This window comes from Athene noctua, chromosome 3, assembly GCF_965140245.1.
Source record: "Athene noctua chromosome 3, bAthNoc1.hap1.1, whole genome shotgun sequence".
In the NCBI taxonomy this organism is placed as follows: Eukaryota; Metazoa; Chordata; class Aves; order Strigiformes; family Strigidae; genus Athene; species Athene noctua.
The window spans coordinates 26,821,482-26,892,824 of record NC_134039.1 but is presented as its reverse complement, the minus strand read 5'-3'; the positions used below and the strand labels follow the sequence as shown (position 1 = coordinate 26,892,824).

General features: G+C 42.5%; 3 protein-coding genes across 5 annotated transcripts; 1 reads left to right on the top strand and 2 right to left on the bottom strand.

Moving 5' to 3' along the window:
• Positions 1-8,191: 8,191 nt before the first annotated feature.
• ASCL4 (achaete-scute family bHLH transcription factor 4) lies at positions 8,192-8,758 on the bottom strand. The gene has a single exon (XM_074901325.1). It carries the CDS (start codon positions 8,756-8,758, stop codon positions 8,192-8,194), a length of 567 nt encoding a protein of 188 aa, XP_074757426.1.
• Positions 8,759-15,798: 7,040 nt separating this feature from the next.
• On the top strand, positions 15,799-34,321 carry PRDM4 (PR/SET domain 4). Of its 2 annotated transcripts, XM_074902378.1 has the most exons (11): positions 15,799-16,077; positions 17,704-17,837; positions 18,508-18,693; positions 20,781-21,575; positions 24,629-24,778; positions 26,015-26,133; positions 26,873-26,958; positions 28,144-28,271; positions 28,818-29,132; positions 31,632-31,800; positions 33,184-34,321. In XM_074902378.1, the coding sequence occupies exons 1-11, from the start codon at positions 16,067-16,069 to the stop codon at positions 33,491-33,493; spliced, it is 2,403 nt and encodes an 800-aa protein (XP_074758479.1). In that variant the 5' UTR covers positions 15,799-16,066; the 3' UTR covers positions 33,494-34,321. The 2 variants fall into 2 exon arrangements, with proteins under 2 accessions (XP_074758479.1, XP_074758480.1); XM_074902379.1 differs by lacking the exon at positions 15,799-16,077 and having other exon boundaries at positions 17,699-17,837.
• Positions 34,322-34,843: 522 nt separating this feature from the next.
• On the bottom strand, positions 34,844-58,898 carry PWP1 (PWP1 homolog, endonuclein). 2 transcript variants are annotated; one of them, XM_074902375.1, is made up of 15 exons: positions 58,782-58,898; positions 58,646-58,704; positions 57,849-58,003; positions 57,333-57,418; positions 54,950-55,046; positions 53,256-53,366; positions 52,391-52,521; positions 50,954-51,027; positions 48,785-48,881; positions 47,869-47,930; positions 39,915-40,026; positions 38,799-38,889; positions 37,829-37,950; positions 37,274-37,379; positions 34,844-36,562 (listed from the first exon to the last, which is right to left on the bottom strand). In XM_074902375.1, exons 1-15 carry the CDS (start codon positions 58,845-58,847, stop codon positions 36,447-36,449), a joined length of 1,485 nt encoding a protein of 494 aa, XP_074758476.1. In that variant the 5' UTR covers positions 58,848-58,898; the 3' UTR covers positions 34,844-36,446. The 2 variants fall into 2 exon arrangements, with proteins under 2 accessions (XP_074758476.1, XP_074758478.1); XM_074902377.1 differs by having other exon boundaries at positions 58,646-58,698; positions 58,782-58,877.
• Positions 58,899-71,343: the final 12,445 nt, after the last annotated feature.

The window sequence follows — 71,343 nt, the reverse complement described above, 5'->3', positions numbered from 1 at the left end:
TTTGTTAACCAGGTCAATGCAAGTATGGGTTGTGTAACACCCTGCAGCACAGTGGCCCCTGTCAAAAATCCATAGTGATTTTCACTCCCCACTGTGACAAGTAGTCCCTTCCCCACAGACTCAGGGGGGCCATCATCACATACGGTTTAACAGTCGCTTGTTGACCCTCAGGTTGGTGATCAGAATTGACGTAGTTGCTACTCCTGCTTGTGTCGACCTTCCCAGTCCTATCACTCCCATTCCCATATTTTCTGTTGGCCAAGGGGATGGCCAGGCATAATGTGATATAATAGTTACATCAGCTCCCGTGTCCAGAAGTCCAGTTAAGTGTTACTGTCGCTGGCGATTGGTCCTCTGTTGGATAGTGTACAGGTCATCTGCGGTCTTGATGATGAAACAGCCTGTGAACAAAAGACTTGCGGAGGTCCTGTAGAGCTGAATTCTCCATTATGTCGCAACTTGTTCTGTCTTAGGAACACAGCTCAGAAAAACGTGCCAGTTGAGCAATGCGAGTGCCTTTGGGAATGGTTACTGGTGGGTAAGGAGTAGAAATCATAGCACAAATTTGTCCAGTAAAATCGGCATCAATAATTCCCACGTGCACAATTAGTCCATCCAAAGTGCTGCTAGATCTCTTGATGAGTAGCGTGCTCAATCCTCGTCCTATAGGTCCTTTTGCATCAAGTGGGACCGTAATAATGTCTTTTTATTTATACTTGTGCTTGGAGGTCCCTTTCTTCCAGTGTTCTAAAATACAGCCTAGGGGACTCTTTTTGACTATTCTCCCACTCTGGCTGCTTCCTTTTTCATCTACTTTACCTTAAAATGCTACTTAAGTAAGTTGACAATATTCCCCTCAGGCAGATGGTACAGAGGTGCACTCTCGGCACTGAGTACGCACCTAAATTCAAGACAACAATTAACACAGAATTACTGCCTCCTGCTAGAGGAGATATTTCACCTGTGACACTTAAAACACCAAGCACGAACAAACAGCAGCACTGATGACCCAGAGGGCGGGCACTAGGGCTCTTCACTAAGGAATGTTCACTCGTCCTGCACTACCACCCCCCAGCACAGAGTCTGCCCTGTGCTTTGTTCCTCCCCCGCCGCTTCCCTGGCGGGTCAGAGAACTCCACACTGCGCAGCTGCAGCTGGGCTGCGTCTCACACACACAAAACAATCACACAACCACACAAAGAAGCCCCTTACACTTATTACTGACACAACATAAAATGACAAATGCTACAAACATTAAAACACCATTAAGAATATATAAAGCCATTGCCAGTTGGTTATGTGGTGTTGACAGACAAGGGACGCCGCATCACAGTGTCAGCACCTGATGTAAAAAACTGCTGCTTTTGGTGTTCGGGCGGGGTGGGGGTGGCGCGGGCCGAGAGCGTGGTGCCAGACCCGGCCGCAGGTGGTCACCCCATGACGGGGGGGGGGGGGGGGGGGGGGCTCAGGGAGGGCTGGGGCCGCTGCTGCCAACTCCACACTTGCAGGTGGGGGGCGCGAATGCCGAGTACAGCCATGAGTGATTGCCTCCAGTATACATGTTGTAAATGAGTTTTTAAGTCCGTACTCATTAATGCTTTTCTGTAGTTTTTAATAACAGAAAAATGCAGTCCTTATCAGCAGGTAGTGAACATGTGGAAGGGGCTCACGGCTTTTCTGGAGGTGTTTCAGCAACAGCTGTAGGATCCGTCTGAGAATCGGATCCACTAGGTGAGGTGGCATCAGCTGCAGCTGCCGCGGCAGTCCCATCACTTTTTAACTGTTTCAGAGGTTGATGTACCAGTTGCCATGTAGTTAAAGATGACGCAGAGATGGCATTCTTCCATGTGGCCACCTTGAATAAGGTGTTCCCTGCCTTTTTCCATGTTTTGAGATCAAAAGCAGACAGTAATATCTGAAGTGAGCCAAGGGGTGTCCAAAATTTTTGAGGGGGAGACTGGCAGAGAGATGTATGGGCTCCTAAGCTTCTTTTAGCCTGGCTAAAAAATATGATCCATACCAACAGATCTTTACATTGCCTTCACCTGAAAAAACATGATCAATTAAAACTGAGGTCCATAGTAACATAGACTTTACTCTTGGTGTTTCAGCAAATGCAGGATCATTCCCAAATGACAGTGAGTCCCACAAGACTGGCTTCAGAGATTTTGAAAAAGAGTGAGAGAACTCAGAGTGAAATACAGGCTTGGCTGCTCCCCACCCCTGTAACCCACAGTTTTGGGAGTATTCGCTCTTTCAGACATATCTAAAGACAGTGGTAGTAATAAGTCAGAGTCTTCATCCACCCAGCTTCACAGATGGGTGTTTTGACCTTGACAAAAACCCTCAGCTTACATGAATACTCCAAGTTATGACTGTAGGTGTCTTGAGAGCAGATGTACTGCCTAATTTCTGAGTCTGCTCCAGGGGTTGTGGCCTCCAGCAGTTGAGTGGCACAGGAATCTAACTCATCACGAAGCACCACAGTTTATCACCCGGAGCCATAAACCCTAAGCTGGGGTCCCCACCTCTGCCCAACCCTTATTTTTGAAAAAAAAAAAAAAAAAAAAAAAAAAAAAAAAGAGAAATCTAGTTTGTATTTTGAGACACTCTTCCCATGGGGATCAGCTAAAAATCAGATGGAGGTTCAGCACTTTTGGAGATGGGATGTCTCACACACAGAGCATAGTCTCAACTTTGTTTCTATTGGAAAGCAGACCAGAAAAAGGTTAATGGGCTTTGTCTTGGATTTGCAAGGTGTGAAACTTCATTAAGTTCCTGGTCCCCCCAGGAAAAGCACAGTGGCAGAGCTCTGCTCCGGGGCTAGGCTGTGTGTACCCCAGCCTTTCCAGATTGTACACACACAGCTACCATGTTTCTTAAAGAATGGTTCTCATGTAAGCCATGACAAATAAAGGGAACACAATTAAACCAACCTTTTCTTGTGCTTTTCCTCTGAAGTGTATCCAATAAACCCAGGCTCTGCCCATACCCGTACTATCCATTCCTGAACTGGGTTTTAGCTGTTGTTCACTTCATTTTTCAACTCTCTTTGCAACTTGACAAAGGTTTTTTCTTCCAAGAGCTGTATCTCACTGCTAGGCTAGAGCTCTGAATCTTTATTCTCACCCTCAGCCCAGGCCTGGTGGAGGCAACTATCTACACCCTTCATATACTCAAATAGCTGCCGTGGTGCTGGTTGTACCCTGTGTGCGTGCTGCATGCTCAGGCCATGGAGGGACAAGTTCTAACAAGGGTGTTAACCAAGCACGGGTGTGACACCAGATGACTTTCACACAGGGCTGTATTCCGTGAGAAAAGCTCATTTGACTTCAGTGACAGACTTTCTCCTTTAAAACCCTTGTGGTAAGCTCCTCTGTCTTTTCCCAGTCCAGCTTTTTGATTTGGCTTTTTAAATGAGAATTTTTTGAGTGATACAAGAGGTCAAGGCTATTGAAGTGTGAATGCTAAAACAGGACCTGTTTAATCCCACTCTTAGAGAGCAGTAGCTCCCATTTTACCCTCCATGTCCTTCCCAGAGTGAAGCAACAGCCCTTCTCTCAACCTGCCATCATCTACTTTTCAGGAACCCCCCTACCACCCATGCACAGCTGGGTGCTGGGTCCTTGATCCACTAGCTGGCCGTGTCTGCTGCTCTGATCAGACCTCAGGGGCAGAGAAATAATCTGGCGATGTGGATATAAGTGGGTAGGGGAAAGGACACTCTGACAAAAAAAGGTGGCCCTTTCACTCCTGAAAAACTCTACCAGCCTCTTGCACAGAACACTAAATGAACATGCTGGTTCCTATTGAGTTACCAGGGTCTTGGCTCATGGTAGCTGAGTCATAACATTTTCAGCTAGATCTGGGGCATCTTCTGAGCAGTTCCACCTTACCAGACTGCTGTAAATTCCAAACAAACGTTCTTGTCAGTCTGTGCTCATTTCACCAACATCCTAGCCTGACCCCTCTCTGTATTTGATCCACCACTGACTCCATGGAGATCCACTGAGATATGGAGAGAGACATCTACCTTTAGAAACACTTTCACTCCTCTAGTTTGTTCTCCTAGCAAGGGCAACTTGGAGAACTTTTCCAGTGCTCTGTCAGTACACACATTTACAGTGAGATAGAAAAAAATTGTAAAAATCATGTGGGAAATGAGTGAGCATTTATAGCAGATTTTTACCTACAAGCACACCTTCAGGTTGATGGAGAATGTTGCTTACCTCATGTTTACAGAAATTCCAGATCTACAACTGGACAGCCTTGAGGAAGAACTAGGTCTTACCATTTTCCTGCTCCCCATTTGCCTAGAACAAATATACCTCTTATTCTGTAGTCATTTATCTATATGCTGAGAGTTACTAGTGAGGAACAGCTGCTGAAGTTATATTCGCTTAGACTCTATTTTGGAGACACTTACTAAGACCTTGCTCAGCTATAGTGATTGATCTCAGATAAGTTCAGCCAGACTCTCCTGCTGGTATCACTGGAGAGACTCTCTCTTTAAAGTGTTTTGGATCTTGTTTTGCCTCCTTCCAAGTATGCTGGTGACAAATGTTTTCAAAGAGTCTTTACTTCTGTGTGGACGTTGCCTGTTCATTTATTCCAGTGAGATAAATTGGCCCTAATTACTCTGCTGTCTGAACATGAGTTTTCTATAGTGCCTTCTGGTTTTCTTTGGCTATGTTTTTGACACTGGTAACACAAGATGAAAGGAGTGTGGATGGGCTTTTACAAAGAAATCAGCTAAACAGCTATTAGAGGATTAAAAGCAATCCCATGGCCAGGATTACAGATCCTTAAAATGCTGATAATATAAATAAGCAAATGGGTTTGTAATTTAATGGCACAAGAAGGAAGACTTCGGATGTGTGGGGTTTTTTTACATTTGATAGATTAAAGTGTCTGCATTTGGTGTGCAGGAGTTTGATAAAGATGTAGCACAGTTGCCTGCACATATCAGTGTTCACCTTTCTTGTAAATAGTAATTGTGCCACATGGAGAGAATTCTTCTGGTCAACATTTTTATTAAACCTTTAATTGTCATAGTGACAAATTGGATCATTGCTTTCAAAGTCTGATAGTTATAGACTTTAGAAGCTTTGAAGAAAACCTTTGTCTAGACAGAAACAGCTTAAGAAATCTTTTGAAATGTAGCATTCACTTTAAACCTTTGTCAATGCCTGTAGAAAGCACTGATCCATATTTAGGAAATCTTGAGCTGTTTTCTGATTTCTTGTGCTAAAAGTGTGTAAGAGGTTTGCATGACAACAGGAACAATGAGAAATAAAAATGTATAACCTTCCTAAGGAGAGTCGTTCAACCTGTGACGGTTTTTCCCACAAAAAGAATTTCTTTTTTATCCAGAAATTAATTTTCCTTTAAAATTAAATTAAGCTACATGTGACATTCTGGATTTTGCATCTTCATCACTGAGGTTAGATTTGGGAAGTATTTTAGAGCCATCTCCAGAGCTGTTAAAGATGTATAATCTAAAAAAAAGTAGCTACAGTTTTATTGAAATGTAGACTTTTAACCAGTCTCCCTGACTTGAGGTCCAGAGGCCTTTTCTAGAATATTATTTCACAAAATTCAGGTTTGGTTCTGACTGTAGAGTATTAAGGATATGCAACAAATAAACCAGTTCCATCTAAATGCACAGCAGATCAGCCTACGTCTCACATGGGAAGAGACACCCTACAGTGGTGATGGCCAAGCACAGGCCAAGGGTGTGATGCCTTCCACTCGGTTAGACTCCCGTTGAGGAATATCCCCTGTGAGATGAAGCTGAAAGGGGGCAGAGCCATGACCTAGTCCACTTCGCTGGACAGCCTAACTAGCTGATCATGGAGAAGGTGGCATGCTGAACCATGTCTCTAGGATTTGGAAATCAGATGATTATGGCTCCTGGATATATCTCTGTAGAGGTCAAACCTCTGTGATAACCATCTGACCTAAAAATTTATTTGGGGTGTTATCTGGTATGTCCTGCCAGGAAGTAACAGTCATTCTGGTAAATTTTATTTTTAGTGGTTCGGTTTGATCTGGCTATTTATTATTGTCCTATTAAATGCTTTTCATCTTCAGAGTGCTTTACAAATAATTACATGTTTCACAGAATTTGTCTCAGGTCCTCTGAGGAAGTGTACATTTGTCATAAATAACAAAGATTTAATCTCTGCTTTGAGGGAGAAATGCAATTCAGGCTTACTGACAGAGTTACCAGCAGCACTACCATATTTCCAGAAATCTCAAAACTGAAGCAGAGAGAGGCTGAATCTCTTGTCAGAGACCACAAAGGAAAGAAAAAAAGCCAAAAAAAAATGAATCCCATTCAGACCACTACTTTGTCCTCCTCTCCTTTCTAGGATAACAAATACAGACACTTACATACCCAGAAATGAGTGCTTTGGTCTCGATCTGAACTGTCCAAGTAACTAAAACTCTACTCTTTCTGTCTAGGAAACAGAGCCTGCAAAAGTAACAGCCCTTAGAAAAACAAAACAGTAATTTGAAAAGGAAGCTGGCCACCACGTAAAGAATAAAGAAAGAAGCCCATGACTATCATGGGCATGATAGTGTACAAATGTTCATAGTAGTCTGCTAGAAATTGCAGACCATTGTTATACCAAACAATTTTGATTAGATGCCCATGGCACAAACCTGATCCTTATGTAGATTTAAAAATCTAGATTAAAAAATTAGTTTCATAGCTAGAAGTTCATATTTACTTCCTATCCATTTTCTTTATTCTTTCCTGAAAATTACTTTGCGATTTTGTAATTTTGCAAATTGTTTTACAAATTTGTTGTCAATTGAAAGTGAAAAAAAAACACAGCCAGGATTAATTCAAAGTTTTATTTAAATGAAATTTATGGACATGCTTTGAGGTATTTGATCAGTATTTGTTCTCACTTATACACGAGTATTTTTTCAGGTGTTCAGTCAGCATGACATGAAGGAAAGACAAAAAGATACAAAATCATTTCACCAACATGAGGCCAAAAAGGAAAAAATTTGAAAGGTATGTGGAAAGTGTATGGATAAGGAGTTTACCTCATATTCAGAACAGGATTTAAGCACATAGCTAAATGTTATTTAAATCTGTCCTTGGAGAAAGGAAGATTTTAGAACAATTTAAAGACAAATTCTCATGGTCCAAATTCAAGGTATTCCATGAATTTTGAGATATTAATTTTAAAAAATACAATAATCTAAACAAAAGGAGAAATACCTGCATTTTCATGCAGATGTAAACTGATATATTCAGTGTTACCCTTTTTGTACACACCAGCATCTAACCACTACAGGAACATATTTCTAAGCATATCATCTCTGACCTGCCAAAAAGACACAATCAAGATTATTTTGTCCACAAACTCAATTTTCAGAAAAGAAGGAAAAAAGCTGGCAACATTTTTTCAGTATCATGTGTGGAGCTTTGCTTTGAAGGTATAATTTTACAGAACTCTCTATCCCTCTTCCTAGTGTTGATTAGAAGGAAAGTTTCAGATTTTATTTTCCTGAAAATTATCCTGTGAATAATCACCAAATAGCTAGTGTCCAATGTACAAGTTGCTTCTTTTACTTTAGAAGATGCCGTAAAGGAAATTAAATCCCAAATATAGCCTTATTTCTAGATTAAAAATTGTCTTTTCAGAAATAGAAGTATTTCTGTGGTTTTCTAAAAATTTTAGGGAATGACATTTTATCTAAATCTTACCCTTCCCAGTCCAAGGGTTTGCAACCCAGTGCATCTCAGGTTAGAAGTCAGGAAAAACAGACAGAAAACTTACATGAGGAAGCAGGAGAAAGGGGAGGGGGAATTTCCTGCAATGAATTTATCTGCTTTTTCAGTCTCATTGAATGAAAGGCAAAAGAAAATAGATGAACAGAATAAAAGCTGAATGAAAAGTAGAATGCAAACGTTGCTTCAGTTTCAACAATCCAAAGGAAATTTTGTAACACAGCTGAAGCAACCTGAGATATCTCTGTTTACAAATCATCTTCAGGTTTTGTACAGACAACACTTAAAGTAATTTGACAGACTGAAAATACTTCTTTTTTTTTTCCTAGCTGTTTTTCCTTTTCCTGGTATTCATTTTCACCTGCAGAAAAATCCCCAGGGTTTTAGATTTGGTTTTCAGCAGAGCTTGAAACTTTCTGTCTTCAGAGGGGCCATTACCTAGCTGCCTGTCTCCTCAGATTCACTGTAGGGGGATGAAGCTGAAGAGGGTTTAGACTCCCCATCACTGCTGCACTCCCGTGGGGGACCAGGACTGGGAGCTACTGGGAGCTCCTTGGCAGAGAACGTTTCCTTACTGTTAGACACTAAGGGATGGCAGTCCAGCAAGCTCTGCAGGTGTTTGATGTAGCTTATTGCAGCTCTCAGGGTCTCCACTTTGCTGAGGCGCTTGTCAGCAAATTCCTCAGGCAGGTGCTCTCTCAGGCGTGTGTAGCCCTCATTGACGCAGCGCACCCGCTGCCTTTCCCTCTCATTCCTCTTTCGAATGAAGGCAGGCTCAAATGAATAGTCATAGATGCTCACGTAGCCAGGGAATGGGATGTAGGAAATGCAACCTGCATGCCCGCCGTAGGCTTGCTTCCAGTAAGATGGGTCCAGATGGAAGGGAACCCCAAAGGGCTCTCTCAGGGGGACCCCATGGGGATGTACATGGCTGTTAGCCAGGGACACAGCTCCTGGAAATACAATCCTGTTCAAAAGTCCATCACCATCTTTATTGCTGTCCATGCTTATTTTTTTCTCACCAGTGGAATGTCAGTTCCTGAAATTGTCTTCCAAATCTTGTATCAGTCGAAGCAAGGAGGAAACATTTGTATACACAGTCTGCCCTGCAGACTGCAATTTTATACACCACTCCTGTGGTATATAAAAACGTATATCTCAAAGCACTGCTAACGACTCATGAGGTCCACTCTGCGCCTGGAAATCAGCTCTAAGCCTTGTTGTTTTTATAGATGTAGGATGCCAGCTAATTTACAGACAAGTTTGGAGAACCATCACTCCACACTTTAAACCCTCTTTTCCTCTGATCTTCATATTTCAAAAGATAATTAGAGGGTTCCTGTGTATTCCTTTTCTCTCTGCTTGAAATTATGACCGTAAGAGTTAATGCCAAACATAAATAATCTTCCAGGCTCTAAACACTTCTCATGTATTGTAATCCATGATATCATTTGATATAATTGTCTCCAAAACTGGGTAATTTGCAAAGTTTACAGGGATCTTCAAAGTTTTGGCAGAACTCCTCCTTTTCAGGAACCAAGGATCTTCTGTCATCTGAAAACTACCCAAAGGCTTTTCACAATGAAATCTAAAAGGCAACTGCAAGCTTTGTTGTTTCGGCTGCTCTGTTCTAACTGAAACAGCTCACAAGCAGTTTGCAAAACTTATACAGCATGTCTCTAGTTTTCGGGGAAGCTGAGAAATCTTCAAAGGAAAGAGTGCTCTCTTGTGGTTGCAAGACATGTCAGATCAAGAATACATACATGCAAGCATAAGAGGAAAACTGATTGATTTGCCTGAAGAGAGATTTTTTTAAAGAAATGTGAATTTCACAAATTGAACATGAGCATTTTCAAAAATGTTTTCATGTTTCTGCTCATTGCAGGAGTGTTCTGGTCATCACTCTGAGCACCTGCCTCAGATAAGCAAATAGAAAGGTGATGCCCTGATTGCCCCTTGTGTAGCTATTACTAGATGTTTACCTAGATATTGGCTTACCTGATGGACCCTACACACTGCTTTAATTGGGGAGCTGAAAATCCCTCATGACTGTGCCAGATTTGTGCTGCATCCTCCAGTTTGCCTGCAGCTTGCCAAGGTGAAGAGGTGGACAAAAGACAAGGACTTTTGGCAGTATAAGGGCATAATGTTGTAATCTATTCCTTCCCTCTAAGATACCCTGTTGTGTTAGGATCTTCTTCTGAAGCAACTGGAGGGTCTTTAACTTTTCCCACATTATTCAAAAGCTCCACATTTACAATTATTTTTGAAAACACATCTTCACATTTAACTGAATTTCCTCTTTGTTTTTTTTTTTGGGGGGGGGTTTTTTGGTTTTTTTGGTTTTTTTTTGGTTGTTTTTTTTTCTTTTTTTTTCCCACTGTCAGTTTGGGGAAGTTGAATGTTTGGTCTGGGAGAGCTGTGGGAAGGGACAGATGTGAAAAGGTACAGGCATAGGCTCTATTAAAACTGTTGTTTTGCTCAAAGTGAAAGTTTGCACTCTCATCAGTCTGTCACGCCGAACTATCTCAGAAGCACAATTAACTGAAACAACATCCTCTACTCTGAGAAACACCTCTATGTCTTTGCTGAGTCAGAAACCAGCAGCAATGACATCAGCATGCGTTTTTAAGTCAGCCTTTGTATCTTTGCTGGCCTATTCTGCAGCTTCAGAAACCAGTGGTAATCTTCAAAGCATGATGAATGTACGGGCAGCTGGTTTCAGACAGACATGAGTGAGGCCAATCCTGGACTCTTAATTTATGCCAGGGGCAGGATCAGCACCAAAATGGCTCAACAACCAGGGCAACTATCCATGTACTTTTGCCTCCATCACAAACATTGCCTAGCAAGAGCTGATGTTTGAACCTTAAGGTTTTGTAGCATTACCTGAGAGTTAGCTAATACATTTCATGAAGGTTTGAGATCTTTTCCAGTCACAACTAAATGTCTTTCTAAAATATGTGCCATGGCTCAGATGGAAGGTATGGGTGTGAAGCAAGAATTACTGGGGAACATTCCGGGTATGTACAACTCATTTCAGATCAATCAAGAAAGGCTTTCTGCCTTTTAAAAAAATCTTTGGAAACAGTTGAACAGTATCAACTTTTCATTATGACTTGCACTATAAACTCTGTTGTCCAGTAGATGTTTTCAGAAATGAATGCTTAAATGAAAATAGCTCATTCACTGTAGCACTAAGGTAGGTCAGGACTTAGCATTTTCTTCAAACAAAGAGGATGTTGGCCTCAAAGCAAATAGGAAGTAGGAAACGGACATTTGATTTGTGTTATCATTAGATTTAAAACGTTGCTCTCTGGCAGTATTCTTGTAAGGAAATGGAAACATTCCTCTCAGAGGGGGTGTTGCAGGTGCCAGAATGTTTCACATATCTCCATGACCTTGCCAGAACTCTAGCATGCTCAAAAGCCAGGGTTACGTTTCAGTTCTGTCATGCAAATGCACCATTCTCTCCTGCCAGACCTCTTTTCTGTGTTTATTGTAAATGCAGGTCACCAGCACTTCCCAGAGTGCACCTGTGCTAAACAGACATCCACTCTTCCTACAGAAAAATCCATATTGATAATCCTTCAGAGAAAAACATGAAGAAAATTACAGGTCAATGTTATTTGTTAATCTTAACGATTGAAGCCAATCTCATATCAAAGGGACTCTGCAGTCTTATTTTGTTTATGTGCAAGAGAAGTAAGAAAATATGCCACGGGCTTTTATTTAATATCGTATCTTGTTGACAATTTAATGTTACTTGCTGTGAGGGAGCCAGTGCAAGGCCAATGCACCTTATGTCCCACTGTAGGTCATTGCTGAGAGTGCAAGAACGATTAAAGCAATGCATCATTCCCATACTGACTTCTGCAGGAAACAGGCCCTTCTTAACGTGTCTGCACATGCAGACTTCCTCAAAGTAGCAGGACTGGCCCACCAAAGGGAAAGGCTAATATGCATTCTTTAAAATTTTAAGAGTAGGTTAAGGCCTACATGAATAATGTTCCTCTTTTAAGACAAGCCTTTGATCTTCTTTCTCGCACTGTGTCTCCAATTAACTTCCTTCACACCTTTACTTGGATGATGCTTTGATTTCAGAACATAATATGCTCCATGCTGATATGAAGCAGATGGCCTGGTTTGCTTTCCAGGTGGTACAAATCAGGTGTTATTTGCTGCTCTACAATGGCAGAAGTACTGTTTCTATTTATATTACATATTTTGTTTTGTTTGGGGTTTTTTTAAATACAAAGTTTAAATGGGGATGCTGGGAGATTTCTTACCCTATTGACTGTGGCATTTAAACAGTCTCCCTTCACAGAATCATAGAAACATAGGATGGTTTGGGTTGGAAGGGACCTTAAAGATCATCTAGTTCCAACACCCTGCCATGGGCAGGAACACCTTCAGCAGAAGGTTGCTCAAAGCCCCGTCCAGCCTGGCCTTGAACACTGCCAGGGAGGGGGTAGCCACAACCCCCTCCCTGGAAGTCTTGAAGGCCAGTTTGGATTGGGTCTCTGGTCCCTTCTAACCCAACCCATTATATGATACTACGATTCTATGATGCTATGCTGCTATGATTCTATGAAGGGAACCTGTTTGAATGCCACATTCAATGCACTTCCTTCTCTTCTTACTTTTACTTCATTATATGCACTTAATTACCCAGCCAAAATGAATAGAAAATATTTCCAACATACCTCAAAATAAAACATTGAGGCATCTTCCTTACAGATATAACTTAGTTGTGGTTTTAGTTGAATATATCCTAACACAATATCTACAAGAATGTAATCTTTGTACAGAAGAACCCTCAACTCACAATCCCACAAGAATCATGAATAATGCTAGTAACATTACACAGGGATTGCTTTGAATTTCTTTGAATTACTCAAAGCAACAGATTTTCCTTGACACCATGTCCCTCTATGTCTGAAAAGAAAGTAACTAGTAGAAATATTGTAGTAGAAACACAGGAGTCAGCTGAACACATGCAAGTCCACCTATTTCCCAACAGATGATGTCTCAACTATTTTATCTGTGAACACGTTACTGAGAAGGCAGAAGAAGAAAATACATCAGGAGTTTAAAAAAACCCCTCACAACACTGGGTATTTGTTATATTTTACTCTGCTGTAATTATACTAAATTCTAATATTTATTATGCATATCACAGTTTGTCTGGGCTGCTGCAATTTATTGACATATATAAAATTGTGAAACAGTTTCTCTTGTTAACGGCATACTACAGAATTACAGTAATAGCCACAATTTAGACTGAGATCCAGGAATACAAGAATAAACAGTTTTGTACCTCTCTAATCCTGTTTTATCCTTAAGCATGGGCCATTGCTTTCCAGCTCTATAGCTAGAAGTGAGAGCTGTGCCTAAACTACTCAGGCTTCATACTGTGACTATCACCAAAATATAGGCCTGCAAAGTGCTGAAAAGCCAATAAAAAGTGGTGAGAAATTTGGATTTTTGATGTTAAAACGTTTGGCTTCAACTACTGCTTTTTGTACAATCTTCATTCAGTGTAATTCTGCTCTCTCTGAGAAAGAACCCACGGGCAGGTTTGCAATAGCAGAAGAGAACTGATCATATTGAGGTGTGGGCGTGGTCCAGCAGGGACATCCACTCATGCTACAAAGGAGGACTGAAGTGTGCTTCCTGCCTCTATTTCCCCTGTGGTTTCATGAGTTTCCCTTATCTTTCAGTACATCTCCAGGATCAGAAGACAACTTGAAAAATAGATCTGCAATTTGTTCCTCATGTAGCAAGTATTGCTATAAATGTCAATAAACTATGCTTTCAGAGACATAGTGCAGTTGTCTTATCAAAACACGTCAGATATAATAAAAGTGTTTGGTATATACAAAAAAAAGTCTTCCTTTGCAGAAGAAATAGTTCTCAGATGTGTTTTATCACAATGCCTTGGGCATGCAAAGTACATCTCTGTAGATACAGATTAATTTCTCATTTGGTGACACTTCATATTATCACTGGCTTCCTTTGATACTTGTGCTTTAAACTGGTAGTGATCACTTGTTCAAGGGAGTAAAGTGACTACAAAAAAAGCTGGAATCTCAGAGGACTCATGTTTGACAGTGGGAAAAAACACTTTTACCTGCGTATGACTACATCCAATCTGGCTCATAAGCTCAAAGTGTTACTTTCAGCACAGCTAGTTGAAATAGCGCAAGGATTTCAGCACCAGGGCAGTTCTGTGGTAGAAATACACTATCATAATTGGCATTAAGATAAGCTGAAGACTTGGGATAACCTAGCATTTCAGGACAGAACTGAGATGTACTGAGTATAACTGCAAAGTTGTAAGGATGACATCTGAAAATGGAAGGTATCCAGTTATCTCCTATATATTAGGGAATGGAATGTCAAGAGAGAGACTTCTGGGCTTGTAGTTGTTTGCTGGAGTTTCTAAGGAAGATGTGAAGTATTAGCACCAACCATGTGAATATGTGGTACTACACATAAAAATGAAGCAAAAATCAGCACAAGCTTACTAGTCCCCAAAAACCTGAAGACTTGATGAGTTCTTTCTCGACTTGATGAAATAATATTTGTGGGCCAATTCAGATACACTCAGTCATAGTCAGAGTAAGGATTATCTGGTTTAGTGGAGAAAAGGAGAGGAGAGGTTGTGGGATATGTGGTAACGTAAATGAGGTCATTCTTTTTGTTTTGAGTGACAGACACCTGTATTTACTTTGCCTAAATGTAGTCCTCCAGAGGTTATATATTTCAGATAAACTGATTATGCAGGTCCCAGTTACAGGCCATAGACACAGAGAGGCACCTCCAAAGGGAATTCTTCTTACGCATCGCAGATACCTACCTCAGGATGGCAGGAAGAACTCTCTGCTGAAGCCTATTTCTCCCCTTCAGTTACAGAGAGAGCTTGAAGAACTAGTGTATACAAGGTGTCTATCTTTGTGACAGCTAAAGCCAAATGAGAACATGCTTCCACCTAGAAGAACCAATGGGTTTGTACTGAACTGGAATGATCCTTCCAGATCCTACATTTGGGCTCTCTAGGTCAAGAGGTAGCAGGAAGAAAAATACCATGTTTCCTCCTGTGCAGACATCCTATCAAGGGATGTCTCATTTAATGAGGCATCATTTAAGTGTCAGGCATGATCAAATTACAGAAACACATTACAGTGTTTCAGGAAACAGCTGTTCACCCCAGCAATTAAGGAACTTAGAAATTGATTTGAGCAACGCACGTGATGAATATCCACGTGTCACAGGCGAAAATGAGCTACAAAACTACTTGTACACATCAAGAGATTCCTTTGCAATGTAGCCTTAGCAAGAATTGTACATGAGCCACAAATGATAGATAACTGAACAACAGCTATGAGGACGTATTAAGAAAGTGGTAAGATAGCTGGCACTATTGTGTGAAAAACCAGAGTAAGCATCATACCCTTCTGAAAGAGGTGGCACGTCAAACCACAGGCAAGGGTTTTCAGTCAGCCGACCAAGGCAGGGATGATGCATTATGACTGGAGTGCCAGCCAAGATGATCCTCCGAAAAGGGAGAACTGCTGTGTACCCGGGCTGCTCCCAGGCCCGCTCTCCCGCCACGGTGGTGCCCACCGTGCTAGAAATAATCTGGAAATAAGGCGGGGAGTTGGCGGTGAAAACGGCTTAAGTGCCGCCGTGGTTCACCGAAGGCAGGCCGGCCCCGACCTCGAGCACGGTGGCTGGTGTCGAGTCCTGCGGCGGCTGCCGGGGGGTTGGCAGGGGCAGCGAGGCCGGGGACCCACCGCGGCGGGCAGGCGGCTGCCAGGAGGACAGGGTTGGCCCGGCCTGACACGGAACCGGGAAGGCCCCCCAGGCACCCCCGGGCGGACCCCTCCGCGCCAGCACGTCGGAGGCGGCCGGGCCCGGGCCAGCACCCAGAGCTGGACCCGTCACCGACCCCGGCGGCGGCAGCAGAAGGGAAGCGGTCGAGCCCGGGGGCGGTGGCGTCGCTTCCTGGATGTGGCGCACGGTGCCGGAAACGGCCCTCGTCCCCCTCCCGCCGCCGCCATCACCACCTCCCTCTCCCTCCTCCTCCGCGCTCCCCCGCCCGCGGCTAGGTCCGCGCCGCTAGGGGCCCCGCCCATGAGGCGGCGGCGGCGGCGGTGGTGGTGGTTGCGGCCGAGCCGGGGCTGGGGCCGGAGCCGGGGGCAGTCGCCTGCCCGAGGGGCGGCGGCGGGCCGGGGCTGAGGGCCCTAATGCGGCTGCGGCCGAGGCCGTTCTGCCGCCGGGAAAGGCCCCGCCCCGGTGCCGGGCCCTATGCACCCCAGGTGAGCGCCCTCGCGTCCGCCGGGGCTGGGGGACCTGGGCAGGCGGGCGGGACCGCGGCCGGGCGAGGCGGGGGACGGGCACCGCGGGCCTTGCGACGGCGGCGCGCACCTCGGCCCAGGGGACGAGGGGCGAGGAGGGGGGGGTGGTGTCCCTAAAGCGTTCAGCGCCTCCCGCAGGCCCCGAGGTTTGGCCCCGGTGCTTCGACACCCTTCGGCACCAGGCGGGTGTGGTGGATCCCCCCCTCGGGCATCGCCACCCTGAGCAGCCGTTTGGGCCGAGGACGGGGGTGGCCCCGCCGGGTAGATGGACCCTCGGCACTCTGCCTGCCAAGCCGTCCCTGGAGGCAGGCGGGGTGGTTGACAAGGCTGGGAGGCCGTGCGATGTGAAAATCGGGCAGAAGTGACATGAAAGTTGGCGGCTCCGCTTGTGTAGCTCAGACCTTCGGGTTAACTTCCTTGACTTTGATGTATTTGGCCGTTTTTCCAGGGTGAGCAGTACCTTTCCTTACTGGAGTGGCGATCCAAGCTCCAGCTCTTGGTTGATACTGCAGAGCTTGGGCCTGCAGCTTGCAAAGGGCATGTGAGAGGCTTGGGTCAGTGTGGAGGCTGTTCAGTCTTGGTGCAGGGGTTTGTGGCAGCTGTGGGATCAGCTGGTCTTTCTGACCCTACAAACCACTGACTAGAGCTGGTGTGTGGTCAGGAGTGCCAGGGTGGGCAGAGCTAAGGCCAGGCAGAGCTTGCAGAGTTGTTGACAGGTGGGAGGCAACCGTGTCTCCTTCATGTCCCCATCCCCATGGACTGGTTCAGGCTGCATGTGCAGCTTGAGATCCCAGAGGACAGATGTGCCTGGTTTCTCTGGCATGTTTTTTTCCAAGGCTGGGGATTTGAGTTGTTGGGCAGTCCAGTGGTTTCTGCAGCTCTACAGCCATTCATGTCGTGTGTGCCCACTTGTGTAGCTTGAGAGGTGCAGGTACTCAAGAGCCACTGGTTGATTGCTCTGATGTCATCCATGGTGCCAGTTTTTAATGTGGTAGGACCACATGCCATGTCTGCAGAACCAGCCTGAGGCAGCCTGTTAAAACTCTATGCAATACACACACACCTGCAGAGGTGACTCTTGTCTCTGTTGGCCTGGTTCAAACTGACACTTTGTGTCCATTACCAGTTTTAAGTGATCTTTCCCCCTCCTCTCCCCTGACTGTTTTTTGAACTTGAGTGCGGTGTGCAGTAGTCATAATATAAATCAGATGCCATTGTTCAAGTAATTGTGACATTCAGCCTGCAAGTTGATTAGTGTTCACAATACTTTAATCACAGTGGCTTTGATTACAAGGAATGAGATTCTTTTCTGGATGGTGAGGAAAAAGCTGTGGTCTGTCTTTTTGAACTGGCTTTTTAATCCTAGTTATTGCTATCTAATATGATCAATATGTATTGATCGTGATGTGATCACAGTGTAAGTGGTTGATGAGCTTTATGCTTAGCTTTCTAAGGCAGAGCTTTTATGTGTCAATATCTGGTTTTGAGTTTGTTTGCTCAGCCCTTCTTCACCACAGTACAGTCAGTAATCAGGAATGCTTACTCCTGTTTCTCTTTACCCTCCCCTTTCTGTTCTCTTCTCCCCAGAATGAATGAAATGAACTTGAGTCCTGTAGGGATGGACCAGCTAACCTCATCCTCTGTGAGCAATGCCCTGCCCATCTCAGGGAGTCACTTGGGATTGGCAGCATCACCCACACACAACACCATACCAGCACCAGGTAATGGGGAAAGTTCCCACAAAGGCTATTGCAGCTCATGCTTTGTGTTTTACTGTCACAGGAATGTTCATAACTGGGTAGCAGTGCTTGCTTTGATAGCAAGTCATGTCTTTAGCAGGTAATGAGGTGATGTAGAATTGGGGAAGGATAGACCATAAACCATTGCTTATGCGGGCAAAGCAGAAGGCATGTGTGCTTACCAGGCTTATGCGTTAATGGGAGTCCTATTTTGTTCTAATGGGGTTTTGTTCCACGGATTTGCAGTGGGTGGCAGCAGAATCCTTTGAAATAGGAACTTTAGCTGCAAGTCCACCTCCATCTATGTGTATCTTCTCTCAGGTGAAAATAATGGGTTTTTACCTGTAAAGCAAAATGGTTTTCCTAGGGTTTTTTTTTGTCAGGGAACTACACAGACAAAAGTCCATTACAATTGTAAAGTAGAAGCTGGCACTACATAACATCCAAAAAAAGATCTAGTCACATTTAGGCATGCCTCTCAGTGCTGCGATAACTGTGATCCTTTCTTTGAAGCTTGACATCTTACTCTGACAGTACAATACTGTACTTCCATAGGGAGCTCCCAAGGAATTATTAACCTCTTTGTTTTGTGTGTTCATAGGTATGTTCTCAGGTAGCTCCATTGAATTTAAATGGGCATTTTCTTTTGCAGGTTTGCCTGTTGCAATTCCAAACTTGGGCCCCTCCTTGAGTTCCTTGCCCTCTGCTCTGTCTCTGATGCTCCCAATGGGTATTGGGGATCGAGGAGTGATGTGTGGTATACCAGAGAGAAACTACACCCTACCTCCGCCACCATACCCTCACCTGGAGAGCAGCTATTTCAGACACATTCTACCTGGTAAGTGGTCTGGTGCTGATGGATGGGAACAGAGAGAGAAATTGTTTTAAGGGCCACCTGTTTCTGTCCTGAAGCAGGCAAAACTGACTGTTTTGCAGAGCTGTAAATTCCCTGAGTTTGTCTGGAGTCTGTTGTGTTATTTACACACTTTTATTTTCAGATCTCTGTTGCTATATATGTCTACTAAGAGAACTGCAGGGCATTTTCTACTTAAACCGAGCCTCTGATCCCTCCTCCTGTTTTTAAGATTAACAGAAAACAAAGCATGCCTGGTTTCTATGTCAAATGGCTTGTAGTTTGAAAACTGCTGCTTTTTTTTTTTCCTCCTGTAGTCTGAAGCAGTACTTAATATATACATAATTGTAGGTTACAGTAGTTCAAAGCTCAAAAAAAAGTAAGCCATCAGCTGAGGAGTTTGGGCTCTTTCCCACCCATTGAGCCCATGGCATAGTGTTTCATCAGTTTTGTTCAAGGTTGATTTCCAAAGGCCTAAAATACCGATTTCTATCTTGATTCCTCTCTTGCATGTGTGTTAGAATATAAATGTAGAATTTGACATGTTAGTATATGATGACATAGAAATCTGAGCTTTAAATATAGTCCTTGTTTTGTTTTGTAGCTAAGATTAACAGGGTAGAAGTGGGTAGATAAACTTCTTCAAGGTCAGCCAGTGAGTGTTGCTGGTTCAGCCTAGGTTAGGAGAAGAATCAGCTCTCATCCAACTACATTTTGACTACTGGCTGAACTTTCCAACTGCTTAGGAGTAACCTTTCCAACTGCATTACATGTCTGCCCATTTTGAGGGCAAAGAGTAGAGGAGGAGACAGTGCATTTGAGGACCAAAAGTATTTGCCATTCTTCTGAGCTGTAATAATTTATGCAGAAATGTATTTTTCTATTTCTAGTTTGCATGATGTTTAGTCTGATGTTTCATAGGGTTCTTCTGTCAGTCATCTTACTGCCTTCAAGGATCCTCCTTGTACAAGCCACAAGGCAGGTTTGCATGCAGAAATGTGATGTAAGCTGGTTAAATTTAACTGTCCATTTCTTGGCTTAGGCATTTTTAATAGGGTGATGCTGCAAAAAGAGCGTCTGTATTTGCATCTGTGTAATTACAGACATGTTTGAATGGAAAACTTTTACAGAACAAATGGCTCTTAGGGTTCAAGGTCAAAAAGAAACATGCTGACTCAGATCTCGCAGAATCTGCAAAAATCTGTCTCTGTCTCTGCTGGAAGTACTCTTTACTAGAATGTGCAATGTATTTCCTCCAAAGATTTTTCTTAGCTTTGTCCAACAAGAGAAGTTGATAGTATGTAAATACAGGTTAGTGTTTCTTTGTATCTTAAGTTCCAAGGTTGTTTGATGTTGAGAAGCTTCCCAGAACTACCAGAAAAGATGTTGAGACTTTCTGATTTAAATTTAACTGGGCTCTTGTTTTAGGAGAAACAACATACTTTTCATGTAAGGAAAGACATCAGATGATTCATGATACTTTAGAGAGACCTTATCTTTGTTCTTCAGAATAGCAGTTGGTGATCTTGGAGATGGACAGTTGTGTCACTTAGTCTTAGATGAAGGAAGTAGTCATTGTTAAAACTTAAATACCTAAGCAAAAAGGATGTATCCTTGAGAACCATTTCTACTTCTTCTAGCAAAGATGAACCAGGGATTATCAACTACTAGATTCCACTAGCAGTCCCTCATCCTTTGTCAGCTATTTCTTGAGAATGAAAAATTATGCCTAACGTGAAAAACTTCTTTCTGATTTAGTCTTTGTACTGAGGAGCCTAGCTTAAATGCCGCTGGAAATTTGACTGTTCAGAGTTTGACAAGTAACTAGAGACCTGCTCAGTTGAATGGAAACTCTGTATTTGCTGTCAAATGATAGTTTCACAAGAGTGTTGCGTTGGCATATGTTTGTGAGCTGTGTTTCAGAATTAGTGGGTTTTTATTGGACATAATGTAAAGAACGTATCTTCAAGGATTTACATCTTTACTGTGCTGCCATGATGGGGTATTTTTGTTCAAGATTTGAAAACTGATGCCATCTCACTCTCTTTTCTTTCTCCCTCTCATTCTGTCAGGTATCTTATCTTACTTGGCTGACAGACCTCCACCTCAGTACATTCATCCCAACACTATAAATGTTGATAGCAATCCAACATTGTCAGTCTCCAGCAATCCTTCAGCCCTAGATACCTATCAGCCCAGTGGAACCGTGGGACTGGAACCAGGGATTGTCTCCATGGACTCCCGCACAGTGAACACCCATGGTGCCCAAAACCTGCATCCTAGTGACAGCCACGAGGTAGCACTGGATACTACAATCACTATGGAGAGCGTTTCAAGGGTAACCAGCCCTATCTCTGCAGATGGTATGACAGAGGAGCTTACAATGGATGATGTAGCCGGGGATCATTCACAGATTCCAAATGGCTCCCAGAGCCATGAACCTTTAGCCGTAGACACGGTGGGGAGTAACTTGACATCGGACGCTGTGGGACACAGCAGTGTCATTCCCATTCATGGTAGCACTTTGGAACTCCCTGTTGTCATGGAGCCCAACCACATCGCTGAGCGGGTGACAGGAATATCGGACAGCACACTAAATGACTCCATTCATACTGTGGCCATGAGCACAAGCTCTGTGAGTGTGGCGCTCTCTACCTCACACAACCTAGCTTCCCTGGACTCGGTAGCCTTGCACGAAGTGGGCCTCAGCCTCGAGCCTGTGGCGGTGTCTTCCATAAATCAGGAAGTAGCCATGGGGCCAAGTCACGTGGATGTGTCTGCAGACAATCTTGCCTTCGTACCATCCTCTCTGCAAATGGAAGACTCCAACTCGAACAAGGAGAACATGGCAACCTTGTTTACTATATGTGAGTGGGCTTTTCCTGCTTTCTTGGGGTAGGGTTTGTTATGTAGCTGTTGTCTGGTGGGATGACAGAACTCTTGTTGCTAGTCTTACAGATTTCTGCTGAAAGAAATTTAGTTATTTAACAAGTCCACAAAAGTTGAAACATCTGCAGTGGCAGATTAACTCTGCTGAAATGACACTAGTTGGAAGTAGTCATAATAGGAGACATTTTAGCATCATTCTCTTTGTATCCATCTCCCACGTTGCCTTGAGGTTGGAAGCTGAGTTCTTTATGAACCTCTTGCCTTTTGGATATGCTGATATTATCCTTTGCAATGAGACTTTTGTTTTTTAAAGTCACATCACAAATGACTCTTCTTGCTCTGTTAAAAAGCCCACAACAAACACCACCACAAGCCATATATTTCATCAAGTGGGTATAGTTGTTGAGTATGATGTTATGTGATTTTGCAAAATTTTTATTAAACCATGAACAATCATCATGAAAATGTTCTCAACAAGATCTGCTGGAAAAAAGAGCAGAGAGGGAAAGTTTTTAATATTTGTAATTATTCTCAAAAAAGGACTTCAGTCCAGAGATTAGTTGATCTCCTAGGAGGAGAGGAGCACTGCTCTCTCAATTCTGTCATCATTCAAGGAGTGGTGTTTGAGAACTGTGAAGTTCTCTTTTGCTGGAACAGAGATTTGAACTTCCCACCCCTGAAGCGTAAGGCCAGCTTTTATATTCGCATTTTATTAGTTGTGGTAGCATTGCTGAGCACTGCTTTTGCATGCAATCAGGACCTACAATTGCCAGAGCCTTATGACAAGCCTTGCCTGCAGAACATTTTTTAAGAAATGGAAAGAAATAGTACCTTGGTTAGCAGTGATAGAGGGGCTGTTTAATGCAAAGTCTATAGTCAGACATTTGAATTAGAACTTTTATTCTGTGGGATAAAATATAACTTAAAATTAGGTGAGTGTAGAACAGTGATGAATTTACAGCTCCTAGAGGAAAAGTTTTACAGCTCATGCACAGCATCTATTGCATGTTGGAAGAAATAATGATCAAAATACTATGATATCCAGCATGCTGGTGGTGAGATCGCATGTCTTATTCACCTGAGTGAGATCTGATGTGCCAGTTTATTGTCACTACACTTAAAATAGACCTAAGGGGTTTCCCAGATGATGCTCCCCATTGGTAGTATGCTGCAACGGCTGTTGCATGCCCAGTGCTTTCATGTGATTTGCAAAATACATCTTTGACTTGGGAAGGTTTAAATTTTAACTTTTTTGTTGTTCTTTTTAAACTTCTCCTGAATAAAACATGAATTTGTGTCCAGATAGGTGACAGCAAAGAGGAGTTGTTTTAGAGCCTCTCAGTGGTTTTTCCTCACTGCAAAGGCAGGAGTCAGGGCCTTTTTCAGAAAACTTTGTACATTGTTCCTAAGTGGGAAGAAATGTGTACCTTTGCTACAATCCTTAATGTTTGCAAAAGCTTAAGTAGCCCTTTTTTGGTCATCTTTGCTTACAGTTCTAGGTATCCACATCAAAGAAGTAATCACTGTGATTTTTTTTTTTTTTTTCATTATTTGGCAAGGACAGAAATGGTATATTTCGCTTCCTGTAGAATGTAGGGTTTTTTTTCTCAACTTCTTAAAAATGTATGAATCCCTAAACCTTTCCAAGTGGAAGTGTCACATGCCTAGAACTTGCTTTTCTTCCTCTTTGCCTCTCCTTGGGGTTAGACCCATAGTGGTCTGTGCTAGGCAATGCTTAAAAAAACCTGTTTCAAATAGTGTTTCTCATTACTCAGGTCTGGTTGTTGTCACTGTACATGTCATCTGTGCACATGAACAATGCTTATATAGGCTCTACCTAATAATTTTCTAAGTACTTTCCTATCTGTAATTGTATAGTTGCTCAAACTGTACTTTGTATGGGGTTAGATTATGGTACCCTGATGTGTGAAGAGAGCATCCCAAAAACCTCGTTAAACAAGTAATAATGGAGCTGCTGTTTATGCCTGCTGAAGACTACGTCTGTAATAGGTCTTTTGTGCTAGAGTTGGGCCATCAAGAGGCCAAAGAAGGTCTTTGTGGAGATCCTGTTTAATTTAGCTGAGCATCTTTCTTCAGAAGAATGATTTATATCAGGAGGGGGGTTGCTGAGTAGGTGTTGGTTGCTCCATTCATAGAGAATAAAAATGACATAGTTTTTCTAGATTAGAGCATTTTATGCTGTACTTTTTCCCAAATTTCTTAGACCAAATACTTTCAGTAGTTTATTTTTCAGCAGTACATATGCTGAATGACAGATTGGTTGTGTTGCTACTGATTCTTCTCTTTTTGTTCCATTCAGTGGCACACCATAGAGATGTACTGTATGAGTTTATTGCAGTGAGTCCTTCAGAAGCAGCAATGAGGTCAGGTTTTTTTGCCATGAAGATTTGCACATTGTCTGAATTTAAATGGAGATAAGGCAATTTGTGGGTTCAAATTAGAAAAATTTTAGAAAGAAGACCTTACTGTCCCTTTGCATCAATATCCTTGAGGTTCTACATGCAAGATAACTCTTGTGTTCCTGGTAAAATCCAAACCATAATGAGTTAGAAAGTGGTTTGGTAGGCTTGGACTTTTCTGCCAATAAAGGTCATTTCACCTGTGATGAGAGAGAAAATAGCTCTTCTGTCATCAGCGTTACTGCCAGCTCTGGGGAGACTACCATCCATTTTGCAGTAGTTTTGATGGAGAGTGGATTCTGTCCCATTGCTAGAATGCCTCTGTAGGGATAGTCTAGAGTCTAGGTGATTAATCTGCCATCATGAAGGCAGGTGGAGATCCTCATGTTTGATCTGAATTGGATAGGAACACTGACTTGTACTGTGGTGCCCATCTCACTGAATAATACAGTTCGTATTCTTCTGAGTAAAAGCTAGTAAAGAGGACAAGCTAAAACATACAGAAGCAGCCTTTGGCAGGAGCTGAGCTGGAACATACTGGTTGGGAGCTGGTTGTACCGTGGGGGCTGTTGCATCTTTTTAATCCATGTTGTCCCCTCCCATCTCTGCAGGGTGCACGCTGTGTGACAAGGCATATCCATCAGACTGCCCAGATCATGGGCCCGTCACCTTTGTCCCTGACACACCAATAGAGAGCCGAGCTAGGCTTTCTCTCCCTAAGCAGCTTGTCCTCCGGCAGTCTATCATGGGAGCTGAAGCAGGTAAGAATCAGATTGCTATACATTTCTATGCAGAGGTTTAAAAAACACTTACTGTGTGAAATCCAACACCATAGTGATTTAAATGTGGGAAAGAAAGGTGCAACAGAGAGGTGGTTCCCTCTTCTGTAATCACCCTGAGTTACATTATGCAAGAGCTTCTTTTTCTCTGGTTACTGTTTAGACTTCATCTAGATTCTAGGGGTGCTGCCACAGAACATTACTGAAACACTTCATAAGGTCAAGCACAAGCAAGGTCATGTGCTAAACAGCCAAGCACAGTTTTGATAAGAAAACATTACAGCAATTGCAGGTTGGGGGAAGATACCAATTAGAAATGATAGAGATTTCTGTCTGCTTGTTCATCAGCTTGGTTTACTACCTGTGGGTCCTCTGGGTGCTCTCACTGGAGTACTGATCACTAGTGACTCTTTTCTTCCTGTGTCGTGCCCCGTCCCCTGTGCCCCCCCCCCCCCCCCATTTACATTTGGGATGTAGACTGTGCCTTTGTCAATGGATGTGGACCTTGTTACTGTATTTCATGTCATTGTCACCTGGAGATCAAAGAGTACAGTGCAATACTAAGGATCTGAAGGCTAAAGAAGAATGTGATTATTGGCTTGCTTAGTGATGCTGCTTGTTGAGAGTAGAAGACATCTATTCTTTCCAAGCTGCACTAGTTTCCAGTTCGTGAAAGCTATTTAGTGTATTCATGTAGACCTATATATATATATATATATATATAAATGTTTAATAATAAATAATATACATGCAGGAATCCCTCTGCCCATGACAGAAATACAGCTGCCTCTGGGGAGAAATGCAGAAGCTGCTTAACAATGCCCAGCAACAGTTCTGGAAATTCCTGGGGATTAGGTAGGCGAAATGTAGTTACTGAAACTAGTATTTTTTGCTTCTGCAGAAAGTGCCATGAAAACTTTAATTGGTACAGGTGGCTAGGATCTTAGTTTTATAGCTTACTGAAAAGTAAATTACTTGCTTTTGACAAACAAAATAAATATTTGTAATTACAACAAAGCGGCTCCCAATAGTGTCATGTGGTGGTGGTGGTTCTTGTCTCTGCCTTAGGTATGTTTTACATGTGAAGTAGAAGCTTTGATGATCTTATGCCTAGATATTACCCCTGGAGCATTATCTCATAAACCTCCCACCTCTTTGTTATGCATGATTAGTTGTTTAAATAATTGATTTCTGTAGATTTTGGTCTTCTACTGATAGGTGTGTGGACACGAGAAACTGTTCCTGTAAGGACTTGTTTTGGACCTTTGATTGGGCAGCAGAGCCATTCTTTAGAGGTGGCTGACTGGACAGACAAAGCAGCTAGTCACTTCTGGAAGGTCAGTGGATGTTACAGTTCACAGAGTTTGCAGGCATGCCTTTATGTGGTGAAAGCCACCACATGACACAGCAGCTTTAACATTACCATCCTTGCCAAAAATAAAAATGAATGTAGTTTGTTTAATACTTGATATCAGCATAGCAGAACTGTATATCGTGTAATATGCTGGTAATCAATCCTGAACAAGCTTCTTTAATGCCTTTTCTTTTAAAGGACTGTATGTGGTTTCCAGTATTTGTGTGGAGCTGCAGCAGAGATTGTATATGAATTACTAGGCAGCACTTGTTTGTCTTGTATCATTGTTTATTGAAAGTTCCCCCAGGTGGTGAATGATTTGTTTTAGGAAAGCTGCTTTAAAGCTTTCTTTTTCACATTATTTCATGTTCAGAAAGTAAAACTGATCTATATAAATAAAACACATACTGTTTGCCCAGATATTATTCACAAGACTTGGCTTGTAAGAAAAGCAGCCAAATGCATTTCTGCTGGGAGCTAAAGGTGGTGTGTGGGAAAGATGCTGATGAACAGTCTTCCTAGCCTCCTGGGTAGCAGAGAGGTCAAGATTCCTGTGTGAAGGGGAAAGTAAGGAGTAAGAATGGGGCTGTGGTCTTGGCAATGGCAATGGAGATCTCCTGGCTTGTTCTAGGTAAACACATCCTCTCTTCAAGAAAGAAGCTGGCTTTCACTGTATTTGTGGCTGTGTTTTGTCCTAAGAGTGCATTTGTTTTTCCTGGTAGTTCTATCACAATGGTGTCCTGGAGTTCTGCATCATTACAACTGATGAAAATGAATGTAACTGGATGATGTTTGTCCGCAAAGCCAGGTGAGAACCACTTGCACTGTGCTAAGTACCTTGGCGTCTGAGCTGCAGGCTTCATAGGAGGCTGTGTTGGATAATGTGTGCTGCTGCACTGACTGTGCAGTTGGGTAATGAGCTCAGGACCAAGGGACATTCAAGGAGTTATCTAGGCATCTTGGTCTGGTGGGGAGAATGAAATAGAGCACCCAGTGGAGAATGTTATGGGGGAACCAGTACACATGCTATAGTAAAACAGCCCCAAACCTGCCCCCGTGTACTTTGTTTCCCATGTTCTAAAGCTTTAAACCAGGCTCTTTTTATATTAGCTTACTGTGTATTGCTTATTATTGCCTTCCCTCTATCCCATTCCTTTTGGATACATCAGTGAAGATGATGTTGATTGCCTTTTTGGTTTTAATACTTAATTACTAAAGTGTCCCGGGGTTCTTTTGGCCATGTTTCAAGCTCTTACAGCTTGCAAGAGTTGTCCTTTTCAGTTTTTCTGGAGCCTATGATGAAAACTGTCCAGACTGGCTTCAGTATTGCTCCGTACATGGTCCCTTGAGAAGGCTGAACCTTTCCTATTGTTCTGTGATGCAAAGTAGTTTTCCCCTGCAATTCATTTCATTGCTCCCATATGCAGGCGTCAAGAAGTTAATGTTTGATCTCCTACTGCAGTGGGGGACAGCTTTTGCTGGTTTCAGATACTGGGAATAAACATATGCAAGATATGGCTCCAGAAGATGAATTAACACATCTTGGAAATGCTTTGCAAGAGTTATTTTTGAAGATAATTTTGCTTTAAGAATTTACTGGTATTTATTTCTCCCTCATGTTATCTATTTCTCCCTCATGTTCTCTATTTCTTAAGTGGGTTAATATGAAAAAAAAAATGTTTTTGTAGTTTCTTAAGGATCATAAACTCTCTTCTCTCAACCCACTCAAATGTCTATTAATAATTTTCTCAGCAAGATACCACAGTGATTTGAAAACTCTATAATTTGGTGGAGCAGATTGGCTCACAAGGTCCTGTTTTCCTTTCCTTTAATAAAAAAGGACAGAAGTGGCAGACGTGAAAGTTTTTATAATGTGGTGACAAGCACTGAGATTCTCTCATTACTGATTTATAGGAATTTCCTTATTTTTTTTCTCTTTTTTAAAAAGTAATTATTTCTGGAGGGTTTTTTTTCATAACTCTCATTACTACAGGAACCGGGAAGAGCAGAATCTGGTAGCTTATCCTCACGATGGAAAAATTTACTTCTGCACCTCTCGGGATATCCCGCCTGAACACGAGCTTCTCTTTTATTACAGTCGGGACTATGCACAACAGCTTGGTAAGTAAGCGGTCATCTTGGCTTTGCAGGGAGTACTCAGTTTGAATTCCCTTTTAGTGCCATCTCTGGGCACTGTAACTTGGGAGTGCATTATGTTCCTTCTCAGTTCCTAGTGGTGCATGTCATAATTTCCTTTCATGGCTACAGGAGTACCATTGTTCGAAAAAACCATTTCACTGTCTAATTCCACTGATCAGGAGTAAATGATTGCAGTTTTAGACAAAAAAGGTTGGTTTTGTTCTGTTCATCCATCTGGTGCTAAGGGGATTTTGCTAGCTGAAGATGTTCCTATTCTCCCCCACTTTAGTTGTGATAATTTAGGTTTGGTGGAGCTGTGCTCAAAATCATTCCAATGTTTGGTCCCCCAAAATATTTGAAATGGCCCACCTAAAAGAACTGAAGAGCAGCCACCGGAGCTGAAAGGAACAGGGGTGAAAATCTCTGCAGCTGGCTTTGCTACCACAGAAAAAGTGTTAACATGGATCATGCTCACGCTCTGTTAGGCATTGCTGTGCCTCATTAAAAGTGATGCTTTTGTGCCCAAAGGTGTCCCTGAACATCCAGACGTGCACATCTGCCACTGTGGAAAGGAATGTGCTTCCTATGCAGACTTCAAGGCCCACTTGAGCAGCCATATTCATAGCCACCTCCCCAGTCAGGGGCACAGCAGCAGCCATGGGCCAGGCCACAGCAAGGAAAGGAAGTGGAAGTGCTCCATGTGCCCCCAGGCTTTCATCTCCCCTTCCAAGCTCCACGTCCACTTCATGGGGCACATGGGTATGAAGCCACACAAGTGCGATTTCTGCAGCAAAGCTTTCAGTGATCCTAGCAACTTACGGACACACCTCAAGATACACACAGGTAAGGGCTGGGGACTCTGTAAAGATGCCTGTGCTAGTAAAACATAGGGACAGGACTTGTTCTCTCTAATCCTTTGGCCAGTTGGCAGGGCATAGCTTGTGTCCATAAATCTAAGCTCTCAGAAACACAGAATCATAGAACGTTTTGGGTTGGACCTTTAAAAATCATCTAGTCCAGCCCCCCTACCATGGACAGGGACATCTTTCAGTAGATTAGCTCACTCAAAGCCCTGTCCAATGTGGCCTTGAACACTTCCAGTGGTGGAGCATCCACATCTTCTCTGGGCAACCTGTTCCAGTGCCTCACCATCCTCATGATAAAAAAATTTCTTCTTTATATCCAATCTAAATCAATCCTCTTTCAGTTTAAAACTGCTGCCCCTTGTCTTGTCACTACCGGCCTTGGTAAAAAGTCTCTCTCCATCTTTCTTATAAACTCCCTCTAAGTACTGGAAGGTCGCAATAAGATCTGCCTGGAGCCTTCTCTTCTCCAGGCTGAACAACCCCAACTCTTTCAGCCTTTCTTCACAGGAGAGGTACTCCAGCCCTCTGATCATTTTTGTGGCCCTCCTCTGGACCAGCTCTAACAGGTCCGTTCTTTCTTGTACTGGGGACCCTAGAACTGGCTGCACTACTCTCAAGAGCTGAGTAGAGAATGAGAATCATCTCCCTCGACCTACCTTTCTAAGAATGGGTAGCATCCTGACTGTCTGTAGGAATGATCTCTAGTCCATGCTGACCGCAGCTAATGCCTGGGCACTGCGTGAGAGAGTCCTGGGTGGCATGGGATAGGACTGCGCTGGGTTTAGTCTTCTAGAACAGTATGTAGACCTGTGTTCTGGCTGATAGTGCTATGTCTAAGCATTTGATGAGTCGAAGTTGATTACAGTTGGGAAGAAGTCTTGGCCTTCATCTGGGAGACAGAAAACCTTTTTACCCCACACAGCAGACCCAGTGCTGGCAGCTATGATAAAACAAGGGTTCCCTTCTGGTCATGAGAAAAAGCCAGTTGGGTTTGAGAGCTTGTAATGTGGACAGTTGTGCACTCAATTAAATATGAGGCTGAGATCTTTCTCCTCTTCCCCACTTGAATTGTTTCTCATCTTAAGAAAATGGCCCAAGACTGAAATTGGTGATTGTGGGGTTAGACTCATGTGGATAAGGCTCAGCTTTGTCACTCATTAAAACTTAAGTCTGCACATGCTGTTGACTTCTGTGGGCATTTGGATATGACTGGAAGCTTTGGCGATAAAGGGAGAATTGCCAACAGAGCAGTGAATGAACGCTGGAAGAGGAAAAAAAATATTGAAAGATTTTTCAGCTGTGTAAGAAGAGAGGAAGTATGAAAAGGCATGGATTTAACAGAGTGTGGACAGGGGAGAGAGCGAGGGACAAATACAGGCCAGCAATAGACAGTGTGGATATTTTTGCCACTATTTTTTCTCAGTAAGGTGGAAATCACAGAATGCAAATCATAAAGCAGGAAAGGGAATAAAACTGGGAGTTCAGTGCACTGGAGTCAAGCATAGGAAGCCATGGGCTCAGTAGGGAGGAGTTTTAATAAACTGATCAAGTACAAGTGTGGTATATACAACCACAGAACACTCGGTGGGATAGCAATGCAGGTGCTATTCAAACTTAGTCTGAATTCACATAGCATGCAGGGGTTTTGAACTATTTCTGGCAAAGAATAATGAAAGAACTACAGATAAATGGAAAAATGGGATAAAACACAGAAGTTAGCAAAGAGCCAATGAGCTTTGTACCTGTGTGTTTGAGAACTTGTTTTTCTAGACAAAGGCAATGCACTGCATTAAATGTGGTTGGGCTCCAGTAAGGCATCAGATACAGTTCCTGTGGGAAATCAGTGGAGATGGGGATGTACTGATGTACAGTAATGACATGACTACCATGGTTAATATTATAAAGGAGTCTACCATTATTGTCACTCAAGAATTCATATTTAATAAGCCTAGTGTTGAATGTTTGCCTGAATCTCTTTGCTGGAAGATTTACAAGCATACTGGTGATGTTTTGATATGCAGAACAGGGAGGCACAGCTGATCTAAACAAGAAGCAGAAAGTCTTGTCTTATACGAAAGGCTGACTGATCACAAGCACTGGAGGAAGAGGAATCTGGGGTGTTTAGAAGGACAAAGTGCAGAACGACACATCCCATGAAGGGCTCAGTGGTTCGAATCAGTAGCATTGAAGTGTTTTTTTTGGCTTGGGGGCATGGCCTAGGGGCTGAAAAGTTTTGGGAACGATGAAATGAAGTCAGATGCCTTTTTTTTTTTTTGCACAGCTGAATCTAGACTGTAACTAGGTAGGCCTTTATGCTGAGTCTGAAAGAGCTGCAGGAGGAAACAAGTCCTGTTCACAAAGAATCTGCCTTTCTTCAGGGTAAAATTTTATTCTTAAGAAGTGGTCAGGCTTGTTTGCTTACTGTATTTCTTGGGACACTGACTGACAATTTGTGGGTGTATGTGTGTAATCACAGGTCAGAAGAATTATCGCTGTACCCTCTGTGACAAGTCATTTACCCAGAAGGCTCACCTGGAATCGCACATGGTCATCCACACAGGGGAGAAGAATCTGAAGTGTGATTACTGTGAAAAGCTATTCATGCGGAGGCAGGATCTCAAGCAGCATGTACTCACTCACACACAGTAAGTGATCTCACAGGGTGTGTTGGACTGGCCAGTGCAATAAAAATGAATCTCCAGTTTGCAAATAGTTTGGCCCTCATTCTCTAAGATGACAGAGAAGTCAATCTGGATAAATTCCTTTTTCCTGGCTGGAGTTGTCCTACTCTAGTGTTTGCAGTATTTTAACGACACAGTAAATTCCAGGCATGCCCCTTGTCTTGTGAAATGGCATTCTGGAGTGTTCACCATTTTGACGTGAGGGGAGGGTTAACTGATTTACATTTAGTTTTCTGCTGAGAACTGTTTTCACATCCTAGCATGACCATGAAAAATCATAAACTCCTCAATGCTATTCTCACCAAGCAGCTTGTTAGTGAAGTCTCTTTCTGTTTGCACCGGTGGGGTACAGCAGTGCAGCCATTCCCAGCTCTTAACCTCTCCCCCAGGTCTCATTCATGCACTTGGGTCTCCTGGTCCTCCTGCAGGGAGATGCCCGTGGTCAGTGCCAACCCCCAGGTCCTTCTCCAGTTTTCTACAGGTCTCTCCCAGCCCCTCAGCTCTCTGCCAGGCCAGATCATTCCTTTTGCTGTGAGAATCCCTCTGTCCTGTTTAGCTACTCCCAATACAAGGTCCTCCCTTAAAGGCTTATTACCTAGAGCTAGTCCCTCTGCTTATTTTATTGTCAGCATCTGGTTCTTGTACTCACTTGTAGTCGATTGCTGCTTCTGTCATTCTGCTTAGGAGACAGCATAGTGCAGCTAGTGTAAGCAATAGGCAGACAGACAGACTCGCTTTGCTGCTTGTTCTTAGGGCCATAGCCAAAAGCGCCACTGCTGACGTGTTTTGCACAGTTGTCTACACTATTTGACTGTTGCAGCCTGGTAAGCCTCTTCTTAGTATTTACAGACTCACGGCTGTTAGCACTCAGCAGTTTTGTTTTCTGTTTTGTTCTTTCCTCCCCCCCAATTCATGCAGGGTGGGAAGGAAGGAGACTAACTCCTTCTACCATGGTAACATTGCCCTTGCCAAAACACAGAGTTTAACCAGAGTTTGGTCTTAAAAATAAACAAAACTGCTGTAGACTTCTTTATCATCAGAAAAGAAAAACAGTTGGTTACAAGCTAGCAGTTAGTCCAAAAAGCCTGCCTTTTGCCTATGATGTTGGGGCCGTGGGTGTGAAGAACAGAGGAGAGGGGCTTTGTGTACATACTGTGTGAGAGAAAACTGAGCAGTATTTATACTTCAGCGCTGCCACAATGCTGTTATTTCTGGTCTGCTTCTCCTTCAAGCATACTGGAAGTAATATTTAGGAGTAAGACTAACTCTTTCATTCACCTGTCCTGTCACCATCACCCCACTATTTAATACAGTATCAGCTGCCTGTAACTTCTTCATGTCTTGCAGAGAACGGCAGATCAAGTGCCCCAAGTGTGACAAGCTGTTTCTGAGGACAAATCACCTGAAGAAGCATCTCAATTCACATGAAGGAAAGAGGGACTATATCTGTGAAAAATGCTCCAAGGCATATCTAACCAAATATCACCTCACTCGCCACTTAAAAATATGTAAAGGCCCCACATCCAGCCTGTCTACTCCAGAGGAGGAAGAGGAAGAGGAATCAGAGGAGGAATTACTAGACTCTATGAGGACTGAAGACTGTAGGATGAACAATGGAGTCTATTCAACAGGTGATGCCCTCTCCAGAAACAAATAAAAAGAGAGAGGGAAGTTTTCTTGGATGGTAAAACTGGGGAAGGAAAGAAATCCTCTCCCTTGTTCCCCCAGTCAACAGCATATGTCAAATGAGGAGCTTTCCTTCGGTTTTGGTCTCTGCACTACCACTGCTTAATAAACTCTGTAGCCAAAACACTGAATGAGAATGGATCATGCACATACAAGTGACTACTGCTAAGAAGGAAATGAGGCAAGGAGATGTTTTCTACACACAGTATGCATACTTCTTTTCCATTCAGTGCCAGGATATATGACACACCTTGCATAGCCCTTGGAGTCAAGAGCCACAAACCAGAAATGAGGTCAAGTAATTGGAGTGACATTATGAGCCAACTGTCCTTAACTGCCAAAGCTGTGACAGTAAGTAAAACAAAAAAATGGTGGTGGCAACTGATGTGGGGTTTTTTTTGTAATACTTTAACTGAAGGATGTAGTTTGGCACAGAGCAAAGACTGTCAATGCTCAGGTTTCCTTCTAAAAATAAATAAAAAAGATTTGTGGGGTTTTTGTTTGTTTTGTTTTTTTTTTTAAAAAGCCAGCAAAAATCAGCATTTGCAGACAAAGCAATTGCCCCACTACAGAAAATCAAATATTGCTTCTTAGTCTAGTTCACTAGAACATATAAGCAGGTGAAGAGGTAAAGACTCAGTAGGGAAGAGGCTTACAGATGATCAGAGAGTGTTTATAGTATATATTACTTTTTGTGCTGTAAACCTTTTACCACCTAGATTGATGGGAGGGTTTGCTGCTAATACTATTTATGGAATGAAGATGTATTTCATTTGGTTGTTTTAACAAAAATTAAAGATGTGGCTCTTTTCTAATGTTCTTTTTCAATGTTTATACATTCTCAGAAAATTATTTCCTATTTCTGATAAAGGTGTTAAGAGAAATAACACCACTTTTTCATCATCTGCCTCTGCCAAGCTTTCCTGGGACAAGGTCAGGGTAGGAGCACCCTCCATGAACAGGCACAGCTAAGAACTGGTGTTTAAACCTTGTAGATCTGCTGTGTGGCACCTCTGGCTGTAAAAAACCAGTCAGCTGAGCTCTGCTCTCCAACAAGGTAGTTGGAGGTTCCTTTGTGAAAGAGCCTCCAGTTCTTTCCCCAAGTGGCTCAAGTTCAGCTGTACCTCTCCCTGTACACTGCACTTCCTAGAGAGCACACTGGGTTCTTCAAATTTGAACATGCATAATGCTTGCCCTCTGAGATCAGTATGTGAATAAAAATCTCCAGAAAGACAGGTTGAGGGATTTTGTTTAGTCAAGGGGAAGATGGGTTGCCTGCAGTTTTCTTCCTACCTGAAACAAAAAGCAACTTCTAGAGCTACAGTGCCAAGTAATAGCAGAGGTAGAGATAACAGAAATTACTGCTGTCAAAGGGCTTAACACAAAGCATTTATTTCAAAGGAAACTGAAAAACTTGCAGCTTTTCAGTGGAGAGCACTTGAACAGATGTGGTTCTGGTGCTTTCACCTTCAGCCTCACAAAAGCAGCTCTTCACTTGTCCACATGTTCACTATTGCTTGGCAGAGAAAGGATTGAGGCAGGAATCGCAACATATGCAAAGTATGCTTGGTTCCTGCAGTGCCATGCTAAACACCTGTCACCAGACTAGAAACAGCTGAATTCAATTTAGAAGCAGCCACATAACTTCAAGGGAGGGGAAGGAAACCTACAGCCCTGCCTTTTCCCCATCTGCAGTTTTGTATTGATACAATTTATCTGCTTCACTTCACCAGAATGCCTTACAATGAACTAGGGTGGAAAGCTTGTGTAAGATCTTGTCAACTGCATGCACTGACACCATGCCTTCTTTGATACCAGTTGCTTTAATGCCCAGGGTGTTTTTGCATGAGCAGCACTTTAGCAGACACCTTCCAGTGTGTGGAGGAGGAAGAACTTCACAAGAGGTTAACTTCTGGCCTGGGGTAAGGCACTCACGTATTCATTTTAAATGTGAGGAAACTGAGTCACATTCCTTGATTAGGTTTCTGATGCTATAAACAAAGCATTTAAGTCATCAGTTAGGCTCATACTCTTAATGTTCCTCTGTGCCTTCAGGTTTCAGGCAGAAAGGTCTGGGAGGAGTTAAGAACACAAGCACATAACACACACAGTTTTCACCAATGACAGGGACCAGCCAAGATCCCTTGCTTTGTGTCCTGAGAGCCTCTCACCTCTTCTGAGTAGTAGCTCCTTATTTCAGTTCAAATTCTCTCGGAGCTTGAAAAAAAAAAACAACCCAATACACATGTAACATCAATAAGCTTCAGATGCTATGGAACCAGGGAAAAGAAACCCTTGATCATGATGTGATACAGCTGGGATATTTCTGGTTTGAAATTAGTTACCTATCTGAGCTGTTAGAAAATACATTTCAAGATTTGACCCAGGGACTCCAACGTTGCCCAAGAAATACTCTTAAGACTTAAAGTTACAGAGAACTTATGAAATCTGTGTTTAGAAATCTGTAAATCTAGCCTCAAGGATAAATTAGGTATTTACACTTGTCATTTAATTCAGCTTTGGTTTATTTATTACACAGCTGCTGTCAGAAGTATTTTTCCTTGTGCCCTTAGACAGTATTTACCTTCTTTGCAGTATTCAACAAACTTCTGAGAGCAGTAGAATGTTTTTCTCTTGACTGTTTCATTTTATGTATCAACTTTACACATGGTAGCCCATGTTTCAGGGATCATATCTCAGGCAGAACCAAGTGATTTAATCTTTCAAAGCTGGTAATAGAGGCAGGAACTCAGAACCTCTGACCTAGAGCTTAACCACATCACCATGGTCCTTTGAGACAAAGAAGCCAGCAGATTGCAAGACATTTAAGTAATTTCTATGAATTCTCACCGAATAGGGGGATTTGCAGAACATACATTAGTCATAGTCCCATTAATTCCTTTGATTTTTTGATGTTTGGTCCATCACGATTCCATTGCTGTCTCCAAATTGTTGCTGCTGCTGCCGGCTGTGGAGCTGCAAGCCACAGAGTTGGCACTAGCCAGAACAAGTCTCTCTCTCTTTCCAAAAACTTCATTCACTGCAACATAGATAGGGGATTGCTTACACATCACTCTCCCAGAGACAAGGGAGGTACGGCCAGTATAGCAAGGCGAGCACCATGGAATGGAAATCCTAACCTGGTGCAGGTTTCAAAGCTTTCCCCCTTATCCCAAGTAGGGAGTTGAAGCTTACACGTCTGAACAATCTCCCATATGTGATACTTAAATTACAAGTCCTGTTACTTCTCCCCCAGAGCACCTCTAGACGTTTCCCTGTGCGTAATGCCTGTTCCTAAGTACTATGAAATGGATGAGTTTTGTAGAGCAAAACATTAAGTTTAAATAATTTATTTCTGGGCTTAGTCTCTCTGGTTTCCACCAAGTTCTGAAAAGCCTTCTCTAAAAACTCATGCTATTTAGTTACATGTAGTTATAACAACCCATCAAAACCAGTCCTCACTGTTATTCCTTAAGTACTCAAGAATGTGATATTCGATTACACCAGGAACATCAAAACATAGGTATTACACTTCAGCTACAAGGAAATAAATTTTACGGCAAACACAGTTCTCCAAGTTAGAAAAAAACACACCTTTTTTGAAGCTGAAAACACAAACACACATGCAGTTTTGGGGTATTTAAAATATTAACCTAGAGTTTTTCTCAGAGCCACAATACATTACTGAATACAAAACCAGACCCTGGGGGCAAGGGGAGAACCACAAGATTCAAAGAAATGAGAGTATTACCTGCAGAAATCTTGCTTATATCCCAAACACGCAGCCCTTCTCGCTCTCCTCCAAAGGCAAAAACAAATGGGAAGTCAGGACAGCAAGCTGCACAGAAGAGAACACCCTGGGAAGGTGGGAAAAAGAAAGAGAAGGATTTTTTAAAAATACCATCCTAAAATGAATTTGTCATCTGAAAAGACTTTCACCAAGCAAGTTTAACAAATGTAAACTAAGTTTTCTGAAACTTCTTTTGTAAAAACACAGAATTAAAGTCAAGAGCTGTTAATTCCAAACAGTAAATTACATTTTTGTCTTGAACCTGGCAGATACACATTAGAGCACCTATAGTTCTACTCAGAATGTTCCATCTGGTATTCAGCACTCTGTCAATTACATGTTGAATTGAATACTGCACTGTAAGGGGAATGATTTACCCAGAATACACAAATTGATTTTTATTTTATTAAAAGATGTTATGTTAGGTAAAACAAGATTCAAACTAGACAAAAAAGAATAAGCAGACATCATTCATATATAAACCTTCTTGGAATCAAGAAATTAATATTACCCTACCATTTTCATATCCCTGGAATGGATTAAACTTGGTTTGTCTCTCAGGATATCCCAGATTTTCACATATTTGTCAGCAGATGATGTCACAAGGCACCCTTTGATCTGACTGCTTAGTTGTAGCCCTGGAGGATTAAAAGTGCAGCAGTGTGAGAGCACAAGGTAATCACTACTTCACAGAGAAGGATACATTTTGAAGCAAAGTCAGGAGAACAAACCCAATTTGCTTTAAACTCTGTTCTAGCACAGAGGAGCAACATTAACGAAAGTTTCATGTTGCTACTGCTCCCCATAGCAAGGGCAAACTGACTTGATGTAGGTTATTTTGTTCCTCAATACAACAACAGTAACAGTGCAAAAATGGTATTGTTCTGCTTCTTACTTCACATAATCTGGCTTCCCCAGGTAGTCTTCTTTATTCATTTGCCAAAGATCATCTCTTTTGCTACCCAAGATGATGGGGTATATTCATATGATCTCGTTTTAGACACCTAATCATGTGCTTCAAGTTGCTTTTTAGAAGCTCCTACACTGATCAAATAATTGAAGGAGCCTAAAGGAGGCAATGTGGAAACCTTCCCATGTGCCATACCTAATTCATCTCTAGACTGAATGTCAGTATAGAATAATTACAGATAGAGGAGGTAAACATCACGGTTCATAACCCTGGACCAGATTCTATGGTTTTGTTCTTCCTCATCCCAAAAAAAACACAGGGACAGTGTTCAGAGTGAATGCATCTGTTCTGACATGCTTATTCATGACATCCACTGACAAAAGTTCAATGTTGTTAAAATACTTTGCTTACAATGGCTTCTCAGCAGATTTATTTCACACGTTAACTACTCGCAATTAGTATGCAGAACTCTTTATTTGTTAAGCAGGAAATACTACCACCTCAGTCATATCAGTTAAAGACACCTTCCAGATATGCTTTGCCATGGGGGACAAACACAACCCACACACAATTTACCTGACACCTCTTCATCATGAGCTTTCAGGGTAAACACTGGCTTATCAGAACGAGCATCCAGACAGTACACAAAGCCATCCTCTGTGCTTGCCTAAGGAAACCACAAGATTTTAAAAACCAACAGCTGTAGTCCCTCATTTGGAAAAAAGCTCCTATGAAATAATACCCACCCTCTAGTAAATACCCGGGATTTGAGACAGGTTTATACTACTTCTTGGTAGGCCTTGTTACACAGTGTACACAGGAATGCATCCCCAAAGTCACACTCCATCCAGCTTATGCCTGAGCTATTCTAAACTACGCTGCACTGACTTACACCAAAGTCTTAATCCTATACAAATTTCTAAAATTGTATTTTGAAGATGGTTGCACTACTAAGCTTCGCTCTCATGTTAGGCAATGAAATACAGAGCTTTTAGTCTTTTAACTGAAAATTCAAAGTTTCTGGAGCCATCCAGTGGCTACGTAACAGCCCTGTACAAACAAGTGTGATTATACCCAGACAGACCTACAACATAAACACAACAGAAACAAGCAACTGCTCGTCAGCTGTATACACAAAGCAACAGAGAACTAGATAGCCATCGAGATAATAAAAAAGATTTGGTTTTAAATTATGTTTAGAAGTTTTATTATAAAAATCTCAACAAAACCAAGGTATTTTTACTCCATTCCAGCTAGGAGGACAGTGCCCTCTAGCGCTGATTTGAAACATGGAATCAATACTAGACTTCGAGTTCTAATTAGCTACTTCTCCGCTGCTATTGCCTCAATACATGAAACACAACAGCAGCTATGCAAAGGAAAATATATCCCTGCCACTGAACACTATAACAACATGGAGAAAATGCCACATCTGGAGTGAAGAAGCATTAGCATCAATTGCTTTTCTACTGTCATAATGGAGATACCAAATAAGTAACTGGTCTTGATATACTTGTTGAAAAAAGTATCTTAAACCATCCTCCACACATTGCATTTTTAAAATAAGCAATGCCAACAGCCCAACTGCCCATCAGCTCCATTACATGATTCAGAAACGTTATGAACACAAAAATACAGGCTAAATGAACTGGCAACAGTCAACAGACCAAGAACAGAAGTGCATATACTCACTAAGAAATTACAAGGTGAAAAATGATTCCAAGTTACTCTTTCAACCTGACCACTAAACCGCCACATTCGATGGTTATATTGTGGGTTTCTGCAATCATACAGCACAGCTGATCTATGGAAAAAAGGGAAAATGAAAAATGAGGAAAAAAAAAATTATCAGGGCATGACACTTCATAAAGTTTGTTCTACCACTGGCATCTACAGAATTGTCCATGTAAACTATAATTCAAAAATTAAAATGGAAACAACTTCATTATTTAGTCTTCCAATTCAATAACAGATGAAAATTTCTCACATAAGCAAAAGCTTTTGCCATATGCTTCAAAGTTTCATCTTGGTTACAAACAGCTGTTCTACTGAAACTAAGCAAACGGAGCTTGAATTTACTCAATACATAATATACTTAATATATAGGAGACCATAATTATGCAAATATATCACTTAATTATGAACAGACTTCAGTAAAGTAATGACTGTTCAAAAATAATGCGCTAATTAGGAAATCAATTTGTAATACACATACATTTTTAAATACGCTTTAATAAAAAGAAAAAAAAAATTAATCTTTACAAGTGGTTAGGGAAATGCTACTCCAAAAAGGAGAAAGAGCAAATGGGAGTTAGTGGTTCCTCTGGGATTCTTTACAAACATGTGCTCAGCCCAGTGGTGGCAGAATTTGTCCCAACCCAAAAGTCTCCTGGATTCAAAGGCAAGAGAGGAGTGATGATGTCACTCTTGTGACACATCACCACGATCAGCATCCACAGTGCAACCCACTCCCACTCTACCCTATAATTAAAGCAAAAGAAGCGTGATCTAGATTTCTCAGCTCTTTTACAAGGCATTTTACAACAGTTTTGGTACATACGCAATTTTTAATTATCTGACTTTCAGGTTATGAAGGTATCTGACAATACTGATTGAATAGCCTGTGGTCCTGTGAGGCTTTACAGGAAAAATCCACAAAGGCTGTCTACTAGTTTATAGATAGTACACTGGTTTACAGGTGACCATGGTATCAAACGGCTAGCTAAAAAGGGATCAAGCAGCTTGTCTCAGCATTTGGACATTACTCTTCTTCTTATGAAAGGAAGTCAAAGGGGAGGAAAGTGGACAAAAGCAGCATTAAAACATAACAACATTAAAAGGTTATTCTCTTAATACTTTCGCTTAAGTGGATGTAGTGAGAGCATAATAGAAGCCAGAGAACATAAAGGTTTGGCTAAAGACGGACAAGTCTATAAATATTTTAACACAAGGACAAAGTCTTAAAAGCAGAATTAAAAAAAAAAAAAAAAAAAAATCAGTATAAGAAAATCATGGTTATAGAACAAAATTTAAGTTACCCCTATGAGATGGGAGAACAAAGGGGAAGTTTTCTGGCTGGCAGGGCTTACAAGAACTGACAGTTACAGAGCTAGTCCAAGTGTGCAGACACAAATCATGTCACAGCATCCCCAGGCTGCAATCACAGAAGACAGCCTGTAAAACCTGGCTGTGGCATGCCTATCAATGGAGACTGTAGGAAGCGAACAGGGATTTTCAAGTTCCTCCTGCCCCCACCCTGGTCTTACAGTTTGTCAAAAGCTGGACAATTTTTCACAGGAAGGACCAGTGACATTCCTGTGGTGGTTTAGGCCTTGCGGGGACCAGAGACCACACCGCCGTTGTCCCTCCCCCACCCTCAGACCAGCCGGGGCTGGGAGTAAAATATAAACCCTGGGGTTGGAATAAGGAATTTTAACACAACAGTGTAACAAATAATAAACTGAACAAAAACATTAGCAATAACAACCATAATAAACAGTAAAAACGGTAAACAAGACAAAAGATATACAGAGATATACCACAAGGGACACAGCCAGCCTGCCGCACGTGCTTCACCGGACAAAAGCCACACAGGAAAATATTCCTGCGCTTGGCGCATGGACCTGACATCAGCATGGTATGAATAACCTGGCTAGAGCCCTCTCCCCATTGCTGGGGAAACTTAACCCTATCCCAGTTGAACCAGGACATAACCCACCCCTTTATTCTATAACAACTGCATCATGTCCAGCTGCCATTTAGCAGTTAACAATAACAAATCAACAATTAACAAAGGCAGAACATAATTCACGGTATGTTCTTACCCAGAATCAAGTCCCCCTATGATACGCATCAGACCTCTCCATCATCCTGCATCACCCACCAGGTACACCCAGGTCCTTGAGCAAAAGCAATCCTGTGAATGGGTTTGCCTTTGCCTGGCAAAGGACTAACACAGACAATTTTACCCAATATATTCCTCATGCACACCACAGGGACTTTATCCCCATCTACAGCACGTGGAGGTTTTGGCTGAGCCAGGCCAGCTCTATTGGCAGATCCTCTTGCGTTTACTAACCAGGTAGCCTTTGCTAGATGCACGTCCCAGATTTTGAAGGTAGTCTTCAACAGTCCATTGTAGCACTCGATCTTCCCAGAGGCTGGTGCATGGCAGGGGATATGGTAGACCCTCTCAATGCCATGTTCTTCTGCTCAGGCATCTATGAGGTTGTTTCAGAAGTGGGTCCCGTTATCTGACTCAATTCTCTCTGGGGTGCCGTGTCGCCACAGGATTTGGGTTTCAAGGCCCAGGATGGCGTTCCAGGTGGTGGTGTGGGACACTGTGCAAGTTTCCAGCCATCCAGTGGTTACTTCCACCATCGTGAGCACGTGGTGCTTGCCTTGGCAGGCCTGTGGCAGTGTGATGTAGTCGATCTGCCAGGTCTCTCCATATCTATATTTCAGCCATCGCTCTCCATTTCGCTGGGGTTTCACCCACTTGGCATGTTTGATTACAGCACACATCTCACATCCGTGGATGATCTCTGCAATGGTGTCAATGGTGAGGTCTACCCCTCGATCTCGAGCCCACCTGTATGTTGCATCTCTACCTTGGTGGCCCGAGGTCTCACAGGCCCACTGGGCTATGAACAGTTCACCTTTGCGCTGCCAGTCCAAGTCCACCTGAGCCACTCTAATCTCAGCAGCTTGGTCTGCCTGCTGGTTGTGTTGATGTTCATCAGTGGCCCGACTCTTGGGTACATGGGCATCCACATGGCGCACCTTCACAACGAGGTTTTCCACACGGGCTCCAATATCCTGTCATACTTCAACGGCCCAGACGATTTTACCCTTACGTTGCCAGTTGCTCTGTTTCCATTGCTGCAACCATTTCTACAGGGCATACACCACCACCCACAAGTTGGTGTAGTGATAGAGCCTCGGCCAGTTTTCTCGCTCAGCAATATCCAAAGCAAGCTGGATGGCTTTCACCTCTGCGAATTGGCTCGATTCACCCTGTCCCTCAGCAGCTTCAGTGATCCATTGTGTGGGACTCCATACAGCAGCCTTGCTTTGTCAATGTTTTACCACGATGCGACAAGACCCATCAGTGAACAGGGCATATCGCTTCTCCTCATCTGCCAGCTTGTTATATGGTGGGGCCTCTTTAGCACGTGTCACCTCCTGCTATGCTTACATCCTGGAATCTTTGCTCTCTGGCCAGTTCGTGATCACCGCCAGTATTTCTGGGCAGCTGGGTTCTGCGGTTCAAGCCTGTTGTGTTATCAACGCAACCCATTTACTCCACGTGGCATCGGTTGCATGATGCGTGGAGGAGGCCTTTCCTTTGAACATCCACCCCAGCACCAGCAGTCAGGGTGCCAGGAGGAGCTGTGTATCAGTGCTGACCACTTCTAAGGCAGCCCGAACTCCTTCGTACGCTGCCAGTATCTCCTTCTCAGTTGGTGTATAATTAGCTTCAGAACCTTTGTATCCCCAGCTCCACAAGCCTAGAGGTCGGCCTCGGGTTTCCCCAGGTGCTCTCTGCCAGAGGCTCCAGGTAGGGCCCTTCTCCCCGGCTGTGGTGTAGAGCATGTTCTTAACCTCCTGCCCACCTCGGAATGGCCCAAGGGCTACTGCCTGGGCACTCTCTCATTTACTTTGTTCAAAGGATTGTTGTTACTCAGGGCCCCATTCAAAATCGTTCTTCTTACGGTTACGTGGTAGAGAGGGCTCACAATCAGGCTGTAGTTCAGAATGTGCACCCTCCAGAACCCCACAGCGCCCAGGAATGACTGAGTCTCCTTTTTAGAGGTTGGTGGGGCCATGGCTGTTATCTTGTTTATTGCCTCCATTGGGATGTGGCGACGCCCATCTTGCCATTTTATTCCTAGGAATTGAATTTCCCTTGCAGGTCCATTAACTTTCTTTTGCTTCATGGTAAAGCTGGCCTTCAGGAGGATTTCAATTATCTTCTTCCCTTTCTCAAAGACCTCCTGGGCTGTGTCCCCCCATACAATGATGTCTTCAATGTACTGCAGGTGTTCTGGAGCCCCACCTTTCTCCAGTGCAGTATGGACCAGTCCATGGCAGATGGTGGAGCTGTGGTTCCACCCCTGGGGCAATCGATTCCAGGTGTACTGGATGCCTCTCCAAGGGAACGCAAACTGTGGCCTGCACTCTGGCGCTATCGGAATGGAGAAGAATGCGTTAGCAATGTCAATCATGGCGTACCACTTGGCTGCCTTCGACTCCAGTTCATACTGGAGCTCTAGCATGTCTGGCACTGCAGCACTCATTGCTGGCGTAACTTCATTCAGGCCAAGGTAGTCCACAGTTAGCCTCCATTCGCCATTAGGCTTTTTCACTGCCCATATAGGGCTGTTGAAGGGTGAGTGAGTTTTGCTGATCACCTTCTGGCTTTCTAGTTGACGCATCAGCTGATGGATGGGGACCAGGGAATCTCGGTTGGTGCGGTACTGCCGCCGGTGCACCGTCCTGGTAGCAATCGGCACTCGCTGCTCCTCAACCTTAAGCCGCCCCACCACTGAGGGATCCTCTGAGAGGCCGGGTAAGGTGGACAACTGTTCAGCCTCCTCCAGGGCAGCTACACCAAAAGCCCACCGGTACCCTTTTGGGTCTCTCAAGTACCCTCTCCTGAGATAGTCTATGCCCAGGATGCACGGGGCATCTGGGCCAGTCACAATGGGGTGCTTATGCCAGTCCTTCCCAGTCAGGCTCACTTCAGCTTACAACAGAGTCAGCTGTGGGGATCCCCCTGTCACTCTGGAGATGCAGATGGATTCAACCCCACTGTAGCTCGATGGCATCAGGGTGCACTGTGCGCCATTGTCCACCAAAGCCTTATATTCTTGTGGGTCTGAGGTGCCAGGCCATCGGATCCACACTGTCCAGTAAATACGATTATCCCTTTCCTCCACCTGGCTGGAGGCAGGGCCCCTCTAATCCTGCTCAGCATCACTCACTTCTTGCAAGAATGATTCACTGGTCCCCTCAAGAGGGTCAGACATAACGTTCACCATTCTATTCTCTCTGGGGGATTTCTGACTGGACACTGGAGCTGCGCTTTTCTTGGAGGACTCCCCTTTTGTGATGGTCTTCCCTTTCAGCTGCTCTACTCGTGCAGCTAGGGCGGCAGTGGCCTGTCCATCCCACTTCCTCGTGTTTTCTCCATGGTCACAGAGGAAAAACCACAGGGTGCCCCGTGGTGTGTACCTTCTACTGCTTTCTCTTGGGTGGAGAAACGTTTACTTCTAATGGCTGAGACATCGGCCCGTGCAGGTGGAATGTAGGACATGTCCTCTTCCATTTTTTGGACCCTCTGAGACAGTTCCTCCACAGCTGAGACCCAGGAATGTTGAGATGAAGGGAGATTTCCCTTATATTGCCGGAGCTTGCCAACCACTCCATCCACTGTTTGAGTGTGAGTGTCTCATCACCAGGATGCTACTGCCAGTGCTTTGGAGTGAGATTCTGGTGCACTTTTCAGGAACTTTCGCCACATCAGGTGTGTGCAAGGGGCCTGATCTGGGTCCACGTGTGACTGCTCATCATTCAGATCATCATAAATCATATCAAACACAGTCAGTTTCCTGAGATTCTGAATGCCTTTCTCAAAGTTGGTTCATTTGCTTAGCTGACATAGGATATCATCCTTGTAGGGTTACCTCATCCTTACACTGAGCAGGAGTTGCCTCCAAAGGCTGAGGGTTTGAGTCTGTTTCCCTATTGCCCTGTCAGTACCAGCCTTCTTGGCCAAAGATTCCAACTGCTTGGCCTCTCTCCCTTCCATTTCAAAAACACTAGATCCATTGTCCCAGCATCAGAGCAGCCAGGTGCAAATCTGCTCACCTGGGAGGCGGCCGAAATCTTTCTGCATATCTTGCAACTCAATTGGGGATAGAGATTGGACGATCACCACTGGCCCTTCCTCCTGTTCCCATGCAGGGCCTGGCTCATCCCCATCCCCAACTTTGCGAGCTGACTTTCTGGTATATTTTGTTTTCTGTATCAAGGCAACTGATACCGGCATTGGATGGCTCTCTGGCTCAGCTGCTGTGCTGGTGGGGGAACTGATACTGGAACTGTCTGTCTCTCTGGCTCAGTTGCTGTACCAGTAAATTCACTTTTATATCCTGCAGCCTTTTCTCCCCCTTGAGGGCAGTAAGTAGTGTTAAAAAGGACACGGTAGGTATGTGCAAGTCTCTAGCACATTGCAGTGAGTCGTGTCTCCCGGATTTTGTCAGATTGGCGCTCCTTTTTTAAGCACTCTGCCAGTTTATCAGGGCTCTGCATTTGTTCTGCGGTGAAATTCCAAAGCATTGGATGTGACCACTGACTCAGGCATTTGCCCATCTCTTCCCACATACCTTGCCACTCATAAGTATCTGACCTTGGGGCAGGTTTCTGGGTGGTGCTATTGTTAGAGAAGTGCCGCATGGCCAAAACCAAAATCAGGCAGACATTCAGAAAGCATTGTGCCACAATCACACTGGCCTGCAGGCTCCAAGGATAGTTGAAACTCTCCAAAACCGAGAGGATCTCTTCCCCTGGCTCACCCACAGAGAGGGTGAGACCACTTAGAAAAGCCCAGGCAGCAAACACGTACTGGCCCGCCCCCACAAACAGTGATACGAGCACATTATAAGCAGTCAGGTGCCAGTATAGCAAAACAAACCCCTTTACACATTTTCCACTGCCAACAAACACCAGCACTGGGAACACACAGTGGATATAAGGATTAATGCAGCCCCACCACGCAAGCAAGTGGGCCAGCACTACAAATATTTCTTATCAAACAATAGAAAAACAAACAGAAAAAAATTGCACCTAACAGATTGCTCTAACGCACTCTTGTCAGGGTCTGTCCCTTTTTTGATCCTTATTGCAACCCTCTTGAGCCCCATGTTGGGCGCCAAAAAGGCTGTGGTGTTTTAGGCCCTGCTGGGACCAGAGACCACACCGCTATTGTTCCTCCTGCACCCTCGGACCAGTCAGGGCAGGGAGTAAAATATAAACCCCGGGGTTGAAATAAGGAAAGATTTAATGGAACAGTGTAACAAATAATCAACTGAACAACAACTGTAGAAATAACAACCACAATAAACAGTAATAACAGTAAACAAGACAAAAGATATGCAGAGATATACCGCAAGGGACACAGCCAGCCCGCTGTGCGTGCTTCCCCAGATAAAAGCCACACAGGAAACTGTTCCTGCACCTGGCACATGGACCTGACGTTAGCATGGTATGAATAACCTGGCTAGAGCCCTCTCCTTATTGCTGGCGAAACAACCCTATCCCAGTTGAACCAGGACAATTTCCAATACAGAAAATGCTGTAAGGCCAAATTAAGAAACAAATTCAATCTGGAGCAGACACCTGGCACAGAAAATGTCAGTCCAGATGGTTAAAACATTTGGCTAGTCCTGAAAAAGAGGTAAGGAAAGCTACATTTTGGCTACACACAAACATGGCTACCTTGCTGGAAACAAATTAACAGCATTACTTAAATTTGGCACAGTTATAAGCAAATGAAAAAGTAAACATGAGGTAACTTAATAGGCTTAATTCCATACTAGTACCCTCCCTATGTGTAAAATTTGAAAATATTACCCTGTCATACTTATCGTAAGATCCAGAAATAAGGGTCTGAGTTTCAAATGGATGAAATTGCAATGTCTGGACCTAGATAACAGAGTATTTTATTTTAAAAAATAAGCATTTAGATATAACACCCATATACAGGAATTTTCTTTGAACAAAGAGAGCACAATTCCCCTCCCCAAAACATGCTCCTATTAAGCTTGTTGATATTCAGATTTCGATAAAACAGTGCAAGAGGTGCATATCATTTTTATTTCAAACACCCCCACCCAGTGGAAACAAGATATTTCACAATATAATTTAACTGAACAAAACCACATGCCCCCTTTCTGCCCCAGATATTAAAAAAAATAAGCTAAAGGAGGTAAAAGAATAGCTGCTTCCAGTTTGGGGAAAAATGCAGATATTAGCAAAAAAGTGAAAATCTGGAGTCTGCCAAGGGCAGTGACTTTGTTAACAGCAAAATAAGGTTATAGTTATTAATAACTAACTTCCACATTGTAATTACCATGAGATTAATTAATTTCTGAAGTACCCATCACTATGGTATTTTAGCATCATTTATTTTAAACCTTTCTTACCTACACCAAATAGTAACCAACACTCGTTGCTTCCTCAGAGAGAGTTACAGTTTGATCTATGCTCAGAGATCTATTTTTTGTAACTTATACCAGCACTATTAGATTCCCAACTATCAGGGATTTTAAAACTGCTGTAAATGTTTAAAAAACTTACGCTTTAGAAAGTTTGTAAAAGCAAATACAGTGTTGTTGACAAAAAAAACCTAATTGAGAAATTTAAAGAATTCTGCACAGGTGTTAGAAAACTACAGAACCGTTGCTCTTAGTGTTCACTACTAAGCAGCTAATGAAAAAAATGCAGTTATTTTTTTCTCTGTATCTCACAGTAGAAGAAACATAGAAAGTATTACATACCTTGTCTGTATGAAGCATGAGGCTGGCTGCTGGCTTACCCACAGACATATCCCACAAAATCACAGTGTTGTCAGCAGACGCACTTGCTAAAACATTCCTGACAATGGGTCAGAAAATAAGTTTTAAAAATCTTGATACAGATACAAACAAATAACGGTCAAAAATCCAAAATACGTACAGAACCTGATCCTGAGATTAAGTACACTCTGGTCTATAGCCTATATATCTCAAGCCCGAGGGAACTCCCTGAAGGCAGTTCTAAATTACAAGTAAAGACGACAAACAGGCTACTTACTATATTAGTACAACACTTACAATAGCGACAGTTTGGCTTGTGTTTCCACACACACCCCACTTAAAATATCATTTACTGCAAGATTTTTTGGACAAAACAAAGCAAGAAAGCACTTCCTTTCCTTTGACACTAAGATAGTACTTTTAAACATTACCTATGCAACTTAGTTTTATTTGCATATGCATACAGCCAAGAGCCAAACTGGTTTTTAAAATATTTTGCTCTCTAGTATCTGAGTGTTTATATAACTACCGAAGACGCAACACTGTACACCCTTCACAGAATGCTGAAAGGAACCTAACATTTTAGTTAGTTTACACAGCCCCCATTTCAACTGAAATTTTACTAACTGTGTTAAGAGCAATAAGCACATAGTTTAGAAGTTTGTTCAGAAAAAAACTCAAACATTCCCAAAGGCCTGTCAAATACACAGTACAATTGCTACCATTGCTCTTCAAAACAGATCTATTACCTCAACATGTTTCTGATTGAAACTGCTCCCCCCTTACCTTTTTCTTTTTATATTAACCAAATGTTTCTGACTGAAGGAGCTAACATTCTCCTGGAAACACTGTTCTCCCAAACAATGTTACAAGGGAAAGAAAATGCATTTTACAGTAACACCATTATGACCTACAGGTAGAAAGTAATTTATAGAGAGCTGTCACTGCATGTCTTGCTTAAAAAAAAAAACCCAAATGACAACAAAACATTTAAATCTAAGTTGCTCCAAGGAGTTAACTGTTTTGTCCATAAGCTTCCCACTTCAAGGCTGGTTTTATTTCCTGAAAGATCTACGAGTATCAATGAGCTTTTAACTTAGCACATTACAGAATTGTTCCAGACACTTAACTACTGTAGCTCTAACTTTTGTGACTTGTCTCTGTATTCTCACCAGACAACCACTTTTGTAGGATTAACAGAATGATCACTACTATACTCTGTGCATGTGTATAATTTAAGAACAATAGGCATTGCACTGTAAATTAAGAGTGCAATTTATGCACATTTACTGCACGTCTATGTGGGTGTTCCCTTCTTCAGCATCCAGGCAACAAAGCATTAGAAGTGAAGGCTTACACCTGCTCATCAGGAGTATGTGGAGTTTACCATGTGCTTCTTCAGAGACATTTATTACAGCAGGAAAAAAAAAAGAAAAAAAAAAAAAAATCAGCCTGTGTCTGACTGGAATGGTTTCAAGGCCGGTGCTGAGTATCCTCTGCCAGCTGAACAGTTAACCACCTAAGTGATAAAAACTAGCAGCATCTTTATTTCAGTCATCACATTGCCCTTGACTTCTCCACCAGGGTGGGCCAGTTTTGTGTTGCTTCAACAGCAGCACTTCATTGCTTAGTTTGTTCAGGGAATTCTCTCTGCCTAGGGTAACCCAGAGATCAGAAGCATTTCTATAACTGTGCTGTTAGGGCTTTTACACGCTTTTCTGTTCACAGCTCTGGGGCTAAAGCCAGAGGAGAAAAAAACAGCATAGCAAGGACTTCCTTCTATAAATCCACTTCTGTCTGTTGAAATAGGGTTTTAAATCATTGGCAGATCAGGGCAACCCTTCTGCTTCTCGAATTTCTGCATGTGACCTAAATTAGTTGATTTACCAAACCTTAGCCCTGCCCTCATCTGGACAACCTGTAAATAAAAAGCCATCTGCAGCAATATACAGTTTTTTAAAAAATAAAACAAGACTTCCAGTTTAAAAAAAAAAACAACCCAGTGTGTGTATTTTTGAGTATTGATTCATTTCAGCACTGTTTTTAAGTCTGATATTATACTACGTAAGATTTTGGATTCGTGTGAAAAATGTATGCCCAATTAAGTACGCAATTTTATAACCATCCATTGTTATTCAAGTGTCCTTTTACCTGCTTTGTTTATTCCATGAAAGATCAAGCACAGCATCAGTATGTCCTTTCACTGTCCCTTCTGAAGATAAACTCTGTGTATACAGATACAACAGACTTTTGAAAATTACAGCTTCAGTGGAAATCAAGTATTACAACACATTAGTATGAATACCTTAATACCTTCAAAAATAACTTCATATTTGAAATTATTCTCATTTGCTGCAACAAGGCTTTCGATAGAACTGTCTCTGCAGTACCTGCAACTTGCCTCCTACACCTGGTCTCAGATTGCTCCATTCACAGCTGGTGGGGGCTGACAAAACTATCCCTTCAGGCTAGGAGAAATTTCATTGTCTCCAGCTAATGTGCAGCTTCTTTCTAAACACTCCTGGCAGTTCCCTCTCACTCCTCCCAATTAACCGAGCTTTAGGTCCTTGTAAGTCCTTGTAACCGCTAGCTCCTAAAAATTCTAATTTAAAATGGTTAAGCTTCAAAGTTTACTGGGATAGCAATTGCAAACCACCCATAAGCTACCTCATTCCTCTTCTGTTCTTAATTCCAGGTTTTAATTATGCATACAGAGAACAATTAGCATTTCAAATTGAGGTTACATTTATGAATGGTATCTTCAATAGCAATTCAGGTAACTCGGTGATTTTCAGAAGCAAGATTCACAGAAAAAAATTCCCCTTCTAAGGATATTTTTTCTGCTGTTAACTGGAACGTCTGAGAGCTCAAGAAGTAAACCCTCTTCACAATTACACAGAGTGGTTCTTTAGCTGACTAAAACTGCAGTACTCCTTCAGTTGGTAAGCCAAGATTAGCTATATACCCAGTCTTCACCTTCCCTATTTACTCTAAGGAGCCTTTAAGCACTTCCTGAAGCACACAAAATCTAGAAAATTTAAGTGATGTTATCTGCCATACTTGGTTTACATACCAAACAATTTGGACAAATCATAACACATTCGGGCATACAATGAGGGTCAGATTCATCTCACAGAATTTAGCATCCAGTCTAAACCTCAGTCTTCCTCTTTGGTAGTTAAGGTTTTCTCTGCAGTCCGCTAAAAGAAACTCAGCTATTCTCTGGGTGTGTCTCTACACATTCACCGTAGTTAACCTCAATGACTAGCTTAAAACATGCTTAAATTTTAGATAGAGAAAGCTAAAAGAGGTGAATCGTGAGTGAACGTATTTTATTAGTGTCAATCTTGTCCTTTATTGCTCAATGCAATTTCAACTCTGAGTCACAGGAAAATACCAATTTTAACATATTGCAGATATCCATGGCATTATTTTCTGTAACCTGTCTAAACACCACCTTTCAACATGACAGATGAAATTAAACCAGATTATCTATGATTGTTTCATTGTAAGAAAAAAAGTATAACAACATTATCCTTGCTCTAAGTTTCCTCCATCCAATCAGATAAACCATCTTGCAATACTTACTGTCTTTCCTTTCTTTTTCTTCTTTTTCTCTTTCTTGCCTCCAAGAGAAAAGACTGGTTCTAAGGAATCTACTATATCAAGGTCCCAAATGTCAATAACTGGGGTCATGTTACCCACTGCAACATAATTTCCTACAAGCAGAAATGCAAATGCAACTACAATTATTCAGAGTTACAAAACAGCGTATTTGGCAATCCAGTTATTGTTTATTTCCTTAAGTAAAACTTACGTGCCAGAATCTTCTATTTGAACATACTTGATGCTTATAACTGACAAGGAGCCATCAAAAAAAAATAAGATTCAACTGACAGCAGATATTACCAGAAAAAAAATGACTGGCTCTGCAATACGCTTCACCTTCAGTACAAGTAACTGTTCAAAGAAGCTGTATAAGAAACAAACAAAACATGGAACTTTAAGGGAAAAAACCCCTAATATTTCCTGTGCTACGGGAAGAAAAAAAAAAAAAATCTGTAAAAGGTTATTAAATAAATATATATAAATTTTACTGTTTTACAGTTAATCAACCGCATTGCCCATAATGACCTTGAACAAAAGCAACCTTTCATTTGCAAATAGAAAATAAAGCAGATCAAAGAAGAGCTTGCTCCATGCTGTCTGACAATAACTTTATTATTTGTAACAAAACCAGTTTTTTAGTCAAACCACTTGTTATAGCAGCATCACTAAGATGACTATCACCAAACAAAAAAACCCACCTGATATTCAGTTTTTCTATCTTAATACCTTGATTTTATTTCTGTTCATACCACTGGAGGAAATTATTTAGTGACAACGTTACATTTATATAGTTTTCACGTAAAAATTATTTAACTTGACATTTACAATATCCTTTGTATTTTACCTAGTGATTCATCAGGACTAGGATCAAAATTCAACCACTCCAGACTTAGAGGGTAAGCAGGCAAGGTAATATCATGATGTACATAAAATGAATTCTCTTCATGATTATAAACTGAAAAAGAATAAAAGATATACAAGAAATCAGCGAAGAGGAAAAGCAAGCAACTATAACAGTTCAGTTCTGCAAAAGGCAGATGTGGCAAACACTAAATTGTCAAGGAGATCTAGAATGTAAATTTGCAGTGTGTTCAGAGTTTTAGTGTAAAGGCCAGAGACTCCAGGTGCTAACGTTATGCCTCATGGAATTACACAAACCAGATATTTTCCTGTGTACTTCAGATAAAGAAGCGACAAATTCAGCAAAGCTTAGACACTTTATTCCTAGCATACTACAACACTTTGTTTGTAAGATCACTTCAAAATAGATGTTCCATATCTATCACTTTCAACACCAGGATACATTAATGAAGGTTTAGACATTAATTTTACAGAATCAGCTATAAAGAAAAAAAAAATCCAGATAAAATCAAAGGAGAAATGAAGATAAACAGTTTTCAAATTAGAGGAATCTGAAGAAGTCAGATGAAGTTACCTTTAGCAGGCTGTAACTGACATACATGAAGAGGTTTGGCAAAGCAACCATATACTACACACAGCATTCCCTTTAGCCAGGTATTTTTTTCCTTATAATAAAAGAATTTACTAACTGGATAGCAGAGAAAACCCATTAATTATTTTAATAAAATGGTATCATCGCACGCACAAAAATCACTGCTGTTTTTAAGTGCACATGACAGAAGTTCAGATACTAACTAAAGTCTTCAGTTAAGTAAGTAGTCTTAGTAGTTGACTAAAACAGGGCTACCCAATGTTATAAACTGCAGATGCCTGTGCTATTGTTTTATAAGTTTATATTGGGAAAATAACACAGCTAATAAAATTTGTTAACACCTCCAGATAAAGAAAATGCCAGATGCTGCTATTTGAAGAGATGCTTTCTAACACTGTGGTCCTACTGTTTTCTTAAAACAGAATACTTTGCTTGCAGAAACATGTACCATAGCAGAATAGCCAGAAACATTCCCCCAGAGAATCCCTGTAAGAAAAGATGGTAACTTCAGCACGCTCAGTAGTACTCCTTGCTGCAACAGAAAAATCTTTTGCACAGTAAAACTAAACCCATTCCTAGAACAAGTGGTATTCAGACCTTATTAAGGATCACCTCTTCTAAAACTAAGATGATAAAGGTGCTGATTCTTCTACTGCTATCAGAGGAAAGCCCATTTAAAGAAGCAAGGAGAAAGTTGAAGAAAAAAAACCCTAACAAAACCAAACAAACAACTAGAGGAAGCCTGTATGATATGGAAAGTAAAATTGTTTAGAAGATTGATTGTATGTTCAAAGAACAAAAATTCCACAGTATTTTCTAAGTGTTACTAGAAATAAGGAAAGGAAATGCCATACGGCCTGAAAAAGGCACACTATCCTCTAAACAACAATGTCACATGAAATACTGTAGCTTGGGAAAGCATCTAAAGCACTGTGGCACAGGAAAGAGGACAAAACACACAGGGCAGATGGGGAGAAAAAAACCCCTTGTAAAACCCACACCCTTTCCTACACAGACAATTGGAACAGGCTAGACAAGACATATTCCCTAGGTTCACTGTAAGGAACATATCCTACGTTACTTACCATGGACCTCCAAACTACAGTAGTCTTTATCAGCTCTACCACAAAGCACAAGATTGTCACTGGGCTTAATTAAAAAGTCCTCCTGTTCATATTGATCCTGAACAGCAAAAAGGAGAGGACAACAGATGTTAAGCTAACCACATAAACACACAAAACTATACATGTTCAAGAGGTTGAATCAGGAATGATTTTTATCCATAGCTGAAAACACTCAAAACCCAACACCCTTCTACTCACCTGCCTAAAACCATTTTACGATGGTAAACAGAGAAAGGCAGGAACTAGACTTGATCACAGGAAGACTGAATAGTTATTATACAGACTGAAGGACTGTGTGTGAGGACTTAGGTGGATTGAGATATTACCGACTATGAAACCATATTTTGAGGCTACCATGTAGTAGCCCATTACTGAAAAGAAAATCACCATCCAGAGCCCACATACATAGCTTATTTTCCTTGTGCTCTCATGCCTTGAGCATTTATATACTGTAACAATATTTTACACAATCATCATACTGTAACTGCTCCTCATATCCAGGAAGCAATCCCAAAAGCATTAAAGCATTGTCAACTTTCTCGAAAATACTTCCATAAAAGTACTGTCTACATCTATACTGGGCATTCAGCTGTACCAGAACAGATGTAACCTCTCATCTAATTTTCATTGTTACTGAAAAATGGAAGGCATTCAGGGAATTTTTGTTAGAAGAAAACTAAGAACTGTATATAAAAGTCAGTAGTCTTACACAAACAGAGTACCATCCTTCAAATATACAACACATACAAGACTTTCTGGACTTCTTGTTGCAAGCTTTTAATTTCCTTTTTATTCACTTTAGGCATCTTTTCACTGTTTGAATTCTATCAAGTACCAATTCCTCAAATTAATCAACTTAATGTTGATTAATGTAGTAAATACCAAAAGGCAACATAAAATGCATGCTGAAGAACTAAAAAGTGCTCTCTTTCATGAGTCAAGCGTAGGAAGAAAGGTCTGAGAAAAAGGTATTCACTTTTTCAGTCTGGGAGGAAACCAGCTTTCCTGACACAGGCTAGATGTAGCTCATGTTCTCTCTGAATCCTTGTGCAAATACCTCTTTGACTATAAAAATCACTTTTAAAGCATTGCTCTCCTCTACTGGTACACAGGAGCATGAAAAATTATCAGTCTGTGGAACACAGAGAAAACATACAGCGCCCCCAAGTGCACATAGCAAGTGAACTGCTTTTAAAGATAAGACATGTGCCTTCCTCCTTGAGCTTTGTTACAGTATGTGAAGTCACTGCAACAACCCCTTGTCTGAGACCACCCGTTTGACAAAGTCCCCTGACACACGTAGACATTGTGGCAGAAGTCTACAGGTACTCTTTTCTTTCAATCTCACTAGCTTTGTAAAGAATCTAAAATAGTATAGAAAGCACACAGAAAAATCTCAGAATCTTTATGCTTAGAAGAGATCACAAAAATTCACTTACTCCATCATCCTGCCTCCGTCTCTCCTGGTTGCTCTCTAGATTACATTGCCTCTTCCCATGCAACTTCACCTTGTAAGGGCTTTCTGTAATCTCTCCATGTAAATTAAGTCAATCACAAATTGCAATCTGCCCTTCTGAACTAAACTGTGGGGTATTCTCTGGGATCTCTCCATAGCTTCTCTGAAGAGGCACCTAATATTCTAGCTAAGGCAATACTGATGTTAAGCAGAGCAGAAGTATTACCTCATGTCTTGCATGCTGCATTCCTGTTAACCAGAAAAAGACAAAGAGGCTGCATAACAGGACAGCACTGCTGACACAGCTTATGCTAGACTACAGCCAGAGACTTCTTCACTCCCTACAGAGCTCCTAGAAAGCCAGTTCCTGCAAAGATGTTCCCTGTCTGATACTTGGTAGAAACTAATACAGGCAGAAGCAGTCAACTAAACAGTATGCTGTGCATATATGCTTAACAGGGACATATTTCTTCACGCCACACCCCTAATTGGACATGTAGCTTGAGCTCACCTCAGCTTGGTTTCTTCCACAAACTGGTGGAAGATGTAAGTCTTACAATTTGGAAAGTTTTCTAATTTGGGTCATTAGTGGCCTGAGATTTATTATTTCTTCAAGCATTTTCTCTGTCCTACTAGACAGGTGACAAACCACTCCACATACACATTGTTTAAATAATGATCCAGTTTGCCTTAATATCAGATTTAAATGAAAAAGCACACATAGAGGGACTGCAAAAAGTTACCTTAAAAGAGTTCCGTCTCATCAAAAATCTGGCACACCTTTGGAAAGGGACTACAAGCACTTTCAGACCCTAAAGCAGTGTGGAAAACTTAACTGATTTTTAAGTTTATGCTGTTTAAAATATTTAGTATTTTTATAGTACTTACAGTGGTTTTTAGAGTGATGTAAGGATCATGATCATTACTTCCATATACTGCCAGAGAAGCCAAAGAGTCTCCAAGTTTTATATCACCTAGATGGGAATTTCAGAGCATTTTTTATAGATGTCAATGACAGGTGAAGTTAGAGACTCCTGTACCAATACCTGTATTACAAAATATCAGGAGTGGACTAAACGAACTTCCAAGTTCCAAACATAAGAACCTCAGTAAGCTAAATTGCTTAGTGCTTTCAGGGACTTCTACTGCTCTGCTCCAGCACTACAGCAGCGGGATTGACAATCTTTCCAATGTGTTCTCAGTTCTAATATCAGGGAGGGGGAGACTGAATTGTTTCTCCGTAAATTACTTCCAAAACTGGCAAAAGCAAATAATTAAAAATGTGAATTTTCAGCATTTGAAACATAGCTCTGGGTAGTTTTAGGATACTAATGTCTTAAGTACAACAATAAGTGAAAAGGTTCTTCCTTTACACTGCATATCTGACATTTAAATTTTTCTTACCTGTGTATTCCTTTTCATCGTAATTTTCCAAATCATATTCAGCCAGTTCATCATCAGACAGCTCTTCATTTGTACGAGAAGACTTAGCTCTACCAGGAATGGCTACATTCACACCATATGCCATCTGACCTTCATTGCTACCATCAGCATCATCCCTGTTTAAAGATACACAGCCCTGAGAAAATGTGACATTTAGAATGCTTCCAGTAACTGCTTAGGGGGCTGCTACCAAGATTTCAGCACACAATCCTGGCTGTTCCCATGGATTTCAAGTCTTTAGTCCAATAATTCAGAAATCCATTCACTCCTTTCCTATCTCTTCCCAAAATAGAAAGCACCATTATTCTCAGGATTCCAGAAAGGTTTTCCTTGAAAGTTTTCATGACAAAATGGGGCAGGAATTTAGCTCAACAGCGCTAAACTGTGTGTCTAAATCCCTTTCTCTTACCTTTTTTTTTTTTTTTTTCCGTGTGTGTGGATATAATACTCTCAACCTCACTTCTATGTGTTCACATGTGTCCAATTCATTCCTTTTTTTTTTTCCCCCTACCCACAAGCCTTATCATATGTGATGACTCTTGCATTTCTTCAAGATTTTTAAGACCTTATTTCCTCATACTTTCTATACTTACACGCTGATGCCCAAACTCTCCCCATGCCCGGGGGCGCCCCCTCCCCTCCCCAGCTCTGTCAGCAGCGAGGCCCGGGGGGCTCCAACCCCACCCTCCACCAGAGCCCGGGAGACGCCCCGCGCCCCTGCCCGGCCGCCCCCGCCCCACTCCACTCCGCCGGCTCACCCTAGCCTCTCCTGGGCCTTCTCGATGAGACGGTTCAGGTCCTCCTCGCTGAGCTGCACCTGCGGGGTGAATACAGAGAAGGGTAAGGGCGGCGGGCGGCGAGGGGTCGTCCCTCAGTCCGGCCCCCCACCCTTACCTTGTCCGGCGTTTCCTTGGCAACGCCGCAGCGCACCCAAGCGGTGCATGTCACGGAGCAGCTCATGGCGATGGCACACGACTCCTGCGGTGCGGTGCGAACGGCTCCGGCGCGCCGCGAGTGACGTAACTGATAGAGACTTCGCTTACAACGGCGGGGAAAAACGGAAGGGGCGGAGATAGAGCCGCGTGAGGTCATCCCCGAGAGCCGGGAAAGTCCGGAAGGAGGGGAGGGGCGCGGCTACGGGGGGAAAAGGCAGTTGACGTTTAGCGGCGCGGAGCCTGCCGCAGGCGGAGCCTATGCGGCGGTTAAGTTGAGGTGGACGACTGTAAGAGTTGGTCAGATCAGCATTGTCCCAACATTATCATCAGGGACATGGACAGTGAGATACCTGACAACGACCTGTTTGGAACACAGCTGCTGATCCTAAGAGTGATGCAAAGTCTCCTGAATGCAGAACAGTGCGGTACAAAGAGTGCTGTGCTATTGTTCGGTACCTGAGCCTAACTAGAGCCATTAGAGATAACCACATAGCTACTGTCAAAAGAAGATGGATTGTAACCATTGCCATAGCATTGATGAAGAAGTAATGAACTTTAGATGAACTTTGCTTTATTGTAATACCAAAACACATCTCCTGGTTGAAGGCTATCCATCTCTAAGACTGACCAGGCCTCAGACACTCCCCCCTGTGCATGCGTGGTAGCTTCCCCCTAAGAAAGGCAGAGATATTCTGAATTGAATTCTGAGAAGGACAGAGATCCCAGGGGTAGAGGAGGAGCAAGGTGTGTTACTAAGCATAAAGGATGACTTCTTGGTAATGAGAATATGAAGCTTCCCCACTAAGAATCATGATGACTGATGATGGAGCGCTGCCTGGACCCAGGACCATTAGGAAGTCTTGAGATCAGTGGTGGTAGCTATAATCTCTCTCTTCTCTCTAAACTCAACTTTACTTTTCCACTTTCTTTCATCCATCTCTGTCGTGTGCTGCTTCACGGGCAACACAATAAAGTTTCACTTATTTGATTGATGCAATCCCCTTTGGTGTTGGTCGCCTTAATTTTGAACTTCTGAGATCATAGTAAACAAACCATTACAAGTCCACCAAGTAGACCATGACAATGAACAACCGTTATCTCCTCGTGGCAGCCCTGGGCTAAGGGGTGACAAATGCTCGGTGTCTGACTGAACTTGCTGGGAGACTGATTACCTTCAGTAACAGTTGCTCTGTAATTGTGGAAGAGTGCCTAGTTGCTTCTCTTAATTAGCTCAGGCTGTCACGCTTGGTATCCCCATCTGGGGCTGGTACCACCTGGAGCTCCAAAACCCATTTAGTAACATAAATTAATGCTTTGCCATGTAACAGGTCTTTGTGCAACTGCTCCTCCTGGGTGCTCAGGTGAAGCAAGGTGCTGCCCCATCTCCAGGCTCTTCATGTCTTTTGCTTCCCGCACTGGATCATGGCTTCCCCCGCTTGTGGGGAGAGACCAGCTCTGATGATGTTTGCTTCCATTTTCACTCTGAAATATCCACCAAAATGAAAGTTTTAGAAAACCCTTTTTGTTGATGATGTTTAAAATTTTTCTGAGGAAAAGAAACCAGTGCACAGAGTCAAGAGTGAGAGGGAGCTGCAGGAAGCTGTGAGGGACTGGTGTCTTCACAGGAGGTGCTGCGTTTTGCTCTCCCAAATGTCAGTGTCCTATACCAGCTAACTCATTAAATCAGAAAAAGTGTTAGTAACAGACTACCTTCCTGTATATTCCAGATGACATTTTATCCATGACCTTGTTAACTTGCCCCTGTGTAGGGAGAGGCGCTAGGAAGATCTCACGATGTACGGAAAGAATAGAGGCACATGAAAGATCTTGCGATGTACGTAAAGAACAGGGAACTATAGATCTCGCGATGTACAGAAAGGCGTATATAAAGCAATTGTGCAGTTAATAAATTGAACAAATAGCAGCCACCATATTGGCGTTTGTGCTTTTATTCCTGCAAAGGTTTTAACCTCCTGCAGGGGTTAGCTGTGATCTGAACGCCGCATTTCTGTGGCTTGGCAGATAGAAAAAGACAGCTAATGCCTTACCACAACAAATGGTGACTCCAGTGTATGGACGGTGGCAGTCGGCAGTACACGGCAGGAGGTGAAGGAGCTCCACGCAAGACGGGAGACTCCACGGCGCGCCATGGAGGCTACAATCAAGGTATTTAAAATATGGGGAAGACAGCATAAGACTTCTATGAAGTCGAGTGCTTTAAAAGCTGTGCTACAAAGATTATTAAAGCTCAGCATTTTTAGCTGAGCCGATGGATTGCATGAAGCCAGAGCTGTGGTCTCTAATCAAAGCTGATTTGATAGAGCAGGCAAAATTGGGAAATCCAGAGCACTTGATGACTTGGGATAAGGCAAATGCATTGATGAAAGCCACCCAAGCCGAACAACATGCATCTAAGGATGCACATAGGGGATTGCAAAGTTTCTCAGAGAAAATTACTCAGACAGAGGACCTTACAGATATTTCCTCTAAGGAGGAAGCTATCAAGCTAGGGGCGGCGTGGCCCGTATAAGGCAAACCCCCTCACAAGAACAAAGCACAGGGAGCGGAAATAGCACTAGTCCTTCTGGTCTGCCCGCACCCCCCCACCCCCCCGTATACCCTCGGGGAACATTACAAAAAGCAGAAGCCGCAACACAACCGGCTGACTTTGAGGAGGAATGGAGAAATCAAATGCAACAATGGAAAGAAGAAATGCAGGCAGTTCAAAAACAGCAGGAGAGCGAAAAGGGGCGGCCCCGGCCAGACCCCCTGCTCGACTGGCTTCCAGGTGCACCCCCTCCTTTGGAGGAGATGGCGCCCTGTGTTGTGGCAAGAATTTCTGACCCTTGCCGTACAAAAGAATTGGGCAATCAGTTTGCTCATTGGCGAGATCAAAAAACTCAGGCGGAGTCAGATGACGAATCAGACGGCAGCGGTCCGAAATCCAATCAAATGGGAAAGAGAGGAGCGATGCCAAAAAGGGAGGAGAAGAAACCGGAGGAGGAAATGATGAAATTGCTAGCGGAACTGACAGCAGCAGCCTCCACCCAACAGAACACACGCCTAATCCTAGACGGGGCTACTTCTTCTTGTTTACAAAAACCCCCTACTGATTGGCAGCTCATAGCTAAAGAGCGTGTAATGTCAGGCGTGAAGCTCGAACCTACAACTATACATGCTTACCCAGTTAGGTTGATCCCAGGAATGGGGACCGGGCTCCTCTAATACCCCACAGGCAACCCCCACAAATCAGAGACAATTTTTCCTATACTCCCCAAGTCACAATCAAATATGCCCGCAATTGTCCACAAGAGGTCCCTCCGAGCCAGGTACCGTGGCTCTCCTTCTAGATTGTAGCGACAAGCCCATGGTCACCGTTTGGATAAGCCAGCCTCACCCAGGAAGAACAGAAGAAATAGTGCTACAGGCCATGGTTGATTCAGGAGCTGATATAACAGTAGTGGGTGAACAGTAGTGGGCGAAAAATGGTGGCCAGGGCAGTGGGAAACTACATTTGGGAGATTCGTGGCAGGTGTCAGAGGAGAAAAAACAGTGTACAGAGCAATCACCGACACATTTAAAATCCAAAACCAGGAAAAGGAGGCCTTGATTGCAATACTCAAGCCTATAGTATTAGCAAATTTCCAGGGAGTTTTGTTGGGCCGTGACTGCATGCAACAAATGAAAACTGGCATTACAAATTTAGATTAGAGGCCACTGCTAAGCACATACCACCCTTAATACTTACATGGTTAACTTCTTCACCGGTGTGGGTCGAGCAGTGGCCGCTTAACTAGGTAAAACTAAGTGCACTTCAACAGTTAGTGGAAAGAGAAGTACAGGCGGGTCATTTGGAACCCTCTACAAGCCCTTGGAATGCTCCTGTGTTCCTTATCCAAAAAAAAGATAAGTCTAAGTGGCGCTTACTCCATGACCTCAGGGCTGTAAATCAACAGATGCAGGCAATGGGTGCCCTGCAACCTGGATTGTCCTGGGGTTCCGCCATACCAAAAGATTGGTCTGTTGTGATTATTGACATCAAAGATTGTTTTTTCAGCATCCCATTTTATCCCGCTGACAAACAAAGATTTGCTTTTACTGTGCCTTCTGTGAACCTCGCTCAACCAGCTCAGCATTGGCAATGGACTGTACTGCCTCAAGGTATGAAAAACTCACCTGTCATTTGTCAGCTGTATGTGGCCAAAGCATTGCACCGTTGAGAGAAGGTAAGACTGACCATCATGTGGTGTTGGAGAATGGCTTGCAGAACAAGGTCATGGGTCTGTGCAGGAGCTGATTACAGCCATCTGAGGTAAACAAAGGAAAAAACCCAGGGTACAGCTATGCTAACAAGAGAGGAGATTCAGGGCACAGTTATGCTAACAAAGGGAGAAACTGAGGTACAGAGTGGCCTTGATTATAATGGAAAACAACTTTGGGAAAGAAAGCAAGCCAGAAGAAGGAGGGTGTTGTGACATACCTGAAATGCCACAAGGGGTTGGGGTATTATAATGTAACCTTTTAGATGTATCCAATAGATTTGTGAGTAGTATGCATGATTATTGTAGAGTGCTTATATAAGGTGTGATTTCTTTCAATAAAGTTGAAGCTTGCTCTATCATTCACATTGAATCGACTGCTTGCTTCCTCCGTCCACCGCAATGTGGTACACTATATAGCTGACATTATTAGCAGCACCTACAGAACAGCAAGTGGAACACCTGTTCCAGCGTGCCAAAGCCATGTTGCAACAACATAATTTGAGCATTGCCGAGGCAAAAATCCAGCAAGGTACACAATTACAATATCTGGGCATGACTTTAGCTGGGAACGACATGAATCCATAACCAATACCTCTTGCCCCAAACATTGCCACTCTTCATGATGTTCAGAAATTAGCAGGAGCCTTGCAGTGGCTCTGCAGCTTTATCTGTATTCCTTTGGGACTTATGCAACCCTTTTATGAATTGCTGAAAGGAGAACACTTGTGGGAACCAAAAAAACTCTCAAATCAGTGTCAGGACAATTTAACACTTATACAAGCTATTTTACAACAACAGAGACCTTTGCAGCGATGGGATCCAAAACAGCCAATCACAGCAGGGTGCTTTATTTCTGACCATGGCACAATAGGCATCCTATTTCAAGGCACGGACGGCAAGCTTGCGCCTTTAGCCTGGGCTTACCAAAATACCAACAAGTCCACTTTTGTTACCATAGTCGCTGTTATAGCAGACCTTATAGGGCACCTACGTAATATGACCCTTCAACACTTTGGAAAGGAACCTGACACAATACTCATCCCCTGGAAACAACAAGTGTGGGACGACATAGTTACACGTTCGGAAGACTTAAAATGTACCATCTTTGACTTTCCAGGCTCCATGACAACTGGAAAGGGTCTACAATGGGATACACACCTGAAAACACTGCAGCTACAACTTACACTACCTCTAGTCATGCGCCCTCTTAATGACACAACATACTTCACAGACACCTCATCACAATCGCAAACAAACAGCCAGACACATTATTGTTCATTGGGAGGGCGTCACTGCCTTATTAGGGAAGCCACAAGAAATCAAGACAGATAACAGCCCTTGTTTTAGCCCTAAACATACCAAAGAATGGTGTGCATTATGGGACATCAAGTCAGTACATGGCCTTCCTTACAACAGTCAAGGACAAGCAATAGTAGAACGTGCGCATCGCACCCTAAAAGCAAAACTACAACAGCTTGGGGAGGGGGAACGTCATAAGGGGACAATACCCATAGACCGACAGCAGACGTTTTTGTCCCACGCCCTTTATGCTTTAAATCATTTTGTTAGAGGCGACAAGTCTACACCTCCCCTGTGGAAACACTTTATGCCAACCCAGGCAACAAAAAACTATCCTTTGGTTCAGATCAAGGAACCGGGAGCGATGGCATGGGAATCGGGCTGGTCGCTGAGAGTGTTTGGGCATGGTTACGCAGCAGTGGAAAAGGATGGTTTAATTAAATGGATACCTGCACGATGTATAAAACCTGAAATAACCACTTCTTCTTAAAAGTTTTTGTAGATTTTCTGTGGCCTTTGGCTACTTGGATCTTTCGAAAGATGAACCATCTTGCCCAGACCCAACATATGGGTAACCATAGCAAATGAGACGAGAAAAGAACCCTTTTGTATATCTAAGTCAACGCCATCTGATCCGTTCCAAACATGTCTATTAAGAGTTCCATACTTTAACCCATAAGAGTTTATTGAGCTGGTATCAAATGATAGCTGGGCAAAGATGACCTTTTCACAGGTCAACACCACTGCCCAAAATATTAATTCTGGCGGCAACACCACAATCATTTGGCAAGGTCAAATTAGTGGATGGTGGAGGGATGTGGTACAAATAGAACCATTTTCTTTAATAACCTGGGGAAGAGGTTATGCTTGTGTGTTCACAGGTCACAGTCCCTGGTGGTTACTGGCAAGGTGTGTGCAACCACACCTGAGGCCTGAGGCAGCCAGCACTCAGGAGCCAGCTGTGGGTGCTGTGGATGCCCCTGTACCAACAGTTTGTGATCTCTTCGACTGATCATTTAAGCAGAATGTCTAGGTAATGTTTGCTACTGCAACAGGACAAACCACACTACAGTTGCCAACTCTTTTAAGAGCAAATGCTAACAGTAATTGCAACTCCTTAATGAAATATATAGGCTTACTAGTCACTAGTGAAAGATGTAGTTTAGATGAAATGTAGTCATTAATAAGGATGAAATGCTATAGGAATGTCTATATTCAACTTTGTTTGTTTAGCAATATTAAGAATTAAGAGCTCAAGTGTTTAACCTTATTTAGAAACTCCCTTGGTTTTCCCCCCGGAGTGCTGGCCAGGCTCTGGGTGGAACCCAACAGGAGGATGAAATCAGCTGTTTCCACTCAAAGAAAATTGCCAGTTATTTTGGCCTGTTGATTCAGAGGCTGGACCTGCTTGCAGCAATGTTGGATGCTTCTCCTACGGATGGACACATCGCGTAGGATTTCCAGTTTGTGAGGAAGGGCACTCTAAATTCTCGCTGCATCCAGGGTTCTCTACCAATTGCAGATCTGAATGTTAGTACTCCTATTAATTAAGTGAGCTATTCCATATTTTCCTTACTGTTTATTTTTGTAGTATTTAGTAATATCCTTTAATTATAAGTAGTGAAATTAGCTTACCTTTTAACTAGTAATTACAACTGCAGTATTGTTTGAGTCTTCTGTGGAACTATTATAAGTGCACTATGTTTTTGAAGTTTGACTAACCCTTGATTGATACAGCTCTCAAACAAGTCTTGCAGGTGCCGCTGCAAAACAGAGAAAGGGGAGATCTAGGAGGCATTGGCCTTATACAACCTCTGACACATGGTTGGTAAAGCATGGGGAGGGGGAAGTGTAGGGAGAGGCGCTCGGAAGATCTTGCGATGTACGGGAAGAACAGGGAACTATAGATCTTGCGATGTACAGAAAGGCGTATATAAAGCAATTGTGCAGTTAATAAATTGAGCAAATAGCAACCACCACATTGGCGTTTGTGCTTTTGTTCCCGCGAAGGTTTTAACCTCCTGCAGGTATTAGCCGTGATCTGAACGCCGCATTTCTGTGGCTTGGCAGATAGAAAAAGACAGTTAATACCTTACCACAACACCCCTGCACAAAGAAGGATAAAGATATATTCAGGGTAGACATCTTTTATGATATCTAAGGTCCATCTTTCATTAATAAGCATATATATATTTCACTAATAATTACATACTAAGTTAGAAACTTCGGCTCAAGGCCTGTTGTTCAGGCCTCAGTTCTTCAACACTTTAGCACTTTTTACATCAGCATAGGTGGTTTGTTATAACCTTGTACAATACCTACTAGCACAATGGCTGTCAGTTATAAAATATACAGGATTCATTTATAGGTCAGCTCTGGCTTAGGCCTGTTGTCCAAGCCTTAACACTTAACATGGTGCCTTGTCAATCAGAGAGATGGGGTTTAAAGAGTGGTGCCCAGGCAGGAAACTCCCTGCAGACACTGAGATAGAAACTGAGAGTAACTGAGATCTAATAGAGTAAAGCCCACATACCCCAACGAACCAGCCAGGACATAGGTCATAGCACACCAGTAAAAAATGGTTTTCAAGGTATTTAGTGTCCGAAGATGACCCAGCCACAGAGGTGTGATGATTAGGAAAGAAAGCAGATGTTCATTTCTTAATTTGGATGGAATTCTGACACAACCATTGGAGGAATTTTGGGATAAACTCAAAGACCTGTCCTAATCAAGAAAAAGCCTGTATGACTGATAGAAGACTCTCTGAATCTCTGCTAGGTGGAAGAAATGGCCATGAACAAAGTCATGTGCAACACGAGACAAGGACTCAAATGGCTGTCCCAGGAAGGGTGTGAGGACCAAGTTCATATCCCGTGGAAATAAAAGGTCTCTGACCAGGAGAATTGTCATTAAATGTTCTCATGCCATAGTCTGTTCTGGACTGGCCTTGGGCCTTTGCTAAAATGAGCTTCTAAAACTTAAAAGGCTTCATTTCCACTGCCCCCTGCCCCCATCATCAGAGATCTATCAGACACAGCAGTATTTCTTCTCCAGAGCTGGTTTGTGCCTGAAATATCTCCGATCCATTTCTTATTCTCTGACTAGCAGAGCTCAGTTTCTTTTTATCCCGATGGACTTCTGAAAATTAAGGCAAGACTTGACAGTAGTGATTTTCATTATTTCAGTCTGGTCATTGATTCTTGTGTCAGAAAATTCTGCCTGCCCAAAGTGAAAAGCACTAAAACATTGCACGTTTCTGGGTCCACAGTTGATCTATTCTGACCTACTGCTTTTCACCTGAGGGTGCAAGTGCTGGGTAGTTCTCATCGACAGGAAGTATGCTCATGTATCTTGTTCAAGCAAGATTCCAGTCTGCAACAATTGTTTACCTTAAAATATACCTCTTTTTCTCCTCTTATCCATTCTTCACCCCTGTTTTCTATTCCCATTTCTAAGTTTTACCTTTAAACTACTATTTCAGCACCTTTTTCCTTTACCTGGTCTGGGAATCCAGTTTATCTTATGTTTCATGTTCTTCTGTCCTAAAGTTCATTATAAGATCAAATATTCAAAGGTACCAAATATCTCCAAATTATTCCAGATTTACATCACAGTAATAGATAAAAATCTGGACTCAAAGCCCCAGAGTGACATCTGTGCCACTGATTTTATTGTTATTTGCATGTACTATAGTGTCCCCAATAAAAAACACGTCTGATGGCCTCTAACTTCAGAGTTAGCTTTTTCTTCCATAGACCTGTAAAATGCACGTAAGGATAAAATAAGAGCCGCAGCTGACATAAAAGCGAGCCGAACTGCGGCAGCTTTAGACCCAGCAGTTCCTGATTGTTTCACTTTGCAGATCAGTGGCCAAGTGAGAGGCATGACCCACTGACAGCACTGCAGCCCAGCCAGGGGCTCAGGAGTCACAGAGCATCATGCACCAGAGTGCACACAGAGTTTTTTTGGTGTATTTTTAAGTTAAACCCAACAGAGCAGAAAATACTCAGCTTGATACACCTCAGATCAAATACTTCTTCACTGTTCTGCATGTATACCATGTACAGGACTGATGCCAGCACAGCACATTCAGAAGGTGTCTGATCATTACAGCAAGGAACCAGGAGATGCAATCCCTAGGTTATGGTCCTAGCTCTGTTTGAAATAAATCTGAAAAAAAAAAGAAAACCAGAAGTTTAGAGAGCTTGCCAGCAGGGCACTCCACCAGCTCCCAGTGTGTGTATGACTTATGCCCGCTAGCACTCTGGCCAAGGCCCCACTTCTCCCGTTTCACAGGCCCTGGTTTATTTACTTTCTTTGTAGGAAGAATATATGTGTTTCATCACTTAAACTTGATGCTTTAAGCAAAACTACCAGCTGGCCACTCTCCTGGGGGAACCACACCACAAACTTCTGTGGGTAAGAGGGGCCAGTCTGTTTCTAGGTCACACCTGCATTAGGATGGAGAACTGGATGCTACACCTTGCAGGGATCTTCCCTTTATTGCGGAGATTGAGCATGGTGACAGAATACTTTTGAGTGAGATCTCGACACAGGTACTCAAAACTGACTGTTAGTAATGAAGTAAACTGAACTGAAACATGGACTGTTTTAGTGTTACTAGACTCACACTCCCAACACTTCATAAAAGCTACAATTTAAATACATGCTTTTTATCTGACTCATGGTGGCTTCAGATCAATCCTAATGGCTATTATAATATTTGAGTGCTCTATAGTTTCATTACTCTGTCTTTTTTTCATATATGTTTAATCTGAAGTATTTTCGATGTGTTCTGATGATATTAGAGTAAATCATGCAGCACTGAACTGACTTTTTGGTGATAACCATCCAGCAGGCTGGTAAGAAAAAAGAAAGAAAAATCAAAAGGTAACAGGCTGTGGTTGATGCTTTTTAAAGTTTTCTATATGCAGGATTTCAGCCATATAACTTCTGCCCATTTTAATGGCTTTACATAAAAAAATAAACCCTTTTCACATGTTTGTGCTAGTACTTTAAAGCACTGTAATGTATTTGTGTCCCTGTTTGTTGCCTCAACAAATATTCCTTAAAATAAGCTTAGGGGTCTGAACAACAAGAGGAAATTATTTATCTTGTGATGCTTCTTCTGGCTGCTGCCTTCAACTGTCCTTCAAGCATCTCTCTGCAGAGATGTCTCAGCTATTCACAGTGTAGCTGCTGAGTTGCCAGTTTGCAATCCAGTGTACGAAAGAAACCTGTGCTTCGCAAGGTTTACCTCAATGTAAACTCTAGACTGTGAGTGGCTGCCACATGGAGACACAACCCTAGCATGGGTGGGAAGAGGGACAGCATGGACCTCTGCCTGAGAAATCACTATTCATCAGAGATTGTTATCCCAGCTTATCATTCACAGCCCTTTGGGACTTAGGTGTAATTTAAAGCTAAGGTACATGATTTCTAACATTGATTACAATGATCTTAGAGAAGGACAGAATGATCTTTAGCAGGACAGAATGATCTTTAGCAGAACTCATGATTCTTGCAGCTTTCACGCTCTGCAGGAAACACTACAAATTGTTCAGCCTGGCTATCAATATCCAGTGCAGTTGGAAATAAAATAAGACCATTTCTTATTCCTACTTATCTATGAGTAAGACAGTTTTTTAGATTAGGGATACATTCTTTCTCCTGTTTTGTGAATTTAGTGTAGTCCTGATGAGGAAATCATGTAGGTACAGCTTTCATCCTCTGCTCAGACAAGTGAGGTGAAAGCAAGGACTCTTTTTAACAAATTTGATTTCAGTTTTGTATCACATGAAGGTTTTGAAGATGTGACTTGATTCAAAGGTGGTATCATCATGGCTAGACTGTGTTCTGGAGTTAAGACAGGGTAACATGGGAAGTGTCTATCTGTGGATCTTCCACCCTACATTCCTGGATGGGTTCCAGGACAGCCTGTAAGGGCTGACAGTGAGGGACACAGATGAGGCTGGAAACAGGGGAGCAGAGTATGTTCCCAGTGCTTTGGAAAGGCTGGTGGTATTTGCCTTTGTCAATGCTCTGCTTATTCCCCTTACCATTATACACCCCTGCCTAGCAATAATTTTCTTGTTAACAATTACTTTTACACTTACTCAGTTGTTATCTGGTTACATCCAACTTCTCACTGCTGTAGTAAGAGAAGGCCTATTTAGTGGATTTGAATTTGCAGTTTTAAAAGCAGCAGCTTTGAATTCCTAGACACCTCTATCAAATACATATAAAAGAAATATAGTGCCAACAATGGCTCATTCTTTTGAAATTTTAAGAAATTGGACTTACTGAACACTGCTCTTTACTCAGGATTTCAAGGGCTTAGCTCACAGGTTGATTAATTTAGTTAAATCCCACATCCATTTGAGATAGATGAGGCATGGAGAAGTAGCTTCTTGAAAGTTGTGACTGTAGTTTGTTCTAAGCTCCTCTTTATTGAGAAACAAATCCTTTCTGAGCCTGAAAGGTATTAACTTTATGTTGAATACACATAGGAAGTTTGGAATAGAGATCAGTGTTTGGAATAATGACCAAGTAAAAGAGCAATGAAAAGGTAATCACTTTGTGGTAATCTACCTGTATTTATTTCTCGATTACTTCATTTCCTCTAGCTGAGGTAATGTAAAGGTCTCTTCTCATGTGGATGTTACTGAAGTCCAATAAAATGGCTCAGCCAATAGAGGACATGGAAACCTCTTCTCTGTGCAGAGAAGTTCTGTGTTGTGCACTTTATAGGGGGGAAAAGAAACACAATCTTCTGTGACTCCCCTCACTTAAGAACTGCAAATGAATATCAGCACTGCTTAACACCTCATGTAGCTTTATGGAACCCACTGGCTCTACACACCGTTGAGTGTACATACAGCTTCTTCCCTTATTCATCAGTTCAGAGGCGTGGGGAATATAAGAAAATCTGCTATCAAAAAGTGGCAAATATTATCACTC

Excerpts from the sequence above, each read along its gene's own strand:
- ASCL4 (XM_074901325.1), bottom strand. The coding sequence starts at position 8,758 with ATGGACAGCAATAAAGATGGTGATGGACTTTTGAACAGGATTGTATTT.
- PRDM4 (XM_074902378.1), top strand. Across the intron at positions 21,576-24,628 it reads GGCAACCTTGTTTACTATAT|GGTGCACGCTGTGTGACAAG; the intron begins GTGAGTGGGCTT and ends CCATCTCTGCAG. Across the intron at positions 24,779-26,014 it reads TATCATGGGAGCTGAAGCAG|GTGTGTGGACACGAGAAACT; the intron begins GTAAGAATCAGA and ends TTCTACTGATAG.
- PWP1 (XM_074902375.1), bottom strand. The coding sequence starts at position 58,847 with ATGAGCTGCTCCGTGACATGCACCGCTTGGGTGCGCTGCGGCGTTGCC. Across the intron at positions 48,882-50,953 it reads TCATGGAATAAACAAAGCAG|GAATGTTTTAGCAAGTGCGT; the intron begins GTAAAAGGACAC and ends ACCCATTGTCAG. Across the intron at positions 38,890-39,914 it reads TTTCACCTTGTAATTTCTTA|GCAAGCACAGAGGATGGCTT; the intron begins GTGAGTATATGC and ends TGGTTTCCTTAG.